Source organism: Benincasa hispida, chromosome 2, assembly GCF_009727055.1.
Source record: "Benincasa hispida cultivar B227 chromosome 2, ASM972705v1, whole genome shotgun sequence".
NCBI lineage: Eukaryota > Viridiplantae > Streptophyta > Magnoliopsida > Cucurbitales > Cucurbitaceae > Benincasa > Benincasa hispida.
In genome coordinates this window covers 46,647,269-46,719,357 of record NC_052350.1, presented here as the reverse complement: position 1 = coordinate 46,719,357, position 72,089 = coordinate 46,647,269, and the positions used below count along the sequence as shown (strand labels likewise).

Sequence of the window (72,089 nt, the reverse complement as noted above, 5' to 3'; positions counted from 1 at the left end):
CTTGACCCATTCATCCCGGTCAATATCCTCCATTGCCTTTTTATAGGACAACAGATCCTCAACGTCGCCATCTATCACCATAGCTAGGATTTTCGTGAAACCCAAATAGCGATTAGGCGGGTTTGTAACTCTCCCACTGCGTCGAGGTTCTCTCAACTCTTAAGGTGGAACCGACCTACTAGATGAACTATCATCAACAATTCTGTTTGATGAATAAAATTAGGCACCTTATGTTGGTAACCCTATTTGATATGACTCATTTTGTTTCTAGTACAAACGATGTGATATTGAATCGTTCATGTGGAGACATGCGAGTAGAGGCATCATATGTAAAGAGTTTGTATGAGACCAGGGCCATGAAATAATTCACTTTTAATTTATAATGTTGTTTACTATTTAAGAATGACTATTTCAAATCGATGACCTAGGTAACTCGACCTTAATCTTGAGCTAATTATGAACTCTTGGTTATTCGGGATTATTCTTAGATTTGTATAGGATAGGCTTGGCTCTACAGCGCCGACTCAATAAGCCTCCATTTCAGGCGGTAAGATCGGGTAGATAGCTGGGGACATAGGGTGCAAGATGGAATTGACTCTTACTCATCTCTAGGGATAGTAGAGAGATTGTTCTCATAAATACTATTACAGGTCTTGAACATGGGACCACATCCTCTCATTGGCTTGAAAGAGACTTGGTTTAGTGATTGGACCACAAACCTATTGTTCATTAAAGGATCAATAGGACTTAAGAAGCAAGATGTAATTTTGGGGGTAAAATAACATTAGACCTAACAGTTATTACGAAAAACTAGTGAATGGTCGACTTACTGATTATGGTTAAATCAAGTGGATAAAAATATATCTATAGTGAGGAGAATGTAACCATCAAGCTATAGTGGTGTGTCTCGATGGTTAACGAATATTGATTAATTCGGATTAAAGAGTTTGACCTATTAATCTCAAATCGTTGGAGCCCATGATATGTAGGTCCATAAAGTCCCTCTACTAGCTCGTAAAAGATTAAACCTTGGATTAGGATATTGAACAAATTTGAAACGTTCCAATTCGAAATTAGGGTTTGGAATTTGAAATATTCAAATTTCATTTAGGGTTTGGATAATTATATTCGATATAATTAACGTTTAATTTTGTTGAAAATTAAACGTAATTGGAAAGTTGAAAATATTTAAATAATGATCTAAATATTGATTACATGAATAGGATTCATGTTTGGATTAGGTATTTTATTAATTTAATATTGATATTGAAATATTATTTAATTAATTAAACATGTTAATTATTTAAAAAAAACATTTTTAATTTATAAAACTCAATTTTAAAATCGAATTTTAGTTTTTTTTAATCTAAATTAATTTTAAAGTAAAATTAATTAGATTTAAAAATCAAATAAAAATGATTTTAAATTGATGAAAGTGGGTTTACCCCAATTTCAATTAGATTGTGGATTAATCCATAATTTAACACCTACCCCACTTACTAGGTGCTAATTGAAGTGTCAATCAACTTAATTTAGATAGTGCTTGCATGTTTAACATGACAAAAGCATCAATAGTCTGAGATTGAAGTTTTGGGCAATTTGAAATTTAGAGAAATTTCTGCAAAAATCAGTTTTGCTTTCAAACCTCTCCAATTCCACCTCAATCCTTCTCAATTCAGAGTTCCACTACTTAAATCTAAGACTGAGAATAGTAGAGGAGATTCTTTTAGTGGTCTACTCAAGAAATTGGAGGTCAATCCATGGAACTTGAAAGGATTAAGTGGAATTCTTCAAAGGTATACTTGTTGAAACCCTTTTTATGTTTGAAGTTTTTTATTAGCATTCTTGTTACTCAAATTAAGTATAATTAGAATGCTTAATGATTCTGTTAGCTTTTGTTTTATGTATGTGTATTCCATCAATTTATCCAGTTGATAGAGTAAAGATGCATAAGGTGGAAGCTAACAGAATCATTAAGCACTCTAATTACACTTAATTTTAGTACAAAACATGCTAAAATAAGTTTTAAACAGAAAAGGATTTCAACAAGTATACCTTTGAAGAATTCCACTTAATCCTTGCAAGTTTCACAAAATTGACTTTTAATTTCTTGAGTAGATCACTAAGATAATTTTCTCTACGATTCTCAGCCTTGGATTTAAATGGTGGAACTCTGAATTGAAAAGGATTGAGGTGGAATTGGAGAGGTTTGAAGCTAAACTGATTTTTGCAGAAATTTCTCTAAATTTCATATTGCATCATCTTCTTCAATTTCAGAAATTGAAATTTTTATCAAGCTCAAATATGCAAACACTCACTCATTCAACAATTTGACACTTTAAATTGCACTTAGGAAGTGGGCTAAGTGTTGAAATGTGGAAAAATAAACTCAAAATCCACTTTAGGGCAAATCTACTAAATAGATCAAAATTTCAAATTTAAATTAATTAGTTACTTTTAATTTTAAAAATAAATTAAATATAACTTAAATTCAATTTCAAAAATTGAATTTCCTTTTTAAATTTGAAATTAATTTTAATTTAATTAATTAAATAATAATTTAATATCAAATATTAAATTAATAAAACACCTAATATACACATGAATCCTTATTTATGTAATCAATATTTAAATCATTATTTAAATATTTTGAACTCTCCAATTACTTTTAATTTTGACAAAATTAAACGTTTAATATATTGAATATAATTATCCACACCATAAATTGAAATTTGAAAATTTCAAATTCCAAACCCTAATTTCGAATTGGAATGTTTCAATTTCACTCAATATTATAATCCAAGGTTTAATCTTTTATGAGCTAGTAGAGAGAACTTATGGACCTACAGATTATAAGCTCCAATGATTTGAGATCAATCGATTAAATTCTTTAATCCGAATTAATCAATATTTGTTAACCACTGAGACACACCACTATAGCTTGATGGTTGCACTCTCCTTACTATAGATATATTTTTGTCCACTTGATTTAACCATAATCAGTAAGTCGATCCTTCATTACAATAACGGTTGGGCTTAATGTTGTTTTACCCCCAAAATTATATTTTGTTCTTTAAGTCCCACCGATCCTCTAATGAACAATAGGTTTGTGATCCAATCACTAAATCAAGTCCCTCTCGGGCCAATGAGAGGGTGAGGCCCCTTATTCAAGACCAAGAATCAGTACTTAAGAGAACAACCTCTCTTCTATCCCTGGAGATGAATAGGAGTGAATTCCGTCTTGCACCTTATGTCGCCAGCTATCTATTCGATCTTACCCTTGAAAGAGAGGCTCATTGAGCCAACGCTGTTGAGCCAACCCTCACCTATGAAAATCTAAGGATAATCTTGAATAAAAATGAGTTCATAGTTAGCTCAAGATTAAGGTTGAGTTACCTAGGTCATGGATTTGAAACAGTCAGTCTTAAACAATAAACAACGTTATAAAGTAATAATGACTTATTTCTTGGTCCTGGTCTTATACAAACTTTATGCATAGGACACCTCCACTCGCATGTCTCCACATGAACGATTTAGGATCACATCGTTTGTGTTAGATACAAAGTGGGTTGTATCCAATAGTGTTGCCAAAATAAGTTACCCAATCTTATTCATATACTATAGACCGTTTTGGCTATTTATTCGAACTCGATCCATCTTTATGTCTCCACATAAAGTCCAAGTATTCATGTAATAGCCATGGATTTAGTTTATTAGATTTGGTCATTACAAGTACAATTGGCAGACTCGACAAAATTTTTTATTGAATAAACATTAATAACATCTTTATTGATAATAGAATATGTTTAACATTACAAACTACGAGTTTTAGGACATACAACCCAACAATCTTCATATCACTCTTGCTGAAGAAAAACTGACCTACTTCAATGGTATCCTTTAACTCTACAGACGATTGTGGTTGCATGATCAAGTCCCCCGTTCTGGCATTACTACTGAATGGTATATTGCATGGATTTTGGCGAGGCACGCTCCCAACTAAATAGCCAAAATCATTTGACAGAATCAGAGTTGGTTGTTTTTCATCCACAACAGAAGAACCACTCCCTAAACAACCTGGGTTGGTTGTTTTTCATTTCCATCCTCTTCCTCTTCTATCATCACATTCTCATTTACACATATCTCAACCTCTTCTTTTGTCACATTCGGAGGCACGTTCGCTATATTAACATCGATGTTGTCGTTTTTCAGTGAGACAATCGATGGACAAACATCATGCTCATTGATATCTGCTCCACACATGGGTTAGTATTCTCTCTCTAGGTAATCAATGTTGCCTCGTGATGAATTTCTTCAATTTTCTCAATACTTGCAGTCTAGTACGACCGTACTCTAAGAGGAGAGATTTAACATTAGCATCGTCTATTAGGTATACTGGAGGAGATCATTATCCATCTTATATGTCACCTTCATTATAATCTTGAACTCTATCGAACTAACTTGCATGATCTCATATACTAAATTTACCAACTCATTATACGTCAATGTGCTCGAAGCTAGCAAACCCTTCAAATGGCCTCCAAGATAGCGTTCTTCTGTATCGTCCCATGTACTACCATAACGTAAGAATATATACTTCTCCATCTTTTAAGAAAAACAATACACAAAGTGAGCAGTTGAGAAAATTGGTTACTATTAAATACTCACTATACTCGATCCTCACTACTCGATACTTGATATTCTTAACTCGATGCTTACTGTTTCATAGCTTTCCCTCTTCCTATTTTTGCCCCACTAGGAGCTACTCATATGTCTCAGTGCACACTCACAAACTCACACTCACTCGTTCTCTTTGCTACATTCGTATGTCTCACACAACGTCAGATAAATAAGAAACGTGAGCAAAAAATGAGAAAAAGACTAGCACATACTTACTTGAGTTGTGAGACAATATAGTGAAATGATCTGAATGCCTTTATAACTTGATCTCTGTCGTGTTTCAGTTTTGAATGCCTTTATAGTGAAAGTGAGCTTGATTTTCTCTTTCGTGTTTCAGTTTTGTTTGTTCTTAGTTAATAATAATAAAAAAAAACTACTTCACATTTCAAGAAATTAATTTGAAAGAATAGTGAGAATTGTCAGAAAATTCCCCAATTTGTGTATGTTTGTACATGAGCATTAACTACAGAGCAGGTCCTTCGACGGACGCGGGCAATTCAAAATGATCAAGTATACATTAATCGAGTATCGAGTATGACGTGACTATGATCGAGTATACATATTTTGATTGCACACGTATCGAGTGGCCATGCATCTGGGTATCGAGTGATCGTGCATCAAGGGTCATGTGACAAGCCAACGAGGGATGAGTAACGAGCCATCGAGAATCGAGTTCCTTGGTAGTGGCAGGTGCATGGGATCCATCTCAGGGGCAAAGTAGTAAAATTACACGTGGATGACATCAGCAGAAAGCCATTTTCCATTACTTTTTCTATAGGTGGCCATTTTTTATTCGGCTTCCCAAATGAGGTCATCCGTACAAATAACCCAAATTTATCCCTAAACTTTGAGATTGGTTTCTTAAGGGCCTCTTTGGTTCACAATCCATATTTTGTTTTATGTTTTCAGATTTACTGAATTCAGTGAATACATGTTTAACAGATAACTCGATTCTGTTTCTGAAAGCTGTTTCGGATTCTGCGATCCAAATAATGTACATTTTGAAAACAACATTTTTATGTTTTTATTGTATTCAGAATTTGAATTTTAAAATTTAAAATGCATAATTATATTAAATAACGTTAAAAACATTTAGAAATATAGTATATGTCATGTTGTAAACTCAATTCAATTTTTAAAAAATCAAAATATTCATTATGTAATATATTATAAATCAGGTTAAATTCCAAATTTAGTCCCTATGGTTAGGATAAAATTAAAGGTTAGTCCATATGGTTTTAAAATTTAGATTTTAGTTCCTATGGTTTGATTGAGCTTCACATATAGTCTTTATGGTTTGTTAAATCCTTATAAATAATCTCTACCGTAGTGATGAAGCTTTTATCAAATCATAGGGGGTAAATTCAAATTAATCATAAGTCCTAAATTTTAACTTCTTCCAAACCATAGGGACAAAAATTTCAATTTATCATATAAATTATATGTTACTACAAAATAATAATTTTACAATTTTTTTTAACATAAAACATGTTCATAAATAAATTAATAATAGTTTGTTATCAACTAATATTTAGTGGATAAGTACAACTAGTTTGCAATTATTTAAATTATATTCAATTTTTGAATTCTACTACCAAACATATATCTGAAAACATGAAATACAAATAAATTTTCATTTAATCTCTTGTTTTTAGATCCTCTACCAAACTGGTCCACTTTTAATATTAAAAAATTGTGGTCCACTTAATTGACAATATAAATTATGTTTTTTAAAAAAAAAAAAAATTGTTTTAGAATGATGAGTTTCAAAGTGTGTGAATTCTGAAAATAATATTTTTATGTTTTCTATTTATATTTGAATTTTAAGGTTTAGAATGTATGATTATATTATTCAAAACGGTTAGTATTTTTTGTCTCTTAGGTTTGGAGTTTACGTCTATTTGGTCCTCGAATTTTCAAAAGTAATGCTTTAATTCTCGAGGTTTTATAAATATTTTTAAATGGTCCCTAGATTAAATTGACTATTAGTTTACTAACAAAAATACAATATGACTGGATTACGATGGCAATATTTATTGATTTCATTTCCATCATCAGGAGGATTTCTCACTTCTTTACCAAAGTCATGCATAATTTTTAGCATTTTAATGGGTATGTCTCAAATTACTACTTAAGAAAACTCATTGTGAGTGCGTTGGATAACGATGGTTGCAGTTGCAACAATTACTTCACTTGTTGATATGAAAACGCTAGTGAATTAGAATTGGAAACCCTTTTGAATGAGAACCCCTGATTCTCAATCACTAAAACTCCAAATCAATTCGATTTCAATCCTAAGGATTTGATTTGACACGAATTGCCTTAAGATCAGATGTCTTAAGACAAAGAACGAATTCCTTACCCAAGACTCGAACACTCTACTTGTAGAGTTGACAAAAACCACCCGTGAGGTCGAATCCTCGTGTATCCCCGCTTCAACCCGATTTGACCGGACATGGGGTTTAAACTGGGGATACAAAATAGATCCCCGACTAGGAACGGGAGGGTATCCTCGCCCCATCTCCCACCCCGCCCTATTGAAAATCCCCACGGGGACGGGGACGAAGGGTGCATCCCTGGACTCGCCCCGCCCTATTGCCAACTAGGGGTGAGCATGTTGATGGAAAAAAAAAGGCATGCGCAGCGGAAATGAGGATCAATTTTACTCTAATTGCATAAATTAAACATACAACCCTAAATCAATTATTTAGGGTTTTTTTTTTAATCTTACCTTTGAAGCTCTCGAAACTCGTCTATCTCCGCTCGAACACGAACCGGACAACCATTAGAGCTGACCTATTATCCTTTGGACTCAGAACCGGGTTGTGGGACCCGATGGATGAAGAACCCGAGAGAGAGAGATATGGAAATAGAAGAATGAATTTTGAGTTGGGTTTAGGTTTTTTCAGCCCAATTTTTTAAAAACTAATTTTTGTGAAATGTCCAAAAGTCTTTAATCCAAATTCAGAAAAGGGTCATGCAAAATTGCATGAAACAACTTCATAAAAATCTAATACCTAGAATCCACTATCTAAGTGGGCTTAATGTCTCCACTATAAGCCAACACCTAGCCCACTATTTTGTTAGTGGAATTATCCAATAAAAGTTTGGATTTTCCCACTAACTTTAGTCAAAGGGAAAAATAGTCATTTTGTCAAAGTCAAACTTTGACTAAAAAGTCAACATTTTGACTTTTTATGATTTTTTTCCATGTTGACTAAGTTTGACCTCCCAAGCATGAATCCGCATTCATTTTCTCGAAATTCAAATCACATTTAAATATAAGGTCGGTCAAAGTTTGACTTTTCAAAGTCAAAAGTCAACTCTTTGACTTTTACATCTTTTGACCATTTCCATTATTTTCGAGCTTCCGAATATGAACGTATTCATATTCTTGATTTAAATCACATTTAAATATTAAAGCTGTATCTCTAAACAAAAAAATCGACCACTATATCATATATACTTGTCGCGTTTCTCTTTCTTCACCTAATTCGAACATTTTGAATTATTCTATCATACTATTCTAAGTTTATCCCATATGAGCTAGTAGGGAAACCTAATGGACCTATAGATCATGAGCTCCAACGATCGAGATTAACTGGCTAAACTCTTTAGATGGAGCTAATCAACATTCGTTAACTCATGGTCATTCCACTATAGTCCCGTAGTTGCACTCCCTCCTATAGATATATTTGTGTCCATATGATATAACCATAATTAGTAAGTTAATCCTTCACAGGTTATTCGTAATCTCAGCTGGGTCATAAAAATCGTTTTACCCCTGAGACTACATCTTATTTCTTAAGTTCTATTGATTCTCTAATAAACAATTGGTTTAAGGTCCAACCTATAAACCGAACCCCTCTCGGGCCAATGAGACGGTGGGGCACCTTGTTCAAGACCTGGATTCAGTACTAAAGGGAACAACTTATCTACTATCCCTATAACGGGTAGGAGTAAATTTCGTTTTGCACCTTTTGTTCCCAACTATCAACCTGATCTTACCCTTGAAATGGGAGGCTTATTGGGCCAGCGATAATGAGTTGCCCTCACCTATGCAGATCTAAAGATAATTCCGAGTGAACAGGAGTTCATAGTTAGCTCAGGATTAAGATTAAGTTACCTAGGTCATCAATTAACGAAATAGTCAGTTTTATATATTAAACGGCATGTAGAACGTGAAAAGTGACTATTTCATGGTTCAGTCTTATGTAAACTCTTTACATAGGATGCTCCCATTTTCATGTCTCCACATGAACAGTTTAGGATCACATCGTTTGTACTAACTACAAAATAGGCCACATCCATAGTGTCCCCAGAATAAGTTGTCCAACCTTATTCATATACTATAGACCATTTTGACTATATATATTTGAACTTGATCCACATTTATGTCACTACATAAAGTTCAAACTTAAACTTAATAGCCTCGGAACCTTAGTTTATTGGATTCATGAATATAGAATTTAAATTTACTAAAGATTTTCAATAACAGCTTTATTGAACAAGAATATGATATTACAAACTACGAGTTTTAGGACATAAAATCCAACACATGTTAGACCGAAAAACTGACATGAACGACCTAAACCGGTCGAAATAGGGTCGGCCGGTCAGAAATCTGAACATAACAATGGGGGGTCGGTTTTTTGTATTTCGAACCGAATAAATAGTCGGTCGAGCGCACAAGGGGGTCGGGTCTATATTAAAAAAAATTATATAAAATATAAATTATTCTTCCACACGGCGCACAAGGAGTTAGGGTTGACTGAGAGTCCGTTTTTCTTCTGCACCCCAGGCTGCCAGGAAGTTCCTCCTGATTTTCTTTTGCATCTGCTCCGCCACTCCGGCTCCACTCCATAGTTCATCTTCACTCTTTCTTTCTTCGTATAGAGGACATCGTTCCTAGCCGCAGAGGACGTTTTTCTTCCTAGCTGCAGAGGACATTTTTCTTCCGAAGTTCATAGTTCTTCCAGTCGCAGATCTAGCCTAGCCAGACATCGTTCCACTTCCAGCCGGCAGCTGTAGTTCTTCTTCGTTCTTTCTTTGTAGTTTCAGGCTTCCAGCCATAGATCTAGAGCCTCAGAAGTTCCAATCATTCTTTCTTCGTAGTTCCAGATGCAGATCTAGAGCCTCCATTCTTTCTTCGTAGTTCCAACCACAGGTCCGTATATTCGTAGCTTGATATCTTCCATTCAGCCGTTTTAATGCATTGTAGAGTGTAGATTCTAGCCATTTCAATGGAAATTAGTTTGATTTATGGATATGGTGGGTAATGAATGACTGATTGTAATGTATTGTACACAGTGGCCAAAAAATGAAAATTAGTTTGAAAACAACGGATATGAAGTTTGAAAAAAATGGAAATTAGTTTGACTTTGATTTATGGTTTGACTTTGATTTATGGATGTGTGGGTAGTGATTGACTTAACAATCTTGCTGAGTTTATGTAAAGCTGAAATCCTTTGAGTTTTTGTGTTGTATGATACTGACGATGTCTGTCATGTTGTGGTTCAGCTACATGTATTCAACAGATATGGAGTTTAATGGAACTGCAACTGATGCTTCAAAAAATGAATGAGATGCAGAAGAAACGGATACCAATACAAATATCGTTGATGTTGATTCAGCAAATGAGACATCAGATGTGAAATCTGGAATTCCATTTTCCCTACTTAAGCAGGTGGTTAAGGAAATTAACTAAGAGAAAGTTAAATCCTATGTTGAAGTGAAGGAAATTTCTAAGTGTTGAATAGATTTTCCTTGAGTAGTTTTGAGTTAAGCTTTAATTGAGGAAAAATAGGCTAAGTGTTGGACTAGGCTATGCGTTGGCTATAAGATCTTAGAGAGATTACTTGGGCAAAGGGAGAAGAAAAAGTGTGAATTTGGAAACTTGACTTTTGGGGAAAAACTTGGAAAATTGGCTAAGTATAAACCTATATGATGGATGCGTTGGATGCGTTGGATGTTGGATGTGTTAGATGCGTTGGATGTGATGGATGCGTTGGAAGGGTGGTATGCGTCCATAGGGATGAAGGAAGAAAGTTGAAAGTGATGCATTGGAAGGTTGGCATGGCACGAGGGTCAGCGATGCAAAGGGCATGTGGATGCATGGGGTAAGCTAGGACGTGGGGCAAGGCAGGCGCTTGAGGGTGGTATGCGTCGATGCCCAGCGCTCATGCGTTAGAGCCAAGCGTCCATGCCAAGCGCCTATGCGACGATGCGGCCAAGCGAGGCCATACGTTGGTACCGTGTGACCTTGCAATGCGTTAGAGGTTGACGATGGCTTGCACGATGAATGCGTTGGACATGGGCTATGCGATGAGCTAGGTTGGACGCTTGGTGGTTGGCTCTTGCGATGACTGAGTAAGTTGGGTTGCGATGGTGCTGTGTTGAAAACCAAGGGAAACCAAGGGTTTCTATGCTTTGATTGTATACTATACGTTGATGGCCAACTATGCGCTGATGGCATACTATGCGTTGAACATCCAAGGGTTTGTGGACGCATATGAAGGATGAACTCATATGGAGGATGTCATTTGGATATGTGGCTTGTTAAGAGGAATTCTTAAACCTTAAGCAAATTAGGTGGATGCATAAGAAGACATGTAAAAGATGAGGGCTATGCGTTGGTGAAAGGAGAAGAAGAAACTTTGGCTTGAGCTGATGTGAGAATGCATTGATGGTGTGAGGAAAAGAGACTTAGACATGCAGCCAAGTAGGAGGTGTCGGCCGTGGAGCAATCTTGGACGCCTATAAATAGGGCCAAGGACTTCAGATGAGAACTAAAATTCTCTTCAAAGGACATAAAGAAGAGTTTAGGAGAAAACCATGCATTGGTCAAGAAGTTCCAAGAGGGGAAATGCTGTCGGGTAGAAAAGACAGGAAGTAGCATCAACTTGGAACGAGAAGTTCTCCCAAAATACTCATGTGTTTAATGTGATTTCAAAGCCATCTGAAATCTAAAAGAGTCTAGTTTTCAGGGTAGGGCTGCCGAAGAAGAAGCTCCAAGGAATCAGGCTGGAGAATGAGGAAAAAAAAGAGGGGTCGACCTGTTGGGTAAGCTAGGTTAGTCTTGATATTTTGATGTTTCTGGCCAAATCACGAAGAGTTATGAGCTAATATTTTGAGGTAAGCTTACTAACACATTTTAAAGCATATTTGTAGAAGGAAGTATCTCGAGATAAAGCCTAAAACTATAAGTAATCTGAGCTTTAAGTTGAATCTAGATCGTAGGGTTCAAAAGGGAGCCCGAGGTAACCAAGGAACTTCTAAAGAGAAAGGTTCCTAAACGATCAAGGTGAGTGGTTATTTTGTGTTTTATTGTTGATATAATTGCTATATATAGGTAAATATATATAAGGGATAATGTTAAATTAGCACGATTAGGGATATATGTTTATTTGATTATTATGTTTGCTAAGATATTGCTTGTATGTTTGTTTTGGAAACTGAAATTGTACCTGGTATATATAGTTAGCATGCTTGAAAGGTACTTGGCGGGAAAATATAGTTGGCTTCGGTCAGTGGAAAATGATAGTCGATGACGACCGACGGGAAATATAGTCAAGTTACCTAAGCATAGCTAGCAGGAAAACAGTCGATGTGCACATTGGCGGGATAATAGGGTACATGGAAAGTTTCCACAGGAATTTTTGTTGTCTTAGTATACGTGTGAAAGTACTGAGGAAAATGTAGGATCATGCCAGGGATAACCAGTGGTAAAATTTGGGATGTTCATATTATGTAATAACCAGCGGTCAAGCTGGGATTGATTGTTTTTAACCAGCAGTTGAGCTGGGATTAATCCAGCGGTCTGGCTGGAGAAATAATTGTGAACTTATGGTAATGTTCTTGTTGATTATGCATTGATTTCCAAAAGTTATTTTATGTAGTCAAAGTTATTTGTTTATCTAAAGGCACCACTCACTGGGCTTTATAGCTCATGTTTCAATGTTTGATGTTTTACCCCCCCCCCAGGTAGCGAAAGGTGAGGAGTTCCAGGGTGCTGCTAAGGTCAAGGTCTGCCACATGTCACAGTTACACTTCCAGAGGGTTTTACAATTGTTGTTATAAACTTTGTTGTTAAGTTTTGAAGTTGTATAAACGTTACATTGTTGTAATAAAACGGGCCTACTTAATCAGTGGATTGTTGAACTTGTTCATTGGTATCAGAATTATTTCCGCAAGAGTTTTTAGGCAGTAAGTGTCAACAAAATGGTTGATAACTGCTGCAGTCACGCTCTTTCTCAGGCTCAGAGGGTAGTCTGGGGTGGGGTGTGACATCAGATGTTCCAAATCCACCAAAAAGAAGGAAGGCGGTGAAAAAAATCCATGGTTTAGGATCATTTTGAGAGGCTAAAAGGTGATCCTAAAGACCCTCATGCTCAATGTAAGTACTATGGAGTTATCTATGCATATCATTCCAAACGTAATGGTAGACTATGAAGAATCATTTGGAAAATTGTAAAAAAAAATACCCTTATAAAAAAAAGAGAGATCCAACCCAAATGACATTATCTTTCAAAACTAAAGCCAAAGACAATGTTGAGGATAATACGTCACAACTTGTATGTGATTCATATAGTTTAGAGAGTTGTCGGGAAGCGTTGGTTGAAATGGTAATTGCTGACGAATTGCCATTCAAGTTTGTGGAGGGTAAAGGATTTAAGAAATTTGTCGATAGATTAATATGTGCAAGTCAACCTAGATTTGTTGTCCCGTCTCGGTTTACTATGGCTAGAGATGTGCTTAAGTTGTATGTTAATGAGAAAAAACGTTTGAAAGACATGTTTGTGAACAAGAAGTATAGAGTTTCTCTCACTATGGATTATTGGACATCGGGACAAAATATAAATTACATGGTACTAACTGCCCATTTCATAGATTTTGATTGGAGATTATATAAGAGAATACTTAGTTTTTGTCGAATTGAGAATCATAAAGGTGATACTATTGGTTAAACCATTGAAAAGAATTTGAAGGATTGGGGCATTGAAAGGGTAATGACTTTGACTGTTGATAATGCAAGTTTGAATGATACTGTCATTGCTTATCTTTTGAAAAGATTCAATAAGAGATTATTGTTTGGTGGAGAATTTTTGCATGTTCGTTGTTGCGCTCATATATTAAATCTCATAGTATGTGATGCTTTTAAGGAACATAATGATTGCATTGAAAGGATTCGATATGCTCTACGGTTTATAAGATCTTCTTCTGCACATTTTTTGAAATTTAAAAAGTGCATTGAAATTGAAAAAATTTCTTGTAAGAGTTATATGTGTCTTGATGTTCCCACTAGATGGAACTATACATATCGATGCTTGAGGCAACTGTGAAGTTTGGAAAGGTTGATAGATTAGACGACGAAAATGCTTCTTATAGACACGATTTGTCACCAAATAAGGAAGATTGGACAAATGTTAAGATGTTGATTAGGTTTTTAAAGGACTTTTATGATGTGACATTGAAAATTTCAGGGTCTTTGTACACCACTTCGAATATGGTTTTTCATCAGATTACAGTAGTTTAGAATTGTATACGTTTGAATGCTAGTGGTGCAAATGCAATGCTAGTTGGAATGACTAATAGCATGAAGGCCAAATTTGAGAAGTATTGGGGGAACAATGAAAAAAAATAATCTATTATTGTATGTTGCTATTGTGCTAAATCCTCGAAAAAAGATATGGTTTGTATCTTTTTGCTTTAAAATTTTTTTTGGGCCAGAGGTTTCCAAATCTATAGGAAATGTAGTGGAACAATGTTGTAGACGTCTCTTTCATGAGTACAGTATTACTCATACTCAGAGTGGGAGTACTACCATTAATACACCAATTGTCTTAGCCTCGGAGACCATGATTGATTGTGATCCAACTGAAAAGGTGGGTAAAGACTTTGTCTATGATACAATTGATCTTGATTTTGAAGGCGATAAGACTAGACCTTTCGAATAGGGGTCAAAGATTGATATTTATTTGTTGGAAGCGAATGTTAAGAATGAAGGTGATTTTGACATACTTCAATAGTAGAAGAGGAACAGTCATCAGTTTGAGGTTCTTAGTCGTATGGCTAGAGATATTTTGGCAATTCTAGTATCTACTGTAGCGTCCGAGTCGGCTTTTAGTACAGGAGGACGTGTTGTTGATTCATCACATTGTTCATTGGCTCCAAAAACAGTGGAGGCTTTCATTTGTACTCAAAATTGGCTAAATTATGGTCCAATAGATCTTGAAGTTCAGCATGACATGGAAGAAGCTTCATTATTTGAAGAAGGTATTTATTCATTATTTGTATTTTGTAGTTGTAACTTGTTAGATTAAAATCTTAATGAGGTTGTCTTTCTCTTCTTAATCTTAATTATAAAGGATTCAGAGCGGTTATGGACAATGAAAAAGATATTCAAGACCTTTCGGATTTTGCAAAGTTGTCCATTAACAATTAAGCATTTATCATTTGATTTTATTATAATTTAATTGTATTTGGCAATTGACTTTATGTTTGATTGTAATTGGGTTGTATTTGACAATTGACTTTATGTTTTATTGTAATTGGGTTGTATTTGACAATTGACTTTATGTTGTAATTTCTAGTTTGATTGTATTGTATGTGAGTGTGACTATATGTCATGTGACATTTCTATTTGTGACGTATACTCTCGACTCTCATATTAGTTTTGTTTTCAATTATATATGCAATAAAAGGTTCTTTAAGCAATTAAGCGAAGCGAGCAGTAACATAATCTCAAACAATGGACATGTTAATTGCTAAATATTAAGAGTTGTCAAATCAAATCATATCAATATCTTATTTTTAATACCTCTAGGCTAGCTCTATTCCATAAGTATTAAAAATAATAAAATGTGAAATAGTATCTTGAATTCTAACTTCTAATCACAAATTAAAAGAGAAAACTAAACATGATTGATAAGGAAGTTAATAAATAGTTGATTTTTTATTTGTATTAAAAAATTGCTATTTATAATGATAAGGATTTATAATTAAGTATAACTTCTACTTAATAGCAATTTTTCTTAGAATTTTAATAAAAAAAAAAATATAATTTCTTTTAAAGGAAGAAAAAAGAAAAATAATAATAATAATAATAACCCTAACCCAACAAAAACCGGCCGACCGGTCGTGTTTTCGTTCAGTCGCCAGTCGGGACCGGTTTGGACATATTCCAAACTGATTCTGGTCGGTTCAGGGTCGGTTTGGTCGAAAAACTGACCCCGACCGACCGATGATAACCCCTATTGCCAACCTTATCTACAAGATAGAACGATCAATTCCACTTTAATGTTCTCTTGGCATATAACTTAACTCATGAATTGCATAATTCGATAAGCTCTCTTAGCTAAACTCGAAAGAAGCACAGAGGCCTAAACTTAATTCATCGTAATCTATTCAAAACAACCTAAAGGCAAGACTTTAATAGTCTCCCAAAGAGAACCCTAGCGCCATGTCATGGTTCTCAACAAAATTAAAAAATACCCCTATTTAAAATTTCATAAAACGGATAAAATATTTGTAAAATACTAAAACTACGCCAAAATTATCAAACAAAACATAAATAATAATTTGATGTATTGAATGGTTCACATCATTCTCGTACTAGCTTTCAACATTATGAGAATGTTGGAATCTCCATTGTGTTTGGTGTTATAGGGTGACGCCATAAATTATTTATCAAAAGTGTCAAATCCATATGGAGAAGCATAGTTTTGATTCATAGATATCAAACCTGCAGCTAGAATCGTCAACGATTGTGAGCTAGACGTGTAGTGAAATGCACATAAAAACTGAAGGGTTTGGATAGAGATATTAGCTTCGATGGTGGTGGTGCTTTGGACTATATATAGTGGCAACAACTGGATTACTTTTATTTGAACTCATTATGGGATGTACACTCTTTTGTGCTCTTTTTTGGAATTCCATAGATTTGGACTCACCCGTGGTCTTTGGGTTTTATCTTGAACAATCCTAAACATATATATATAAAAATAAAAATAGAGGAACAAAAAAAGAGAGGAGAAGAAGAAAGATTGAAAGAAAATAAAAATGAAAAAAAAAATTATAATCCCGACGACTGTCATTCATTACGATGTAACTATGTAAGAAGAGGGATGAAGGTGATGAATTGAGAAAGTAGAGAGAAAAATAAATATTTTAGTTTGTATTGTAATATATATGTATATTTTAAAACATAGGTGTTATGTTATGCGAGTAATTAAAAAAATTGACAGATAAAAATGAAATTAAATGTAAACTCGAGAAATAAAAAATTAAGATTGCGTTTGGCAACTCTTTCATTTTTAGTTTTTGGTTTTTGAAGATAAAACCTATTTTCTTTCCATTTTTTACTATGATTTACACTTTTCTCAATTAGAATAGTTGAATTATTAGTCAAATTAAATTTTTTTTTTTGGTTAGTGTTCAAAGTCTAACTTGGCTTTTTAAACTATTAGTAAAAACTAGATAACTAAAGAAAAAAAATCTAGAAGTAATGTTTATAAGCGTAATTTTAAAATACAGAAAAAAAAAAAAAAAAACTAAATGTTTACTAAATAGAACTAAGAGTTTGAAAATCCAGGTACCAAAATGTAATTTACCTCGATGAGAAAGCATACTTTTATTTTAAGAAAAAAAAAGGAAAAAGGGGATTTTTAAAAATACAAAAACAAGGGAAACTATTTACAAAAAATAGCAAAATTTTAATCTTCTTTGATAGAGGCTGAGATAGGCTGAGAGACTTTTATCAGTGATAGAAGTTGATAGAAGTCTATACGCTGATAGAGGTGTATCGGTGTAATGACCCGAGTTCAGGAGGGGTACATGAATGAACCGATATCACATCCGAATGAGGGAGATCCTGAAGGACATGAAAGTATGATTAAGAAAGGCTTAAAAGAATTGAAAAAGTTGAGTGACCTCCTGGGAATTTTTCTAGGATGCATGTGAGTGAGGATAAAGCATCCTAAAAGGACCCGTGTTGGATTCGGATTCCGAATCCTGGTCCGAATATTGGGCTTGGGGCGTTACAATCGGTGTCTTTTTTGCTACTTTTGTAAATAGTTTGACTTTTTTTGTGTGTGAAAATTAGGGTGGACAAAAAAAGTTCACGTGAGAAAACAAAAGGAAAAATGGGGCGGGACTCGATTCTCCAATGGAGAATTCCGCTCCCGGTAGAGACGAGGGTAAATTTTCCATCGAAGATAGAGACGGGGAACCCCTTCCCGACCACCCGACTCGTTGCCAACCCTAGTGAAAATTTCCCAAAGAAAAATTCAATTAAATATAGAAACAGCGGTGCTGAGCAAGTTGGCGTGCTGAGAAGGAAGAAAGGCCAAAAAAAAAAAAAAAAAAAGAGCGAAATTTTATAAATTTTTCAAAACCCACCAAGAAATACGCAACCCTGAGCCGTTTTCTTCAAAGTTCACCTCTTTTTTCCCTTCAAATCTTTCAATTTTTCATCGTCCGTTTCCATCTATTTTCAGAAATTTCTCAATCCCAATCCCGAAATCCTCCCCCCACTTCCATGAATTTGACCATCACAGTCTTGTAACTGAATTCAGATGGCCGACACCAATTCCAATACCCCCACCGCCACCGCGCCGGAGAAGAGCCCCTCCGCTTCGCCGACGAGCTCCAGGTCGGTGACTCACACTGTCAATGGCTCGCATAAGTTCGTGATCCAGGGGTACTCTCTGGCGAAGGGAATGGGACCCGGCAAACACATTGCTAGCGATGATTTTATCGTCGGAGGGTATCAATGGGCCGTCTACTTCTATCCAGATGGGAAGAATGTTGAGGATAATTCGACCTATGTCTCCATATTTATCGCACTGGCTAGCGACGGTACCGATGTGAGGGCGTTGTTTGAACTCACACTTGTCGATCAGAGCGGTAAAGGGAAGCATAAGGTTCATAGCCATTTTGAGCGGTCACTTGAGAGTGGTCCGTATACTCTGAAGTATCGCGGCAGTATGTGGTATGTTTTTTTATGTATTGTGCTTTTTATCGACTAGGTGATCATTTATCGAATAGCTTGCTGTCTGTAGATGTAGAACGTTTGGATTATTGCATCTATGAACTGCGGTAGTCTTTTGGTCGCGCATCAAGATTTGGGTTCTTGATTGGTGTTTATTTATATCCATAATCGTGCAAGATCCTTTCCCCTTTTGTTTTCTATGTTATAAACATTTGGTGATTGTTGTAGTATTGAGAATTTTCATAAAAAAAGTAATGATAAATTAGATTTACTTAAGTTTAAACTTTAAGCTTCTAGGTTGATTAACTATTGAACATGGTATCGAGATAGGAGGTTTTGTGTTGGATCCTCCAATATTGATAACCACTTGTTGGGCTTGTACAAATTTCCAACAAGGGAAGGAGAATGCTCCAGTATTGTTAAAATGTTAAACTTATTGGAGTCCATCGAACTTCAGCTTTTGGGTTCAAAAGGAATTCAACAGGTGATGACCAACAGTACTATTTTTTAATCTGTTACTATCTAATTACCTTTACGATTTACTTTTTATTTTTTCGTCCTTATAAAAGAAAACTTAAATAATGTCTTACCATGATAAGTCTTAGTATAATTGTTGTGATAAGAAGTAGAATGAAGAATTTAGAATTACTCTGGGGTTTGTAACATGTAAATTTTGCACAACAAGTAAATGGTGCGGGTTATATGGTCTCCTTCCCTGTGCAATACAAAAAAGACCAATCATCAAGGCTCCGCTGTTTTATATATATATTTTTGAACCTATTTAAATTGAAGTGATAAAAAACTGAACTTTCATTAAGAAGAAAGAAAGGATATACATAGGCATACAAAAAACACAACCTACAAGAAAACAATGAAGTGATATATGGTACACAACTTGTTAGTAGATTAATTGATACTTCGAAATTAGATAATGTGTATATCAAATAAAGGTTTTGGGGTGTATATTGACGTGTTATGACCTACAAACAACACACATTATGCATGATGCATGTTTTTAGTTTGCTCAATTTAAGATATCAGGGCTAAACCTAATGGGGGACTGATGATGATACTATCAAGATTGTCATCAATATTTCTTTAAGCCATTTTGTTGTTTGACATCAACATTAGTTTGAAAGATATTTATCTCATATATTGGTAATTAAGTATTGTATTATCCATATTGAAAACTATCAATTTGATCTTTTATTGTATTAGAATTAGATATATGAGTATTATAATACGATATAAATATTTTATCTTCGACTGTTAATTTACTTCACTTAACCAAACATATACTATATCAATAATGTTAAACATCTCTGTCCAATGTTGTTTTTTATTTAATGCTCCTGTGGTCATGTCATCTAAATTCTTATTAAGATCTCGTGTTTGTAAGATGTTTCAACAAGCTCTTAAGCCTACTTGACCCTTTGATTTGCATTATTGACCATGTTGTTCTGGGGGAACATAACAATATGTATATTTCATTCATTGTTTATAGTTGGATTTAATGAAAATATTTAGAAGTACTTGTGTAGTGTGTTATGTGCAGTTTGTTCAAACTTGCATTGGTTTACTTCATATTATGGGTATTGGAAAGCCAACTCTCTACTTCTTGAATGATTTGGCAAGAAATGTTTGGGTTTCTTTGTGGCTGGTTATCATAGTAAGGGTAGTTGCTTTCTATCTCTATCACCCATCTGCCTGTAGTGGTGTATTATTGGGTAGCTCATTAAAATTTAGTGGAGTGTTAACCTCATGGATTGGCCAAGTGGTCAAAGGGGAAAGTTGTAGACGGGGATTGCCACCTGATTAAGGTATTTAATATGGTTCAAGACTTAAGTTTCTTGACACCAAATATCATAGGGACAAATAAATGTCATAGGAGATTGATGATAGTGCCTATTATTTGGTCCAAACACCCACATTTATGTATAATGAAACTAAAGATTGTGTTGGGCTTCTCAATTGAAAGGAATAATAGTCAATACCCCTCAAAATTCTTGCTAAATAGATTGGGAAAAAAAAATTAATTGAGACTTTATTTAAAAGGGTTTTGCTTAAAGAGAGGAATTCCCCACCTTGCTTAGGAGGCTATGGTGCTGGAAATGTCAGAAATAGGAACTTTTCTTGATAATCAAAGTGGCTTTGCTATTAACAAAAATAAGATGTTGTGTAGGTCAGAGGGCGACTCTCTTCCATCTATGTGATCTTGCTTCAAATGTTTGGATTAAACTATAATTACAAAAGGAGGGAGCTCATTTTACACAACTGAGCTATACAAGAAAATAGATGTAACAAAAAGATGGAGTGTCTTGTTCCTATGTGAAGATGCAGGAATTGCGCTCCAACGAAATAAACCATAAAATTGTCCAAATGAAATTCAACCAAAGGATTTTCTATTCTTTCTTGATGGGATGGGCGTTGAATAAATGAGATAGAATGTCCCTAGCTTCAAAAGGGAAAGCAGTATGCCGTCCAAATTGTAGGAAGGTGTTCTTGTTCCTTGAAGTAGAAATTAGCTCCACCTTAATCATCCAACCATCAACATGCGGACAATTTATTCGTTTTTGGTTCAGAAAATGAGGTGGAGATGGATAAGCTGTGTATAAGTTTTAACCAATATTTTGAGCTCGTGGAAAAAGGATCAGTCTTGTTATGTCAGCCATCTTGGTATCAAAATAACCATGTTATCCAAGCCATAACAGATGAAGGTTGGTTATGAGAAATGAGAATGGAGTTTGGCCTCTCAGAGTCAATCCTAAATCGTGCAAGTCCTGGAATCCGGTTGTTGGGAAAGTCCTGTGAAATCTTCTAAATGGAATGCTAACTCTATATACAGAGGGGTGAACTCTTTAGCATTCTCATCTACTTCATTTTCCTTCTTAAAAATTAGAAACCAAACTTCTGATCTAATGAAAAGAAAGGTGTTCAAAGGTAAGGAAAAGAAACAAGAAAAACAAACTGAAGAAAGCCAGTCACAAATAATCAAAATAATTTAGAAAGAGAACACCAATTGAGAAGCTTTGATATGTAGTTGGTCTTTTGTGAGAGAACCAACAAGAGCTCAGAGAAGTTTCTTCGAGAGGTAACAGTTTACAAAGTAAAGCTCAACTTTTGTGGATAAATATGGATGAATATAATTGAAGTGGTCTGCTGAAAATCTTGGTTGCAAAGGAATCAAAGTGTCTTTGAAGAACCGAGGATGTTCTCAATTTGTGGGGATGTCATTAATCATTTTTATTATATGTGTGTGTGTGTATTATGCCACCTAGGGTTATTGTATAGCTTATTTGACTTTGAGTTCGTTGATAGTTTAGCTCCCCTCTTTCTTCTTTTTTGGGACTTTTCATACTCCAATAAATAGTTTGTTCTGTCATTATAAGAACTTCATTGTGGTTTTTAAGGCTTGAACCATTCCCGAATATTTATTATTCTTCTCTTCTGTCACCGGTCTTCATATATCTCTCGAAGCTTGACTTTTCTTTGATTTGTTAATGTAGGGGATACAAGCGCTTTCTTAGACGAACTACCCTTGAAAACTCTGACTACCTCAAGGATGATTGCTTGCAAATAAATTGTACTGTTGGAGTTGTGGTTTCGTCAATAGAGCGTCCACATTCACAGACTATTTCTATTCCCGAGTCTAATATTGGAGCTCATTTTGGTGCACTGCTGGAAAATTTAGAAGGTTCAGATGTCACTTTTAATGTTGATGGAGAAAAATTTCAAGCTCACAGGTTGATATTGGCTGCTAGATCATCTATGTTTCGGTCTGAATTTTTGAATAAGTTAGAGGACAGTAAGGAGGAGATTTTAGTTAAAGATCTAGAACCTAACGTTTTTAAGGTATAGATATGATTATTAGTCAGACTCTTATTTGTTTTTCTCTTATGTGTTCTGATTTCTTTGCTTCTGCGTTATTTTCTTTTTTTTTTTCCTCCAATTGATCACTGCATCATGTTTCGGGGTTTTATTCTGAAGTTGTTTTAGTTTTCATCAGGCTTTGCTGCACTTTATTTACACTGATTCCATCGCAGAGGATGTGGTTGTATCAAGTTCAAGTTCATCTTCTGAATCTTTTGTGGGTGACAACTTTATGGCAAAATTGTTAGCAGCAGCGGACAAGTATGGTTTGGAGAGATTGAGACTGATGTGTGAATCTCATCTTTGTAAAAATCTTTCCGTACGGTCCGTTGCACAAGTACTAAGTTTTGCAGAGGAGCACCATGCCACTGAACTGAAAGCAGTTTGCCTGAGATTTGCTGCGAAGAACCTTGGAGGTACTTTCTTATTCGATTTAAGGCAATGTGATCCTGATAAAATGTTAAATGCAGAAATACCATATCTTTCTCAATCACTCACTGTTATATATAAGTTTAAAGCCCCTTGAGATTACAAAAGAGCCACCTCCGTTAGAGTTAATTACAAAGGATATGTAATTGCAAAATAATTTAAGGTTAAATTACAAGTTTAGTCCCTGAACTTGAAGTTTGTGTCTATTTGGTCTCTAAGGGGTATTTGGAGCCAGGAATGAAGTTGTGAAGTCCTAGAACCTACAACGTTAGGAGTTAATAAAGCATAAAATTGATGTATTTTAGTTGTAGAGCTCACAAACTTCTTGGATCAAACAAGGAGTGGGGTTCCCCACTCCTTGGGCCAAACACCCCTAGACTTTCAACAGTATCTAATAGGTTCCTAATTTTTCAATTTTTGTGTCTAATAAGTCTTGGACAAATTTGACATTTGTGAAAATTAATCAGATATTAAATATAAATTTGAATTTTATGTCTAATCTAATGAACTTAAATTTTCAAAAGCTTTGGGACTAAATCTGTAATTTTGAAAGTTCAGGGATCAAACTCAAACTTCAAAGTTTGGGAATTAAATTTATGATATTAACCTAGCAATTCTTACCATATCCTCTTATTTATTTATTTTAGTTCAAACAAGGTCAGGAGCAAGGATTTTACATTGAGACCTTTAGGAGAAATTAATAGCTTGCCTGTTTGAGTTGACACATCCTCCCTGTTTTTGCTTTATGATTAAAAAGAAAAATTCTAGGATTCCTTTCCAGTCATATCTCCCATATCGTTGTTCCATATTGATTCTCCCAGGCGATTTTCAATGTTCTCTCACTTTTCTAGGCTGTAGTCAATTATCGGGGATTTCTATTTGGTGAGTTGTGATTCACCCATCTCATCCAGATCCTCATGTTCCAACTCAGGAGGCTTTTGGGATGACTTTTGAAGAAGTGCTTTGACTCAAAGCAGATTTTCTTCCAAAAAATGTATTAACCGTTTGCTTCTTTAAAAGTGCTTTTTATGTAATTAGAATTTAAAAATTACTAATTAGCTGAATACACACACATATTTTAATATCTGTGAGTATTTGGGTCAGCTTACATACATTTCGACTAATCTCATGGGACATTTGCCTAACCGCACAATATTTGGGTACCGTTTAAACTCGTAGGAAATTAAACCCTTGGTAAATGGCTACCATGGATTGAATCCATACCCTCTAAATCCTTAATTAAACCTATGACCCTTCCTAAAAGTAGAAAATTCTTAGCAACACTTCAATTCATAGTTTCTTGGTGTACTAAAAACAGGATTTTTTTTTTTTAATTTTTTTTTATTATTATTATTTTTTTTTGTGATTTCGTCCATATACAAATGAACTCAAAAGTCATGATTCACCCATATCATCCAAATTCTTTTGTGATTGGTAGTCTTCCGAGTTATGAGGGAGAGGGTTATCTCTTCCCCCTTGCCTTTAGGTTGTTTTTTCCGGGTCTTTTAAGCGTAATATACGTCCTGTTAAAAAAAAATGTACTAAGTTAGCTAAAAGTACTTCTTACCCTTTCGAAAGTCCATCCCAAACTCTATATGAGCATTCATCTGCCGTTGAGCCTCGAGATGCCTCTTCCATCATAGATTCTGCTGTTTCTTTACTCAACAGACTTCAATGCTGTTTTTTCATTCTTTCATTTGGTTTTATAAATTGGACCATTCTTTTCAGCTGTGATGCAATCAAAAGGTTTTGAGCATTTGAAGGAAAACAACCCTTCTCTTCAATCCGAGCTCCTGAAGATACTTGCACAAAACTGCGGGGACGTTTGTGGCAACGGATCAAAATCCAGGAGTGTGTGGGCTCAACTTTCCGATGGTGGTGATTCAAATGGAAGGAGAGTCAGACAAAGAACCTGATAACTCAAACCATTATTGTTCCTTGTGTAAATGCAAATGTGTTTTTCAAGTAATATGTAAAAAAGGAAAAAAAAAAAACCCCCGAAAAGAATAGCTTTGTTTCAATATGTTTGTCGAGAAACGTATTCAATAGCAGCCAAATTAGATTCTCATTTTGTAGTTTGATATGTTTGCACCGTGGGATTTTCATGCCATTTTAGATGTACTCATTTGCTGAGGAAGCTTTCATTGAAAACCTGAGGGCCAAAAGCAAAAGAAGGCAGTAAAAGGTCTTTGTTTTGATGATCATTTTGTTAGTTTTTAGATTTTAACTTTACTGTGACATCTTTGTTTTATTTTCCGTTTCGAATATACTTTTGAATATAAGCTTATTTTGAAAATTAAAAACTTCAAAAAAGTATGTAAGAAAACCGATTCTTGAACCCGAGATTTCTAAAAGGGTAGGAACAAAATAAGAGTTGAGTCGATGATTACTAACAATTGAGTAAAAATATTTGGATAGGAAATATTTTGATGGGAGAATACTGTAATTTTTTTAGCACACACAACTCGTAGACAATCAAGTAAAATTCAATCCACTAATTTTTTGAAAATATAAGTATTTTTAAAACAAATGACAATGTTTAAAGGTACTTTTATATATATATAAACTAGAATATATCATTTCTTTTACTGTTGTTTTAATTTAGTTTCTTGTATAGAAAAAAATGACTAAGCAATTTATTTGTATTACTGTTTTTTTTTTCTAATTGCAATAAATGAAAATTAGTAATATCTGTCCATGGGTGACCAATTATCCTCTTTTATTTATTTATTTATTTTATTAGAGTTTAGATATAGAAGATTCTTAACTTTATATTAGACTAAGTCAAGTCAGAAAATTAAAGTCAAATAAACGAGTGAGAGAGGCTCTTTTGTTGGCCAAGTATTCTACAAAAAGCAATTTCAAACTATCTTTACAAATCAGGCTAAACTACAAAAGTTATCCATGACTTTTACCCTTTTGTTTAAAAAAATATCTTAATCAAAAAGTTGTATAATTACCTAATAACTTTCCTATATATTCCAAAACTACCCTTAAAATATAACTTCGTTAAAATTTTGGACAAAATTTGAGTTTTTAGCGATGTAAAGATGACCTAATATGGTATGGTAATTCCAAAGTTTGCTTCAAGTCATTGTCTCACCATTTCTTATTTCAATTTTCGTCTAAAATTCTAGCAAATTCCTTTCAGACGTTTATGAATGGTTAGGGGTAATAATGTAACTTTTGAAAGAAAAAAATATAGATATTTCTTTTTAAACAAAAGACAAATTTTATAATATTTTGAAATTATTATAAAAAACTTTGTCATTTGTTTTATTAAAATGCTCATATTGTTTTTTCCAAAGTTGCAATATTACCATTAATATTTCGTAAAAGTTTCAATAGTACTCTTGAAGTAAAAACCTATTAAAATGTTGAATTAAAATTAGGATTTGGAACGATGTGATAGTGACCTAAAATAATGTGGCGATCAATATTTTTGTTCCAAGTTCATTATCACACCATTTATATTCCAATTTATGGTAAACAACTATTTGATCTCTTTCTACTTTATTGAAAGTTTTGAAACCTCATAAAAAAAATTGAGACAAATATAATTATTTTTTAAACAAATGACAAAATTATGTATTTATTAAATCAATAAAATTCACATGATTTATAAATCTTTTTACCCATGTCAAATCGTGAATGGTTAATTTTTTTTGGATCTTAAATAAAAAATTAGATAGATAACCAAATTTTAAACCAATTTAATTTAGAAGAATTATAATCTATTAGAATCAAATATTCGAGAAAAGATAACCAAATTTTAAATCAATTAAATTTACATGAATTATAAACTATTTAATATGGATTTTAAATGATTTAAATGTAAAATTACATCTGTAATCGTCTCTTAAAAGAAGCAAAAGTGAAAATTAAATATTTTCCTATTTTAGGGGGAAAATTAAATATTTTCCTATTTTAGGGGTTTTATATAGTATAGATATAGATAGATAAATAGCTACAAATTATTAAAAAGAAAAGAAAACGGAAACGAGTGAGAGAAAGAAACAAAACTTGCTCCCCAAGGATATGGAGGAATCTTCATTCTTCAAACTAACAAACCCTTTTTATATTTTCGAATTCTAAGTAGCGATAGCAAAATCAAAATCCATACAAATTCACAGATCAAACTCCCAATTCTTCTCGCAGTTACCTCTCGAATTCCCGTCGCTTTCTTCGTAGCAACTTGATTTGATTTCTCTGTTCTTCAACGGATCGATGGATTGGTGTTCTCACTGTCTCGACATTTGTAAAATCCAAAATGATGGCGATTTCAGGTACCTTCAACAGTTACTTCTCCTTCTTTTAATTTTCTTTTCCTCTTTTGTCAATGAAACTCTCTGTTGAATCTGCATGTTTGTTTAGGTTTTAATAGATGAAAAAGAAGAATTTCGTTCAAGAACAGTAACATTTTTTATGAATTTGAGAGGTGTACATTTAACTGTTTTGAATTTCATAGTCGTTTTTTTTGTTGAATTTCTGAATTGTCAGAATCTCATTGTTGAAGCAACTTGTTTTTATGTGATTTTAGGTTTCATTTGCTTTTGATTTCTTTCTATGGTTTTAAACTTTAAGAATTCAATCTTCTTCGTTTGGGTCTAGTTTCCATTTTGATGTTGCAACTTTTTTTTTTCTTTTTTTTTAATAATAACTTACTTTCTATTTGGTCCTTATATGTTCCCATTTGAGTTTTGAATTTTGTTTTGTTGATAATGTTTTTACATCTTTAGCATTTCACTTTTGATCCAAATGCTCACATTTAGTTCTTGCTTAATTAATTTAAAAGAATTAAATTAGTTTTTATTAATTTTCTACCCATTTTCATACATAATTATTTTAAATTAACTCAAATACTAAAGTGATATTATAAAAAACTCGAAGGTAAAAATATAAATTATTGAAACTTAAAGACCTAATGAAAACTAATCTTGAAATATAAGATTTACAAACTTAATGACCCAGTAGGAATTAAAATAAAAATTAAGAGTAGTTGCATAATGTTTTGAAACTTTGGCCCCACTTATAGAAATGGCAAAATGGGGGTGGACAACTTTAAAAAATATATATAGTATGTAGAGATATTGAAATTCACTTTAAGTCTCGTTGTCTTACGTAGAAGTTAAAAATTCCCAAAATCTTCCTAAATGTGTACAAACAAGGAACTCTAAAGTGAAAACAATATTCTACCTAGATAGTTTTTAAAGTTGTTCACCCTAGTTTTGCTATTTCTATGAATGAGATCCTTATTGGACAATATTATCGTGAAGATATTTAGAGAGTCGTTGTCCCTAACATCGACTTCTTTGATCACAAGGTATAAATGTTTTGATCACTTAGATCCCGTTTGGTAACCATTAAGTTTTTTGTTTTTGTTTTTGAAAATTAAGCCTATTTCACTTACATTTTTTTACCATGATTTGCATCTTTCTCCAATGTTTAAATTGTTAGCCAAAATTAAAATACAAAAACAACTTTTTGAAAGCTACTTTCCTAGTTATCAAAACTTGGTTTGGTTTTTGAAACCAGTAAATAACAAAAGAAGGAATTTGAAGGGAAAGTAGTGTCCATAGGTTTAATTTTCAAATACAAAAACAAAAAAACAAAATGATTATCAAACGGGACATAAGTTATGAGCTATGCTACTATAAATAATAGTAGAAGTTGTTGAGCATATCCTTTCGAGTAGTTGTCAATCGGGTCTTAAGGATATTTTATTTTTCTTTTTTTAAGTTAATTTTCTTATAAAAGTATACAAACAAAAAGGTTCATATTTGATGTTTTTCAAATGAACAATTTGCAAATCTTGATTGCAGATGTTGCTCAACATGTGGAAAAGTGCTTTCACAAAGTTCTACCGCTAAATCAGTGAGCTTAAAGCTCATTAAAAGAAGCTTTAAAAGAAGCTTCATTTTAAGTCAGAAGAAAAGGAAGGGACTTCTTAAACTAACACAACTCCACAATTGGACTTAGATTTTCATTTATTCCCAATTCAAGCACAATTCTAAATAACATTATTTATTTGTTTAAATCTTTTAATGGAAGTATATAATGTAAATATCATCCTTTAGAAATTCATTCTTATAAGGAAAATGGAAAAATTAGAAAATAAAAACTAGTGTTTGAATGTGTACTCTTTCAAATGGCCAAATTGGGCTTTTTGAACAAGGTAAATATTAATTAAACTCTTTTTTCATATTTTTCCTAAACTCTTTAAGGATGTTCGAGGCAAAAAGTTGAATTGTTAAGTCTAAGAAAGGGTCGTTATATTCGTGTAAGAAATTTTAATGACATGGTTACTAAGGTTAAGTTCGATCATATACATGATCTGATCTTTCAAAGAGAAAGTAAAAAATAAATAAATAAATAATGATGAAGTGAGAGATGTGCTAGGATACAAACAAAGTATCATAAAAGATTCATGATATATAATGAGGACAATTATTTTTATTGATATGATTCTTTTGGTGTATCTAAAAGCAAAGTTTTGAGACGTTTATACTAAAAGTGCATAATATCATACTATATATTATGAAAATAAGTGAGACTTGTTGTCTACTAAATTGTCATTTAAAAAATAATAATAATTTAGAGACCATAGCAGAAATACTCTCAAATTTAGTGGCTAAAAGTGCTTCATCCTATAAAAGAAGAAAAATTCATAAGGACAAATATCAACTACCTTGAATTTTGGGCATTATATTAATTTAAACCCTAAATTAAAAGTTATATCAATTTAAACTTTGAATTTTTAGGTTGTATCAATTTAAATCCCAAACTAATAATTGTACTAATTAAAACCTTTTAACTTTTATAAATATATGAATTTAAACTCTGAATTTTTATAAGTATACCCAAATAAAACATAATTAAGAGTTGAAATCGATACATTTATTAAAGTTTAGGATTTAAATTGATATATTTATGAAAGTTCAAAGTTTAAATTGATATAACTATTAATTTATGGTACAAATTGACATATTTATGAAAGTTCAGAATTTAAATTAATTCAATTATTAGTTTAAAATTTAAATTGATATAAATATTAAAGTTCAAAGATATAAATTGATATTGGACCGAATTGAGAATATATCACTATATTCACCTTCAATCACTCAACACATGTTGACATTATTTTATTTGCCAAATTAATAAGACATTTTTATTGAAAACAAAATGTCACTACTTAATATTGACAAATCCCCCAATTGTCACTCTAATAAACCTAAAATGTATGTTTTTTTAAAAAAAAGTAATAGTACCTAAAATGTATGCTTATATATTCATTTAGTAGTCAAATCAAGAATCTAATTATTGGGATGATTAAGATTTTTTTAAGGGAAAAAATGGGTTTCTGTCATGAAAAGAACTATTAAATGTCAATAGAAAATGATTGTAATGGTGACATTAAATGATGAAATAGATATTACATTATTGATAAATGGATTAGGTAACAAGGCAAATCCTTATCATATTGTCTATCCTCCACTTTTCTTTTCCCTTTATTTCATTTATTCTACTTTGACTTTCTACATACACTTTTAAGTTCACAAAAAATGAATTTGAGAAGGAAAAAAAAAACTTGTGGTTTAAGTTTAAATACTAGTTAGGTTTTTATATTTTTAGGTCCCGGATTTTTCTAAAAATTTCAAACAGACATTTAATATTTATGTTTGTTTCATTGAATTTCACTTTTTAAAACTCAAGATATTCGAACTTTAAAATCTATTTGACATGAGATTTTTAATACCCTGCAAAATGGTGAGATTTTGAGATTTTTATGTTAAAAATATAACTTAATTAATTAATAAATTAATATCGAGTATTTGTGACTATTAATTTTAATTAATTGTTAAATATAAATATATTATTTATACTTAATAAATTTCAATTAATATCTTTACCATTAATATTTTATGCTATCTTGACTACTTAAAATTTATTATTATCAATTATCAATATTTTAATTAATTAATTAATTAATTAAACTATGTTTAATCAAAAGTATTTATTTATTTTGTATTTTATTAATTAAATAATTAACTAACATACTAATAAATTAATTAATGTTAAATTTAATTAATCTCTAAAATTTAATCAAGTGATTATTTACTTTTAATTTCTATATACAAATGATTGAAATGAACACAAATAATTTAACTTTCAGATATTAATTATCTTGCATATCCAAACACGGACATTGATCATCTCAAACATTTAAAATCCAGTCATTCAAATCCCAAATATTTGATGTTTATACCCATCAAACAATATGCAGACAACCCCTTAGTTTGGTTCATTTTGGTTTTTATAATTTTAAAATAATCCTTTTGGTTTGTATATTTTCATCTTGGTTCATTTTTGTCTTTGTTACTTTCAAAATGTTAATTTTAATCACTACTGTACTTTTAACTTTGGTTCATTTTGGTCTCTAAACTTTAAAAAATTAGTCATTTTCAACCCTTTAAATAAAGTGAAAATGAAATGACCAAAATGGTCACAATTTGAAAGTACAATAACTAAAATGAACATTTTGAAAGTACATGGAACAAAAAGAACCAAGTTGAAAGTATAGGAACTAGAATGAATATTTTAGAAGTATGGAGACTAAAATTAACCAAATTAAAAGTATAAGGAGAAAAGTAGTATTTAAATGTTGTTATGTTAGTTGAATATTATTGACACCACTCGTTTTTTTTTTAATTAAATTATACATTGTTCATTCTTGTGTATTAAGCTACAACTATTTAACCTTTCATTATTGAAAAGTTCTTAAATTTAATTTTTAACGTGGCTTATCTTTAATCCTATGCTAGAATTATATAAAGTTTTGATTAAAATTGCATGATCTGTCCACTTATTGGGCAATGATTTATGGGTGTGTTGTTAGTTTTACGAGCTTCAATCATATCACATATTTTGATGATAACAAACATTTATTTACCGACAACTTTAATGTTTTAGGAGACGTTTGAGCAAGGAGTTGGTTATTATAATCCTAGTTTAATATAGTTGAGTTATAATAGTTTGTGTTTGATAGGTAGATTATTTTAGTTTAGGTTATAATAGTATGAGTTTGAGATGTAAACTATTTTAATTTGAGAAACAAATAGTAAGCAAATAATAAAAAAAATGATGAATGTAAAATAGTAAAAACTGGAACAAATAGTAAATGCTGTAAAAAATGGGGGTTTTGAAATAGTGTTAACTGTAACTAATTGGGAATACAAAATAGTATTTACTGTAGCAAGATGTGGTTATTATAATCTTAGAATAATCTTTTCCCCAAATACACCCTTAAAGTGTATGTAACATAGAACTCAGGAAAATGATTCTAACGCATTTTAAATCACTCAAAACGTACATGAAATGAATGAGTTGGGAATGTCACATTTTGATTAGACAAATGGATGACACGATTATATAAATGGTGATAACTATCTCTATTGGTATTATATTTTTTTAGGTAAAACAAAAAATAAAGTAATGAGAATTTATGTCCGAAGGAGACAATATGGAGATATTAAATATATAATTCAAAATATATGAATATAATTAAAACTTTATAAACTTTAATTGCTTAGTATAGTGCTTGAGTGCTTTGACAATTGTTTTAAAAACCAAATTTGTATATTTATATTGGTAAAATATTATGAATCTTTTAAAATAAAAAGAAAAATAAAGGAATTAAGGGTAGAATTGAAAATTCCAGTGGCGAAGTAAGAAAGAGAAAAATAAATAAAATATAAGCTTGGTGAAACTTTTAGAATCATGTTGCTTTTTTTTTTTTGTATTTAAAAATTTTCCAATCAATCTTTTGTACTTTTCCAATTAATGGATTAAACTTTTAATTTTATATCTAATCCAACTATTTCAATTCAAACATTTTTTTAGCAAATACAAATCTCGTCCTATTTAATGCTAAATGGACAAAAGTAACAAAAAAAATTAGAAATTTAGTAAAAGGAAATGTATCACATTCCATGTTTCCACTATTTTTAAACACATATTTATTAGATTAAAATATCATTTTAGTTCCTATATTTTTGTTCTTGTGTTTTTAATAAATCATAAATTACCCCAATACTAATTTATTGCTAACATTTTAAAAAAAATGTTATCTATAGCATTTTTACTATGAAATTTGAAAACATATTCATATATTTTATTTTCTTACATGAAAATTATTAGAATTATTTAATCAAATTTAGTAAAAATTAATTTGAAGGAACTAAATTTAAAAATAAGTATGAAGACTAAAATTGGACAATAGAGTATAGAGACTAAAATTGAACAAACTTCAAATTATAGAGAACAAAATGATATTTTAGACTATTTATATCAAGATATAAAACACATGTATATGGAATTTTCGAAAATTTGACTTTCTAATCACAAAATCCCAATACAATTCATACAATTTTATTAGGAAAATTTTCAAAAATAGAAAAAATATTTACACAAATAGCAAAATTTAATTATTATTGCGATAGAAATCTATCAACTAGAGATGTGTAGGAACCGACCAAAATCGGAGAACCAGACCAAACCGACTAGTTTGGTTTGGTTTGTTTTAAAAAGAAGCAACTCTCGATTCACTAAGTAGTCGAACCGAACAAGTCGATTTGGTCAATAGTTCTCTGTCCTAACAAATTGGAAAACCAGATCGAATCGAACCGACCCTATATATTAATATTTATTAAATATTATATTAAGTAAGAGTATTATTAAATATTAAGTAATATTGATCAGTCCATAAGCTCAGCCCATAGCATAAGTCCATCAGCACAATCTTTTTGTCTAATTAGAAAAAAAAAACCATCAGTTGTAAACCGAAACGAACCGAACCGACCTGAACTGATTCAAGTTGGTTCAGTTCAGGAACCGAGACCGATGGAGATCGATTTCCACGGTTTTGTTTACTTGAGAACCGTGGACTTTGGTTCGATTCATGATTCGGCCCAAAACTATACCGAACTGAACCGTGCACACCCTTACTATCAACGTCTATCAGTGATAGAAATTGATAGAAATCTACAATTCGTAAACATTGATAGAAGTCTATCAGTGTCTACCAGTGATAGAAGCTTATAGAATTCTATCATTGATAGAGGTTGATAAAAGTCTATCGGTATCTATTAGTGATGGAAACCAATAGAAGTTTATCATTGATACTATTAGTGATAGAAACTGATACAAATATATCATTGATAAAAGTTAATAGAAGTCTATAAGTATTTATCAGTTTTTTTTATATATTTTTGTAAATAGTTTGATATTTTCCTATCTATGGAAATTTTCCTTTTTATTAAAAAGAAGATGAAAAAAAAAATTTATACATACAACTCTATAGATTTTTTATCGATTAAAACTTTTAATAATAGTTGTACTAATCAAATTTCTAAACTTTTATAAATGAATTAATTTAAATTGTTTATTAGTAACATGGTTGGAAAAAGTTTTAATGTAAATTTTACAAAAGAAAAATAGATAATGAATAAAACACTAATGTCAACGAAACATGGCTGCCATCTATTTGGTTCTAGTATTTCCCCTTTTTAATATTAGATTAATTCAAGCATTTAAAGAAATCGTAAAAATTATGGGCCATAGTCTTTTTTAAAAAAAAAAAAAATTGAATCTTTAAATTAATTTATGAAAGTTAGTCTTAATTGACATGATTATAAATTTTGAAATTTTATGTGATGCAATCTAAAATTTTATTTAAGTAAATTGATTTATTTCTTTTTTCTAAAAAAAAAATAAGCTTAGCTTAGTGATATAATATACACTCATTTTCTTAATATTTCAATTTAAACATATTTTAGTGAAGAAAGACACAAGTTATTGTCTCAAAATCATGATTCAATTTTCTTGTTTACAATTGTTGAACTAAATGCCAAAAAAAAAAAAAAACATTTAAATTTATACATGTGTTGCAACTTTAACCTTATTTTAAAAAGCATTCCAATTTTAACCATCTAACAAGTATTCACTTCCAGTATCATTTAAATAATAATAATAATAATAATCATTTTTTTAAAAAAAAAGTATGCTCTTATGCGGTTGATGAATTATAAATCATGTAAAATAGGTAAATCGATAGTTTTTCTTAAGAGAAAAACAATATTTGAGATTTTTTTTTTGTTATAATTTATAGATTTTGGAAATGTTTTTTCAAATTAATAACCTTTTTTTATTGATACGATGCATGATCTTAGTTGTCCACCTGTAGTCAAAACGTTATTGTTTTATGAGCTATGCTATTATCATCGATGGGTCTTCTGTGCATGAGTTCGAGGAATTCTGTTCTAACTTCAATGGCTTTCATTTAAATTGTCATTGCCCCTCTTTGACTATAAAAAATGTGGTTCAGGATTATGAAGTTGCCTCAAGTTGAACCTCTGGTTGTTCAGTAGCGTATTGGGTATCAAGCTCACTAAAAATCTTGGTAATTACTTGGGCATAGGATGTTCCAGAAAATCAAAGGGTAGAAAGTACTTCAAAGTTGGAAAGAGAAGTTTTTTTCTGTCGATGGTCGGAGATCCTCATTAAGTCATTGCGCAAGCGTTACGCACTTATACCATGAGATTAACAGGCTTTGATCCCACTTCTGGTGGGTGGAGAGAATGATAGAAAACAGAAACTCCATGGGAGGAGTTGGAAAAGTAGATAAATTGAATAATGTGGCGCACACCCTATTCTAGTCCAAGAGGGTTTTGGTCATAGTTTGACTATGATTTATTGTTCAGTGATCAGTGATACTTAAAGAGTTAGATATAACTAAACGAGCAATTTATGAAGGGTCATTGCGATGGACACAGAAATATATTTGTAGTGCGAAGAGTGCAACTCTCGGTCTGTAGTAGAGTGTCTGACAATTAATAAATGTTGAATAATATAAATAAAGGAGTTTAATTAATTATTCAAGTTCCATCAGAGCTTCAAACTACATATCCATGAGGTTCCTTCTGTAGCTCAACAGGAATTAAATGAGATCAATTTTGGATTACTTTGAATTGTTCAAATTAATTGAGAGAATTAATTATATGTGATATAATTAATTTAATTTAATTATATATGATGCAATTACAACTCACAATCACTACTGCATAGCAAATGTCAGGTCTAGTACATAACATTGCATACATAAGGCTTCCAACAGCCGAAACATAGGGAATCCGTCTCATGTATTTGATACATTATATATAAAGTCTTTTTTAGAGGAAATAAATATTTGAATATGATTCAAATATTAATTATATGAATTAGATTCATATAATTAAATGTAATATACATTAGATTTATATTAAATGTCATTTGTGAGAGAATTAGACCTATAGGTTATATTGTACTTGATACAATATAGAAACTATAAGTTATATGTATATGTACGATAAGTTATTATATATATATATATATATTAATTAATTAAAATGAAATTAATTTTAATTTTATTTTATTTTATTTAAATTAATGGGAGGGAAATAATTTTCCTCCTCTATTCTCCCTCAATCCACGTACTAAGTGGGAGTTTTGGTTGAGATTGATTTTTCCTCTCCTTTGTTTTTTTTACAAAGAAGAGAATAAATAGAAAATAGTGAAAGAAAAGTTATGAGAAATTTGTTTTTCTAATCTCTATTCTCCTCTCTCAATTCTTCTTTCCCTCTCCAAAAATTATAGAGTCTACAAAACTTCTGTGATTCTCATCCTAGAGAATACAGAGGACTCATTTGTGGTGGTGGTCATTTGAAAATCCTTTTGATCGTGATCGTTCCGGATCGAAGATGATTCATTTTAAGAAGGGTTCTTCAAAGGTGAGGATATCCCTTTGTTCTTTTATTTAATTCTAATTAGCATGCTGTAAAAATTTATTTACATGCATAATGTTTTGTTAATTTCTGTAAAGTTGTGCATTCTATAAAAAAAATTGGGATTTGGGATTTGGGACCAATCCCCATTTTCGCTTAAGGACCTTTACCGACTCATTCATACTTCCCATGCTCTATGGACTTGTAAGTTTATTAAGAGAATTTGGCTTCTCTACCTCCTTAACACGAGTCATTTATTTTCTATTTGCAGGGATGATAGGCCGTTGTCTGATTTCTAGAGGTGGATGGTAGAAAATATTGGAGAGGCAAATTGTTGTAAGGTCATTACTATTATATGGTGTCTGTGGCGTTATCAAAATATAATCAAGATTAGTAGGGCTATAGTATTGTCAGAGCAAATCCAAATGAACTTAGACATGTTCCTTGATGACTTGTCTAATGTGTGGTTTAGTAATTTGCAAGCTATTCAGGTGGAGAGCCCGGTAGTTTCGTAATGTCCCCCTCGATCGAACGAATAGAAGAAGAATGTTGATGCTTCTCGAGACTCTGTGAAGCATTGTGGAGGGGTGAGGTGGGTGGTCTGTGATTCCCTTGGATCTCCCATCTATGTCGTACTTCTCCAGTTTTCTCAAAAGTGTCCTATCAAGTTGTTGGAAGCCCAAGCCACTATTGAGGGTCTCAATAATTTCATTTCTTTTGATATCCACCCCCCTCCCCATTGTTGTTGAATCTGATGCCAAGGAAGTAGTGAATTCGATAAACAACTTCTCGTGGAATTTACCGAGGTGAATAATGCACTCAATGAGATCGGTGCATTGACGAGATATTCAGAAAATGCCTCTTTCTCTAGTCTTTGTGATAGGAATCGAACTGCTCATTTAGCAGCTCTTCATGTCAAGTTTCTCTAGTTTGTTTGATACAAGCTGGGTTGCTAACTTCCCCAGGTGGATATACAATGTTATTTTTTTGTGACTTCTTGTATTTGTTGTCCCCCTTGATTTTCGGTTTTATGAAGTTTGTTTCTTTATTTAAAAATTTAGTTAAAAAAAACTTTTTTTTTATTGAAATTAATAGTAGATAAACACATAAATTATAATCTTAAAAAAAAACACTCCTAACCTTTTTTTTCCACTCTATTATGTATATAATGTAAACTTTATATACAGATTAAAAAAAAACAAAAAAACAATGATCTACAAAATGGAATCTAAAAAGGTCAACCAAACCTATTGACTTAATCGGCGGCGGAAATGTTGGTCGGCGATGAGAGAAAAAGAAGATAAGAACATACGGCGCCACGGCGGCGTCTCTATCGAATAGAGTGGCAATTTCCGTAAATAAATGGAGCTCGAAGGCTATTTTTGCTGAATTAGAGAGAGAAAGTCGTCTCTCTCATCTCCGCCTGCAGCTGAGTTTTCTGGTGGGGACATATCTATTTCTACAAACTCTCTCTGTCTTCTTCTTCTTCTTCTTCCCAAAATCAACAAACCCACACAAATTCCAAATTTAGGGATTGGGATTTGCAATATCAAAATTTCCCATCCAATTATTATTTTCCAAGTAATATTTCAGCTTGAATGTTGATTACGATACGATCCTCCGTCAGGTGGATTTCCGCGTCTCTTTTGGTTTAGGTTGATGGGAAATGCCAATGGTAGGGAGGAGAGTTTTCCCGGCGGTGGTGGAGGACCACCAGCAGCCGGAGGAAGAGCCAACGTCGATGTACAAAGTCCGGCAATTGACAGTTCGGTGACTAGTGAAACTAGTAACGTTGTTTCTTCAGATTCGATGGGAAATACTCCTCCTCATAGCCCTGGGAAGTTCCGATCCCCGATCTTGTTCGCTCCTCAGGTCAATATTTCGTTGTTTTTCCTCTAATTTTTCTCTCTTGTGAACTGGGTTTGTGTCTCTTTCTGTTTTCTTTTTGCTTTTCTTGCTGTTGTTTTTGGTTGTTCGTGGGATTTGAATCGTTCAATGATGTTGTTTTCATTACAATTCGTTTTATTATTGGGTTCTATTGTTTGGTGGAAGTTGTATTTCCCGGGAAATTTCTTTGCAAAGATCGCTGTATGGCAATGGTTGTAAATGGGAAGGTTCCAGCCAAGATCCACTTCATTGCCTACTTGAACTAAGATTGACTCAGTAATGTCAAGCCTTAATTATTATTGTTAGTTTTTTTTTTCCCCCACTTTGGATCATCTGCTTAATGCTCTGCTCTTTGGAGATTAATGGCTGAAATGTCTGTTGTTGGATTTGCCTTAACTGATCGACTACAGTTTGTATATGAACAGTTGGGATTTTTCTTAATCTTGTTCTTCAAACTTTTAACTATTTATTAGACCTGGTTGGTTGTTAGAATCAAGCATGTCATGGAGCTGAGTGTTTCTTCTTTATCGGTTAAAGGATTGACAATGTATTCATTGATGTAGTAAGTGATGATTTGTGATTAAACTTGTAGTTCCAGATTTGATCTTACTCGGCAAGTATTTTGGCTAGACTGTAAGTTCAACTTTTGCGGTGTTTGAGATAAAACAAATGTGAATTTGTATAATGTTTAGCCTTGGTTATGGCTTTTCAAATGATGGTGGGTATATGTCACAAGACTTGCAGGTTCCTGTGGCTCCCTTGCAAGGAGGTAATGGTCCAACCCATTACAATGAAGCCTGGCAGAATGAATTCGGTGGAGCTATAGATAATCCTCCAGAGCAAGGAATCCCAACGATCATTACGTGGAGCTACGGTGGCAACAGTGTTGCTGTTGAGGGGTCTTGGGACAACTGGACATCCAGGTTATTTCTTATCACTTCCATGCTGTCGTGATTCTTTCAAGCCTCATGCTTCATACCATAACTTCTACTGCATTTTGCATAAATAATGAAATATTATGCTACATTGATTTTGCAGAAAGACCTTGCAGAGGACTGGCAAAGATTTTTCGCTACTTCTGGTCCTTCCATCTGGAGTATATCATTACAAGTTCATTGTCGATGGTCAAAGGAGATATATTCCAGATCTTCCTTTCATAGCTGATGAGATGGGCAATGTCTTTAATCTTCTCAACGTTTCTGTAAGTGTGATTCTTCCCTCCATCTGCAATTTTCTTTTTTGAAAAGGAAACCAAGACTTCTCATTAAGGAAATGAAAATGGATTAATGCTCAAAGATACAAGAAATTCAAGACAATAAGATAAATCAAACCTTAGAAACTTAAAAGCTCCAAAAATATAGCCAAAACAACATAACAGAGAAAAACATACAACCAGGAAGTAAAAACAAAACAGCAAACTTAGTTAGTGTCAATAAAAGCAATCCAGCTATGGTAGATGTCATGAATTGAAAACCCCTCAAAGTATTTGGATAGAGAACACCAAGAAGAAACCTTTAATCGAGCTGTTTGAAAGAGAGCATAAGAACTTCGAGAAGAAATGTGGAAAAGCCGCTTAAATCTTTCCATCCAAATGTTAGAAATGAAAGATTTGACTGGCAGAAAATTGTAGCAAACTGACACATAAACTCTTGCAATCTCTTGGCACTAGCTCCATCTCTGTGTGAGGCATCTTGCTGTTGCTTCCTGAAACTGGCTAAATATGTTTTTGCTAGACTTTATCCTCCATTTGCATTACCATCCAATTGGCATGAACTTGATCTTGACTCATTATTTGTATTGAAAAATGATGCATTTATGTTTACGTAGGTGCAAAAATACTTCTCAATTCCATGTAGGCCCATCACTAGGAGGATAAATATCTGAAGAGAGTCCATAATTTAGTTCACGGCTTCTCGTTTTTATAACTACAAATAATCCATGATAAATTGTTCACAGAAGAACCGATGAATGATCGTTTAAGCTCATTAATTTTCACATTATTGTTATCGCTCATATGTTTGATGTAGAGATATTATAGTGTTAAACCTGGAAAAGGACCAAAGAAAAGGATGAAGATAGCTCTCATTCCCCAAGTCGGTAAAGTTATGTAGAAACTCAGATAGCCCAAACAGCCTTAATGGCTCACGTTATGGCTGTATAAGTTCTACCTAAAAGAGAAAAGAAGAGAGAGCAAAGGCTTGTGCTTACAAACCAGTTTGCCGGTCTGAATGATGCCAAAATCTCCTGGAACAAACCTCTTTTTTCCTTTTTGAACACTTCGGAACACCAACGTAATTAACACGATTTTGTTAGTAAGAAACGTGATCAACGCAAGTTCTTTGTTTATTTTAATATCAGAAACGTGATTAACACAAGTACTTGAGAGTTTTGTCTTAATCCTCTATGTAGCAACTGTAGATGCACAGAATATGATTCAGAAGGTATTTTCTTTATCATGCCAAGATTCGTGAATGTGTTAGCACTTCAAAGAACTACTATTGCACCTATTTGATTTTTTTGGGGCTCTTAATTTTATCATTTTTGGAGGAGAAGAATGATATTTGACATGTCGTTAGAAAATTATAGGGAATAATGGAAAGGTGCCTACACAATAGATTATCCTGGCTCACTTGTCCTTTCTTTTGAACTTGTGCAATGAGATACATTCATTTTGTTTTCAAAGAAGACGAATGTCATACGTTTCATCTTCTTGCTTGTCATGAGTGTGTTAGGATACTACCTTCATGCTGTATATATTGATAGAGAGATAAGAAGGTTTAAGTACATATTACATCATTCCCATCAATTCGAGAAGATGGGGATTCTCCTATTAAGTGTGAACACACACATTAACAAAATAACTGATAACCCGAAATACAACATAAATTGCTATTTAAACACAGACCCCAACTAACTGGCGGGTGAATTTCCTTCACTTCGCCCCTTCTAACATAAATATTGACTATTGCCTGGTCTCACAAAGTGTCTACATTTTGCCAATTGATTGTTCTATTGAAGAATATTCGAAAGATACAGGGAGAGGAGCAAAACAAAACTATATGGACTAAAATAGTTGCTCATGTGCTCAACCTAATGACATTTAAGCTATTGAAGGATATATATATACATATATATAACATGAGCACACATACACATGGCACACGTGCGCATGATAGGATAGGAGGTTGTAGTCTTCTTATGTTTCTGGTGTGTATTTATTGTCTGAGTTCATACTACTCTCCACATAACTTTAACATTCTGAAACAAAAAGAAAACCATATACTTTTCACATTATATTTTGTTGTATGTATTTTGTTAAAATCTTGAATGTACATTGACAAGTTTCTTGTCAACATTGTTCAGAGAAAGATGTATTACTTCATTTAGTTAGTTCAATGCTAAAGACAAACTGATTTTATGCATTTCATCTTCACTCTTCATTTTGGAGTTGTTTCCATTCTGTAGGATAGTGTGCCTGATATTCTACAGAGTGTGGCCGAGTTCGAGCCTCCACAATCCCCAGAGACGACTTACAGCCAAACATTCCCCAGCGATGAAGACTTTGCCAAGGAGCCAGCAGCCGTACCATCGCAGCTGCACCTCACGGTTCTAGGTATGGAGAACACGGATGAAGCTTCGTCCTCAAAGCCTCAACATGTTGTGCTTAACCACCTTTTCATAGAGAAAGGATGGGCTTCTCAGTCTGTGGTTGCCTTGGGACTTACTCATAGGTTCCATTCAAAGTATGTCACCGTCGTCCTCTACAAACCGCTCAACAGGTAGTTATCGTTGATTTTTCACGATGAACTTTGTAAAGGATCATGAGCTACTCCGCCCTCCATCTTCTGTGGAGGAATCTTGTTTTATAGAACTGCCTTGGCTAAAGTTTGCTAGCAACAAAAAGAACCCTTAATTCTGATCAATATTTCTTCAATCTGTGAAGAAATCTTTGTTTTATAGAACTGCTTGGCCAAAAAAGTTTTATTTCCTTCTCTCTAATTGTATCAATAGTAGATTTGGGTAGATATCAGGGGGGAAGTCTTGGACTAGCATATTTGTTTGACTCAGTTTTAGCATTATCGTGTGCAACGTTTGACAGATTAATTTGGTGCCTGAGTTTAGATGGATTATTAAATAATCTCAAAATAATTTTGGCTCAATTATCCTAGATATCTCCAAACTTCGGATTAAGTTTCAATTATTTTCAAATTATGCCCATGGACTTTGAAATAAATTGATGAACCATTGATGTATAACAATCTAGATTGCATAAATAACATCATTTATACTCAATTCTTCTGGATGGTTTTATAAAAATCATTATTACCCTTCAATAAATTTGGTACAAGTTTTTAATTTGATTTTGCAAATGAATAATTGTGGCTGCATTTTACCAATTCGTAATGAAAATTAACGTAACTGTAATGGGATTTTATTATAGATCAATCATAAGGGTCACGATCGCAAACATATTTGGATTATTTTTTATCACGTTTATTTAGAATTATGAATTTATTACATTTACTGTTATTATTAGATATTAGATAAGTTGTCATATTTATTGTTATTATTACTATTATTGTTATTGCTAACTCTGGCAGTGCCGGTAACATAACAGTAACCATAAATATGACACACTCATAATTTTAATAATGTAATAGACCTAATGATAACAGTAATGGTAACGACAGCGGCTAGTGGATTCCATGTAAATTTCAAATGAGATTGAACACTCTCAATTCTTCAATTAGTTTACGTTATTTGATACATAATTCAAAGTTGATTCCACATTTCATTATAATTATGGAAAATAAGTAAACAACAACAAATGTAATCAAATAGGACCTATTTTTCAAATTACCATTAATTTATGATAAACTTCTCATTCTTGAGATTAAGGGTCTATTTATCATATTGACATTTCAATTGCTTAGAAACACTTTCAAATACTTAAAAAGTCTATTCAAATTTGCTCTAAATTTTTTTTAATGTTATTTATTTTGAAAAGCAAGTTTACAATGAGTGTTCAAAAATTGCTCAAACTTGTTCACTACTAAAAATGAATTTTGCAAATTGCTTATACCTTGAAGTTAGAAGGGAAAAAATTCACTACTAAAAAATAGATTAAATTGTGCAAATCAAAGTCTAATTTTTACTTTGAACACTGAATTTATTCCAAAATAACTTGTCGGTCGGCTTTCGAAAAAAAAGAGAGGAAAAAAAAAGCTTTCAAAGTTAAAATGAAAGACAACGTAAGTGGAAGGCTTACTTTGGGTATTTTATAGAAAAATTGTTTTAGATGGAAAAAATATTGAAAATATTTATAAATAATAGTAAAATATTACCATTCATCTGTGATAAACTATTATTTATGTCTATTTAATCTATTATTGATAGATGTTGACATTTTACTATATTTATAATATTTTAGTTCATTTTCCTATTCTCTATTTTATATAATTTAACCTTTAAAAATTATACGTAATTAAAAAAAACCTATAAAATAAAATAATAAAGACTGTATTATAATTATACATCTATTAGACATGGTTTGATTGAGATTGGAGAAGGCAAATGCTGAGACAATTTTTTTTCTGTCATCATCCATTTAGTAATTTTAAAATCGTCAAAATCACTTTCATTATTTTTAAAATCACTCTAAACATACTTTTAACTATTTTAATTATAATTTTCATGTCTTTCCTAGTAATTTTAAAAATGTCAATTTTAGATTCACTTCCAAACAAATCCTAATTACATGAAAAATTATTCTAAACGAACCAATTTAAGTGGTTTAAGACATGAAAGAAAATTAGGAATTGATTTTTTTCCATTTCCACTTATGTAATATAAATATTCACTATTGAGTTTTGTGAAAACACAATTTCGATTTCAAACTTTCTTTTTTGGATAAAGACACAATTTCATTGGTTGAATTCTCATGTTAATAAATTCAACTCATGATGACTACCTATTCTGCTATGTCTCGAAAGCAACAGCAACACGTACAACTCATAATGGCTACCTATTATGCAATGTCTCGTGATGGAAGCAGCAACAATAATAATATAGACATAATAAATAATAAAATACTTTAGAATCAAGGGAAGTCACACTATCAAAGAAATTTCCAGCCAATAAATATTCAAGTATTAACAACATTCATGATTCATGTTCAGGAGCAAAAAGCAATGGATTCATTGAAAATGTACTTGGAATTGATATTGCCAAACACAAAAAGAAAATAGCAAATATGGATAATAGAAGACTCCACTATCTAATCTACTGAAGAAGAAAAGAAGAGGAAACACCAAACAATACCGGAATACAGTACCATAAATTATGCAAACAGGAGAGTAAGATAACAGAAAGAACCAACTAAAGCTAGTAACACGAAAAAGAAGGGTTTTCCTGGAGATACAAGTGCTCCAGTAGGATATTATAGTTGTCATGGAACATATTTTCGCTAATCTCTCCTTCGGTTCTTAGCCTCGGTTCAGTTCTCTTTCACGTTTTGATTGGTCTGTCACTTGGCCATCATGATTTTTACGAATTCCTCGTAGTTAATCTGGCCATCGCCATCCACATCAGCCTCACGAATCATCTCATCGACTTCTTCGTCAGTCAATTTCTCACCAAGATTTGTCATCACGTGGCGGAGTTCAGCTGCAGAAATGAAACCATTTTGGTCCTTGTCAAACACACGGAAGGCTTCCTTCAGTTCCTCCTCTGAATCAGTGTCCTTCATCTTCCGAGCCATCAGATTCAGGAACTCAGGGAAGTCGATGGTTCCATTTCCGTCAGCATCCACCTCATTGATCATGTCCTGCAACTCAGCTTCAGTTGGATTTTGGCCAAGTGACCTCATCACAGTCCCAAGCTCCTTGGTGGTGATACAACCTGAATTCCAATGTAAAATTATCATCAATCATGGGAACAGATCAAAATGTCTTAAAAGAGAAGCCAAGAAAAGGGAAAGAATAAAATCCTTAAAACATAGAGGAAAAGGGGATAGTGATAAGAAATTGGTTTTCAAAGAGATTGGCAAGGATGAAACATACTACAGTCAAAGTTCAAACAAAGGGAAAAACCATCTATCTGCTAGAAAATATGATTCTTATAGATCAGCAAAATCATTGTAACGAACTTGTAAAATTTAGAACTCAAGCGTACAAGAAAACATCATTCCTCTTTGCCAGAAATTCCTAACGCTATAAAAAGCAAATGGTTGAAATTCATTCTTAAAGTAAACCATGGGCATTTCTAGCCTACCATGTGCAGGTATAAATCTGCACACAAACCTTGACTATCCATAGAACTTTCAACAGTTTCACCAACACAAGTCGCAAGATCACGACCGTGAATAAGTCAACTCGCCATAGTTAACAAGGAATCAGAATCCAAACATTCACTTTTTTTTCTCATTCCAGAAATCCAATTAGCATAAAAACACATCTTAATTACCACGAAAAGAAACTCGTGCATGCACACCTAATAAGAAATCATAAACATCATCGGCCATGAACCTTGCAGAATCATTTCACAAAAATATCCTTACAACAATTTGTTACAAGATCGCCGTCCAAACAGAACTCCATAACCAAAAAGAAAACAAAACAAATAAAGACAACAAATCAAAAGAAAGCACAGATCAAAGCAGATCCAATCCACGACACTAAATCCTCATACAAAACTCACAAAAACATCCAAATCAGCACCTGAAAAGAACAAAAAACTCCATCATAAAACCAAAACAACGCACCTAAAAACAACCTCAAATTGAACCAAAACCCTAGATCAAGCACAAAACACCAGAAAAACAAGAAAACAGACAGCCAGATCTGAAAAAACAGACATGAAATGAAAAATAAACGAAAAAAAGAGGAGAGAGAGAAAAGAGATCTGAGAAACGAGACCATCGCCATCCTTGTCAAAGAGGCTGAAGGCTTCCTTGAACTCGGAGATCTGATCGTCGGTGAGCTGCTCGGCCATAGTCGTCGACGGAGGAGGAAGAAAAACTCAACAGAGAATGGATTTCCACAGAGGATTTTGGAAAAGTCGATGCGAAGAAGAAGAAAAATTCTTTCTCCAAAATGGCGAAAGAGGGATAGAAAAAACCGCAAGTATTGTGAAAATTGGAATGCTCGCACGTGTCAGATTCGCACGTCGCCGAGGAACTCAACGCGCCAAATTGCCTCCTCGCACGTGCCGGGTTTTTGGTATCTGCCTGGATAAGAATGTCATAAATTTAAGTACAAATATCTCTTCAGGTTTTCATCAACTAATATCTTTACCATTATATTTTATGTTATCTTAATTATTTAATATAAATTATTATTATTAATCGTCATTATTCTAACTAATTAATTAATTAATTTAATTATGTTTAATTAAAAAGTATTATTTATTTATTATTTTATTAATTGAATAATTAGTTAACATAACAATAAATTATTTAATGTTAAATTTAACTGATCTCATACATTTAATCAAATAATTATTTACTTTTAGTTTCTGTATGCAAATGATCCAATGAACACAAATATTTAACTTATAGAAATTAATTATCATGCACATCCACATTAATTATCTCATATCTCTCAGATATTTAAAACCCAAATATTTAAATCTCATATATTTAATATCTATATCCATTAAACAATATCTCAATCTAAACGGTCTCTTAAGTAATAAAATATTGCTTATATAATATAAATAATAAATATTTTAATTTGATTAATAAATATAAGATATTTATTTATTTAAATAATTTATATTTTTTAATGTTTTAGAATGTCAATTTAAGATGTCAACGTTGACATTTTAAATTGGAGTAATACGATATATATACATATAATTATATGTTTAAAAAAATCCAAATAAATTATTGGTATAATTACAAATTTAGATATTTAATTTTGAGTTTTGTGTTTATTTGTTCAAATTGTGAGTTTTGTGTTTAATAGGCATAACGAATTCAAAAGTTGTAAAAATTATTTGATCAATTAGATGTGAATTTTAATGTTTAATGAATTCTTAAACTTTCAATTTTGTATCTAGTAAATTTATAAATTTTTTAAAATATCAAAATTAATGATCAAATTTATAATCTTGAAAGTTCATGAAACAAGTAGACACAATCATGAACTAAGAATTATATCAATTTAAACCCTAAATTTTATAAGTCAATCAATTTAGACTCTTCATTAGACTTCATTTTAAAATTTTAATGCACATAACTTATACATGTGTATGAGATTTCTTTAGATACAGTCGTAATCAAATACATAGTATCAAATTTTCATTTAAGTTGAGTGGTTTTTCACTTGCTAGCCTTCAACTCTATTTATCTAAAAATAACTCGTGTGATATTTTTTTCTTGTTGCTTTATTTGAATTTTTTTAACAAAAATAATTTTAGTAAGATATTTTGAGCTGATTTTAAATAAAATCAAGTGAAAATAACTATAAATCATTAACAAACAATCTAAACCATTTATAAAAGTTCATATTTTAATTTGTTACAATTATTTGTTTGGAGTTCCAATTAATACAATCAAAATTTAGATGTATAATTTGATATTTGCCCTGAAACTTATAACCACCTTGAAAATAAACACTAATTAAATGCTTTAGATTGCTTTTTAAATATTTTTTTTTAAAAAAGACATTTTTTGTCGACCTTTTGAAAAAAATTCTATAACCAAAATTCGAAGAAAAAAATCATATAAGCAATTTAACTTTTCTCTAAAACAATGGAGCGCAATGTCTTTCTTCCACTTTGAGAGGTAGGACTTAATCAATCATCACTAAGGGGACGTTTGGCCCCCAAGTTAGATTGGGTTGGGTGGGTAAAAACACTCATTCACCGTTTGGTTCACCAATAATTAAAGAGGTTTATTACCTCGTTATTCGCATTAACTTACATTTCTCACCTCGTTATTCGTATCAACTCTCCCAATTACTCTCTTCTTATAATAATTACCAACTCAACTCAACTCTGCGCGTCAAACGCCCTCTAAGTGAATTATTTATGGTCACCAATAGCACTTCATTTGCATGTCAGGGCCACAATGGATAATAGGGGTAAGTATAAAGGCACTGAAAATCAACCCGACTAATCGAAACCGACCGACCAGTCGATCGGGACTAGGACTTAGTCGGTCGATTTTCATTTTCATATTAAAAAAATGGAAAATTGATCGTCCCACTGATGTATATAAATATTAGTTTTAACTTTTTCCCTAAAAAACGAGTATAAAAGTAAGTCTACTACCATCAACCCAAGCCTATTTGCCTAAATTTCAAGCCCGATACATGATTTATTTAATTTTTTCATAAAAATATATAAATATTATTTTTAACTTTTTCCCTAAAAAAACGAGTATAAAAGTAAGTCTACTACCATCAACCCAAGCCTATTTGCCTAAATTTCAAGCCCGATACATGATTTATTTAATTTTTTCACAAAAAGATGATTGATTTAAATTTTTTAAAAAGTTGCAAATTATGTTAACCTGGCAATAACACTTCATCAATTCATATTTGGGAAAAAATTCCCTGACAAGACCGACCAACCGACTGTCGGTCGAATTTTACGCACTTCTTTTTGGTCGATTTTCGATGTTGGTCGTCTCCTAAAATCAACACTGGCTAACCAATGCACACCTCTACTTGATAGAGGTAGTACGCACATGGAAAGGAATTATGGTACATGTTTATGTATATATATGTGCACGCGCACATGTGTATATATATATATATACACTCGGGTATTAAGATTAAAAAAAACCATTATTAAAATTTTGTTTTTTATTTTTTAAAATTGAATATCAAAATCTATAACTTATTTAATGTATGAAATCATCAATTAACATTCTATGGATAATCTCAATTTTATTGACATTTATGAGGGGTTTTGGTAGGTGGGTATAAAGGGTGGAAATTGATAAGTTTTTTTTTTCATTTATTTTCAAGTAAGATTTATAATTATAGGCGCAAGAATATTTAGTTCCTTGACATTTTATATACCTATGAATAAAGTTGGATTCTATGTAATTAAAAAAAAAAAAAATGGTTGGATTCTATATGTTCTTTTCATATAACGGGGTATTTATAGGCAGAGAATAAATAGACTGTTTTATTTATTTATTTATTTATTTATTTTTACTTTTATATTATTATCTTATGTAAATACACCTATATCCTTTTGGAAAGGACTAGTTTGGAGAACTAACATAGAAATAGGCTTTTTATTAAAAGTTACAATTTCATTGGTAAACTTAACAACTAGATTATAGATAATATACTCAACTTTATGATTGGATTAAAAAAATATTATAAGTATTTATTACTAAATTTGAATGACATCGATTAATACTTTATTTAAAAAATATTCATAAACTTTCAAAGTCCCATAATACTTTTATTTATTTTTTTTTAAAAAAAAGAGTTAAAAAATGTTTTAGTATTTGGATCAAAACCGTTTTACCTTGTTACAAAAATAGCTCTAAACTTTCAAATGTTTCATTACTATCCTTAACATTTTAATTAAAAAAAAAAAAAAAAAAACTAAAATTTAAGATCTCGATTTTATGAAAGATCAATTAACAAACAAAAGTATACTAATTTCTTTAACTTCATATTAAACAACTTTAAATCTCAAATACAAATTTCATAAGTACAAACTAAACAATTTAAATAAATTATTCTTAAAAACAGATTATTTTGTTAATTTAGTTCTTAAACTTTTAAACTAATAACGAATACCTAAAAAAATAAACAAAATTAATTTGTTTATGGTCAAACTTTGCCAATTTTAAGAATTTGATTGCTTTTAGTAATTAGTATAACTTCAAGAGTGATTTTAGTTTATCAAAAGTTTTTTTTCCTTTTAATTGACACTTGAACAATGGTTTATTAAGAATGATTTAAAAGTGAATAATTGAAAAAAAAATTCTAAATATGTATTAAAAAAAACATATTATAATTCATATAGTTATTTCAAATACGACTTCAAATCTTCGTATAAAACTATAACGAATAAATAAAACACAATTTTAGAAATCTATGAATCTATTACAAAACTAATTACGTACATATTATAAATATACATGATCTCAAAAGCTAATTTTAAAAGCCATCTTATAATTCAAACTTTATAATATAATATTTTATTATAAAGTTTGAAATTTACTCACAACAAAGTTTAAAATGGTCCCATAGGCCATCAACTTTTTTTTCCCTCTACAAATGAAGAAACAAAGGCATGTGTGTTTTGTCTATGATGCATTGTCATGATTCCTTATAAGTTGGAATTGGCATTGTGGAAATGGGAAACATTTAGACAAAGTTATTACATGTCCACTCAAACAATCTTTTGGGTGTAATATATGCTTGTCAAAGGTACATTTTTAAGGACGATATGTATATTATTATTTCAGGGATGTACATTTGATATGACTTTTTAAAATACTAAAATATCGTTTATTTATGACTCGTTTCACAATCATTTGATTTTTTAAAATTAAATTTATTTTCTCTATGTTTTTTATGCATAGTCTACATATTTTTTAAGTAAAAGAGTTTAATTCTTAGCCAAAATCTAAAAACAAAAAAAAGTTTTCATTTTTTTTTTTTTTTAAAAAAAAACTTGCTTTGATTTTCGAAAACATTGGTAGAAAGTAGATAATAAAGTAAGAAATTTAGAGATAGAATAAATGTTTATAGGCATAATTTTCAAAATTAAAAAATAAAAAACCAAGTGGTTTTCATAACGATATAAAAATATTACTTAGATTCATCTTGACGTAGGATCAAATGTAGTTTTGAAAAAAATTCAAAATGATATATATGGGCTAGAGTTTGAGTTTAGGGGTAAGAATTCAAACATCTGACAATTTAAATTGTCTAGATAGTTAAGCTATGATCCGGTTGAACAAAAATTGAATCAAAAGTCCATAAGAGAATGACATAAAACAACTAGAGTTACCCACAAACACATAAAATAGATGGATAAATTTATTCACTTCAATATCAATTTAGATGTTGGATTGAAATAATTTATATGACGTTTAAAAATCAAAACACATGCTTGTAAAGAAGAAAATTATAGTTATTCTTTAAAAAGAGAGTTGAAAAAAATAATTAAAGACGAGAGAAGAAAAATAAAACATCTGAGCGGTTTAAGAATTGAATTAAAATATATAAAGAAAATAAAACTTACCATTATAATTAAAATTAAAATTAACTTAAAAAGACGATAGATTTTATTTCAAAACCAACATCAACGGACGGTTATACATCATAAATAGAACATTTTTTTTTTAATATATGAAAGGAGAGATTTGAACTTCTAATCTCGACATTGATATTATATATTTCCATGTCACTTGAACTATACTTATTTTGGCCAACAAAATAAATTAATAGATAAAAATAGTGTTGGTAAATTTAGACCCCATTTGATAACTTTTTTTTAAAAAAATTAAATTTATTTCATCTATATTTTTTATTTGTTGATTATAATGGTTAAATTCTCAGCCAAATTCTAAAAACAGAAATAACTTTTTAAAAACTATTTTTTTTAGTTCTCCTGACTTAATTTTTTAAACAATTGATGGAAAGTAGATAAGAAATTAAGAATTTTGGGAGTGGAAGTAGTGTTCATAGACTTAGTTTTAAAAAACAAAAACAAAAATAAAATAGTTACGAAACAGGGTCTTAATTTTCAAATTTAGAAAAATATCAATCTATATTCCTAACTTTAGGAATTATATCAATTTAAACCGTTAACTAATAACCGTATTTAAATCCCAAACTTTTGTAACTGTATCAATTTGTACCTCTATTATGTTTAGTTTGAAAAAACCTCGAGTGAAACCAACTAAACCGTTAAACTTTCATAAATGAATCAATTTAGGCTTTTTGATAAAAAAAATTCTTTGAAAACCATCCATGCATTTACTCTAATAATTCATCGGGCAAAACCGACACTTAAAGAAGCCTATTGATGTTTGAGAATTTGGCCACATTTACCGAAATGAAAAGGTAATAAATTAATGGTAATGTGAAAAGTTGGTCCCATTTGATTATTGTTTACTTGTGATTGTAACACATGGGCCCACTCCCAAATTAGTAATAAAAAATCACCAACTAATTGATGAGGGGAGCGTGCACAATCCAATTATGTCTAAAAATTTCATCGTATTGTTACCATTACTGTTCCAGAGAAAAAATTATGAGTTTTAACACATTTATGGTTACCATTATCGTTTGAGGTAATGCAACAAGAACAATAAATGTCGCAAAATTAATAATTTTAAGTAAATGCGATAAAAAAAAAATCAAATTACATATGCGACTCTGACTCATCACAATTGATCAATCAATGGAATTTTATTATGGTTACACAAATTTGTATTACGGTATGGTTATTATTAAACGGATCGAAAAATGGTTATTATTAAACGGATCGAAATAATCGGAAAAAATAAAATTTACACAATTACAACTTCGGTGAATCAGTCAATCGGAACTGCCTCTGGGACCCTGCGGAGCAAAATTTGTTGCTCAGGGTCCTCTCGTTTTCTCTCTCTCTCCGCCCTTGATCCAAATCTTCACCCACTGTTCTTGATTCTCCCTCTTCTTGAGCTCTCCACTGCTCCTACTTCAGCTCCGGTACGTCTGTTTTTTACTTCAATTTCCCTTCAATTTCAAATTACGGATCGATATTTGATTTGATTCCATATTGATAGAGTTATTCCTGATTTAATAACTGGCGTAATTCTGTTTAAGTTCGATGATTTTCGACTGTTTTCTTGAAATTCCTACGGAAAATCTCAATCGGACAAGGGTTTGAAAGCCTGGTTTGAGTGATGATTCTGTTTAATGAGGGAAATTTCCTCTCAGCTACAGGAGATTGTCTCCTTTGCTTGTGAGAGATGAGGAATGTGGGTACATCAAGAAGTTTGTCAGAAGAATTGGGGACAGTGAATGTACTATTAATTCCTGGCTATCAAGTTGAAATTATGGAGTTTTTAGTGCAGTTTATGTTTATATAAGCCACATGAATATGTTTGGGATATGTCATTTTTTATTAGTTAAATACATTTTTAGTCCATATGTTTCCATTTCTGTTCTTAATTTTCTTTTATTTATCACGACTTACCAAATACTCTTACCAAGAGTTGATACTCAGATATCCAATTTAGTAAGATCTATTTTTTCAACCCTAATTGTACTTTAAAATTTGACCCGAATTTGTATTTTTCAACTAATATGATCTACAGTATGGGACTTGTTTTATCATCTAGTAAATTGGGGGATTGTTTGGTAACCTTTAATCAAACAAACATCTTTCAAATTGATATATAGGTGAAAATATAGGGAACACAGTGTAAATTAGCTCTGCTTTTCTCTCGAATCAGTATCCAATCAATGAGTACATCTCTAGATTCCTTTCCAGACTAATTGGATGTCGCTTGCTTGGCTGGGCTAAGCCTATGCAACATCAATACTCTTTAATATTCTGTCCTTCTTTGGGTTATTTTTTATTTGTGATGTTACCTTCATCTTTACTTTCTTGACATTTACTTTACTTTATTTTTTAATCTTTAATGAAATCATCACCAAATATGTGTCTTTGAATTACCTTCATATTTTCTTTTCTACATTTAAGGATATTTACTGAATTGAACTACGGTTTCATTTGAGAACCATTTGGTTTTTGGTTTTTGAAAATTAAGCTTATAAGTACTGTTTACACTCATAAGTCTTCATGTTTTGTTATCTGCTTTCAACTCATGTTTTAGAAAATCAAGCCTAGTTTTGAAAACTAGAAAAACTAGCTTTTGTTTTTAGAATCTGACTAGGAACTCAAGTGTTTCTTTAAAATAGGTAAAATTCATGATTGAGAGATTGAGAGGAAACAAGCATAAATTTGAAAAATAGAAAACGGAATCTTTGTCAAACGAGACTAAGTTATTTGGATATTTTCAAATTGTATTTAGTGAATGGTCAGATTATTCTGTGCTTTCGAAAAGCAATATCTGGGATGAATCGTTGTTATACATTAGTTTTTTTCACATAAGTTAGTCCCTTGTGGATAAATGTTTGATTTTGTCTTCAAAATTGATTTTATTAACCAATGAGCATTTCATTGCAGAATTCTCTACGTTTAGGAATAAACTTGGGCTTTTCTTTTCAACTGTTGTAATTGGGAGGAAGATGTCTTCTGTTGGTGAAGACACCCATTGGTGCTATCAATGCAACCATTCATTCTGGCTTGATGGAGAAGACGTAGTTTGCCCTTATTGTAATGGTGGTTTCGTTGAAGAATTTAACGACGAACATGATGAAACAGTTCAAGATGATTTTAATCCAGGCACAGAAGATCTTTCAACGGTGCCTCCAATTTTTGAAGCCATGTTTGCATTAATGGGGCGAAGAAGCCCTTATCCAAGATTTGGTCTTCTCGAAGCTGTTGATACTTTGACCAGAGAGAGAATGTCTGGAAGAAATCCTAACTTCGATGTTAGGAGGAGATCTGGTTCTGTCCCAGGGCAGAATTTAGATTTTTTCAATTCTTTTTGGTCATTCCATGAACACATGCCGGGTCCAACCTTCGCCAGTGTCACTCCAGAAGGTAGATCTAGTCAGCGTACGGGACTGGAAGAATTAGCTGCACAGCTTTCCTTGGATGAACACAGGGAACCAGTGCCAACTCCTACTTCTCACTCTTCTATACAAGCAATGCCTACAATCAAGATTAACCAAATGCACCTCGGCACCGACTCTCATTGTCCAGTCTGTAAGGAAAAATTTGAGCTGGAATGTGAAGCCAAAGTGTTGCCGTGTAATCATATCTATCACACTGATTGCATTCTTCCTTGGCTGGTCCAACATAATACTTGCCCGGTTTGTCGACTTGAGCTGCCTCAGCAGGAAAGTGGACACGGTTGGAGAGGGAACAGTGGCAGCAACAGTGAAGGCCTAAATGAAATTACTCAACGAAATCTGAGGAGGCATCAATTCCCAGATTTTTTTGCCCCTCGTCGAATAGTCACTCGTTTCAGCAGTGGGATTCATATAAATGGCTTATCTACAGATCGAGAGCATGATAACGATATGAGTTACCCTGAATGACCTTCTGATTGCTAGGTCTATAACTCTTCTGCTGAGCATGATATGTGAAAGCTCTGTTCTACAACAAATGAGGTAATAAGAAATAAGAATCAGCTCTAGAGTTGTAATATCTAGAGCTGTTTTTTTACTTTTTTTTTTTTTTTTTTTTTTTTTTTTNTTTTTCTCTTTTTTCCTTTTTTGTGTAAAGTGATATGAAAAGGAATCACATATCTGCTACTATGACTTGCACTGGGAAATAAGGGGGGTCTTAGAGCTGAAATCAAATGTAATTATAGTTATATGTTTCATGGATCAATTGAAGCAATTTACTTTTTCTGATTTGTGAGCTTCAATGGTGAGAAGATGATGATATTATATGGGTAAAGATTTGAGGAGGAGCAAGAAATTTTATTGTGTTTATATCGTTTTGCATTTTGGCATTTGTGATAATACATATATTCACTTATCGCATCTAAGATTCTCACAGATGGGCTGAAATGACAATGGCTTGTTTCTGACTTCTTTTTGCCTTTTGAAGTATCATTATTTAACCTTTTTTCTCTGTGTTGGTCTATTTCATCTTTCTGTAAAGGCACAAATATTCTTTAGGTGGGATAAAGGATGTTCATTCGTTCCTACTTTAAATAGATGTATACAAATATAAAATGTTAAACAAATATATTATTATTTGTCGGTCCGATTTTGCTCTCAACTTGAACAGAATTGGACCTCTCATTTTTTTTAACACATCTAAAATTATTGTAGCTTTTGTTGTCGTATTTTCAATGTGGAAAAATAAAAGATAAAAGGGAAATGGAAAGTTATATAACTTATATATAATAAAAACTTGTTTAAATTGAATTTATTAATTTTCTCCGTAGAAAAGTGATTGGAATTCATGCATGATGTGATTGAATCAATCATTGTTGAATAATGAATTTTTGCTTTACGATAAAATTCATTGGTAACAAATCCACAAAATCACCCTTCAACTTTGTTTTATTTGATTTATTTTTTTTAAAAAAAACTCCTTTGAGAAATAATATATTGTTTCTATGTATTTTTACATAGCAACAATTAAAAATTTTCACAACATATAGACTCTAACAATTAGATAATGTTCGCGACAAAAATCTTTGTCACAGTGATAGGTTATGTCGAGCCTGAGAAATGTTGGGTTCACTATTCAAAGTCCTCATCGAGGCTATTGCAGCTGGTTTATGTTCATTGGATGAGGGGTAGATTTGTTACTCCTCTCGACATTTTTGATGGACAAAATTGATATGTGAATAAAACACAAACATTTGTTGATGTTTTGTGTAACCAACGACATTCAAATGTGTAGGCTAATTGACGAGTTTCTCTTTACCAATTATAAGTGTAACTTCCTCCATGTTTAGAGAATCATAACTTCAAGAATTTGAATTTGAAATACACCCACATTGGACCGATGTTGGCGCTCATGTTCTCGCCCATGTTGGCTTAATATTTCATATTCATATTGTTTTAAAAAGTGACATGTTTAAAAATATATTATTTAGGATATATGAATTTTAATTTGAATGTGAAAATATCACCTCTTAAATGGTTTAAAAACACAAAGAGATTATAATTATTATTATTATATTTAGTACAACTAATGGAGTATAAAAATATGAACCTTCAACATCAAAAAATGGATATTGCATGTCAATTATTCTTGAACTTAGCTCAGTTTTTTGGTACACAGAGACATTATTGACATTATATAACCTTAAATTGAAAACATTATTGATAAAGGATCTAATCGTTCTTTTAAACATATATTGTAACAACCCGACCCCCTAGGACTTAAGTTAGGCCGTTACTAAATACATGCATGCATAGAACTCAAAACGACACTCGGTTATGACGAAATAAATGCTAATTAAATAAGGTAAGTTCAAAAGACTTTCATTAAATTCAAATACTAAATCAATAGTAGGGTACCCATAAATCATAAAGGATAATAAATAAATATGAAAAACGATTCTTAAAAGTAAGTTTTAAACATCAAAACTAAAAATTAAGAGAAACATGAAAAGAACATTAAATCTCATGAGCGGAAGCGTAAAAACTAGTCCCATTGGTGTATTTCTACCCTTACCTGAAACAACAACATGAGAAGGAATGAGTATAAAATACTCAGTAAGTAACCCCACTACTGGGGTCAGGCTGGGCATCTATGTCCTCTAGATACCCACCTGTCCTCTAGATGCCCACCTCTGGTGAAACATATAAACTGCTCTAGTCCTCATGAGACATATATGCACATGAAACAAGAAGGAGCCTAAGTCCTATCCTACTGTAGTTAAGTATGTCCACTACCTCTGATGAATCCCGAAGAAGACACAAACTGGTGAATCCCGAAGGAAACATAAAATCTAATGGGCATCTAACTAGTCAGTAAGGACATTTGCACAACCTCAACATCATAATCATCACTGTACAAATCTATGACATACTTATAAGCCTCAACATCATGGCTCTACAACATACACATATACCTCAACATCATGGTTCTATAACATACATGTATACCTCAACATCATCAGATCAAATACAATCATGGAAGCACATACCATCTCATACTAGCATTCAAGTGTCTATGTGCGTAAATAAATAATTCAGATCTCGTAACAGAACATACTTTAATCATGATATACTATCAATATTTCATGCTGTCATTCTGCCATAACCTTCATTTAACATGCTAGCATAGATCTAATATCTGGCCAGTTGGCAGTTCCGGTAGTAAGATTACTTACCTTGATATTAGGTCGAACAAAAAAGCAATTGAATCTTTGTGAAATTCTTGAATCCTTAATCAAGACTAAACATAAACCAAGTTTTAAAATTAATAGTTAAGGCCAAATTTCAAACACTCAAATATTACAAAATATTTCCAGATAACCTTACCTAAGGTGTGGTCCAATTCGAATTCACCTTCCAAACCTCCAATTTTAATCCCAAATAATTAGCAAATCAAACTCTTCTTCATCTTGAATGAAATACTTGAATCAACCCCTTAATCATAATTTGAAATTAAGCTTACATGATTAAAGCTTGAATCAAATACATACTTCACTACCAATGTCTCAAATAAATTATCCATATGTAGCTTCGTCAAAAAATCACTTTCAAACGACTTTACCAAAATTAATCCATAAGAGAGTAATCAAAGCATAAAACTTACCAAAGCTCGCTAAAACAAACTCCAACTTCACTAAACAATACCTCAATACCTTCACAAACTTGAATCAAAAGTTGAAACACAATGGGTATCAACCAATTGATGCCAAAAGTAAATGAGTATTCAAGAATCAACCGAAAACAAACCCAAACGGCAGAAATCTTACCCAAATTGATAGATCCAGTGACGGCAAAAGCGAACGATGCTTGAGTAGTGGTGGACAGAAGTCATGAAGAAGAAACTGATGCGGCAACGTCAGACGGGCTCACGAACGTGAGGAAGAAAATGGGGTGGGCTTTGACTTTTTATAATAATAATAATAAAACAAAAAAAAGAAAATAAATATAATTACATTTAATTCCTTTCCGTTTTATACTATTAAATTTCTTTCCGTTTTAAAAAAAAATTAATTCTTGCCATTAATTTCCAATTTGAATAATTTCACACTAACAATTAAATTCCCGCACTTACACTTGAAGTCCAAAATTCCAAAAATGCCCTTCAACTAATAACAATTACTGAAATTCTAAATAATAAAGTTACTGAAATTACATTATTACTAAAAAAATGTGTGGGGTGTTACATATATTTCTCATCAGATCATGATGTATTCGGATTTGTGGTCTAGATTACGCTCATGCACAAAAGGATCTACCATTTTTTCTAGGATTGGCAAAAATCCCCGCAGGGTCGGGTCTCATACGATTGGGGTGGGGAATCTCCGGTTTAACTGGGGATGGGGTCAAATCGGGGATCCAAAACGAGTCTCCGAACCAAGGATGGGGCGGGGATGGGGAGGGTACCCCCGTCCCAAATAATTTTTAAATTTTTTAATATATATATTTATATATAATAGTAGCTTTAAAGCTACTGCTTTTTTGTTTTTGTTTTTTTTTTTTTTTTTTAAAAAAAATTCAATTCATAATATAATTAGCTTTTCACTAGAAATGTTATAATGTTTGTTTAGTATTAATTTAAATAAATAAAACAATAATAATACCAACTTGTTACCTAAAAATTATATCATTTCAATATAAATACAAAAATTTATTGATTTTAATTAAAATATAATTAAAATAAAAAATAATAGATGGAAATTTTTTTCCCTCGGGACCCGATCACTGCACAAGGATTCCCTGACTCCTCAAAACGAGAAATGGAACGGGGACAAGGATTAAAAATCCCACGGGATGAGGATGGGGAGTGCATATCAGGCCCACCCCGCCCCGTTGTCAACCTTAATTTTGTCGTGTAACTACTTCAACTTGAATAGTTCAATCGAGACAAAGACGTGAGTGTCTATTCAAACCTATCTCGATTGATAGATCGCGATGTTTCATATCTATAGTTTAGACCACACCCGTACATGAAAGAATACACTATTTCAATCTGAATAGTTATAGTGAAGGACAACATTGGAACTATTAGAAGATGTAATGACATAGTGCAGATGCAAGATCTTTCCTCATCGCTCTTTATATTACTTAAACAAGATGTAAGGACAACATTGAATCAGTTGATTTGTTTAGGTGTGATGACTAATCAATACAACCGGCTTACATCATTTTTTGAATTTTACCAAATAACGAACCAATTTTTTGTGATATTCACATGTTTGAGTTTTCTCACTCACCCAATATAGAGACTAAATCATTACAAAGTAAAACCCATGAAATATATTGTAAGAACATTCCAGGACTAAAAATGTTATTTGAATGAAGATAAACAACAATTTCAAATACAACATTGAAGAGATATTATTCTTGAAAGTAAAAGGGATTTTTATTTTATTTTAGTTAAAACTTAGGATTCATCGTTTATAAATATAATATTAAAATTATAATAAATATTATAATGTTGTGAAAATGAGGAGCACGACGGAAATATAGATATGGAGAAAATATTATATAATAATATATTTATATAATTATAAAATTTTATAATATGAAAATTAATGGAATTTGAAGTGGATTTCTCACCAATGTGCATTACATTAAGATCCACCAAATGTCACTATTTATAGGCAAAGTGACAAATAGGATGTGAACTTACATGGACACCAAGCATAAATTATTATAAGGCACATGGACAATAAGAAAAATGACACATGGTTTTTAGGACACTAAGCATTGGACAACTATTTTGATAATATTTATAATACTCCCCCTTAAGTACTCATATATATATGAAATATGCCTTATTAAAATTTTACTAGAAAAAACCCAGTGGGAAAAAACCGTAGTGAAGGAAAAAGAGTACATATTTCATATAATACATACTCCTAAAATAATACAATATATTTACTCCCCCTCACGAAAACATCACTTAAGATCTCTGCGTTGTTGCATTCCAATGTTTTGCACCAATTTTTCAAAAGTTTCAGTTGGTAATGTCTTTGTAAATAAGTCTGTCAGGTTATCCTTCGAACAAATTTGTTGTACAGTGATGTCGACATTTTCTTCAAGATCATGAATCTAGAAAAGCTTTGGTGAAATATGCTTTATTCTATCTCTTTTAATATATCCTCATTTGATTTGGGCTATGCAAGTTGTGTTGTCTTTGTATAATATTGTTGGAAGATTTTATTAGAAGACAAGCCACACGTTTCACGAATGTGCTGAATCATTGACCTTAACCATACACATTCTCGACTAGCCTCGTGAATTGTAAGAATTTCAGCATGATTTGAGGAAGTGGCTGTTATAGTCTGTTTCATCTACTACCGTGATATAGCTATTCCTCCATATGTGAACAAATAACCTGTTTGAGATCTAGCTTTGTGTGGATCAGATAATTATCCTGAATCTGTACAACCAACTAATTTATTTGAATAAAACAAACTCATATCGATTATTCCTCGGAGATAACGGAGTATATGGTTAATTTTGTTCCAATGTCTTTTTGTTGAAAAAAAATATATATTTTGCTAATAAATTTATTGAAAATGCAATATCTGGTCTTGTATTATTAGCAAGATACATAAGTGCACCAATTGCACTAAGATATAGTACATCAAGACCAAGAAGTTCTTCATTATCTTCTCGAGGTCGAAATATATCTTTCTTTGCATCCAATGAACGGACTTCCATTGGAATATTTAATGGATGTGTTTTGCCTATATAAATTATTTTCAAAATGTTTCTTGTATAAGTTGCTTGTGTTGGATTTTATGTCCTAAAAATTGTGGTTTGTAAATAATAAACTCATTCTGTAAATCGATAAAGTTGTTATTGAATATATAAATTGCTTATTTCGTTTTAGAAATAAATTCAATAAACTAAAAGATCTATGACTATTATATGAGTACTTGAACTTTATGTGGAGACATAAAAGTGGATCAGGTTCGAGTAAATAGTCAAGATGATCTATAATATATGAATAAGGTTGGGTGTCTTATTCTGGTAACACTATCGGATGCGACCCACTCTGTAGTTGTTACAAGGAGCTGTAAAAAAACTACAAACGAAGTGATCATGATTCGTTCATGTGGTGACATGGGGAGAGGGGGTATCATGTGCAATGAGTTTGCATAAGATCGGACCAAGAAATAAGTCACTCTTACTTTATAACGCTGTTTACTGTTTAAGCTGAGTATTTCATAGCGATGACCTAGGTAATTTAACCTTAATCCTGAGATATCTATGAACTTCTGTTTATTCGGGATTATCATTAGATTTGCATAGGTGAGGGTTGGCTCAATAACGTCGGCTCAATGAGCCTTCCATTTTAGAGATAAGACTATGCAGATAGCTAGGGACATAGGGTGCAAGACGGGATTCACTCCTACCTGCTTATAGGGATAGTAGAGAGGTTGTTCCCTTAAGTGCTGATTCCGGGTCTTGAACAAGAGGTCCCACCCTCTCATTGACCCGAGAGGGACTCAGTTTGATGATCGGATCACAAACCAATTGTTCATTAGAGGATTAGTGTAGTGGGACTTAAGGAACAAAAGGTAATATTGGGGTAAAACAACCTTTTGACCCAATCGTTATTACGAATAACCTGTGAAGGGTTAACTTACTAATTATGGTTATATTGAGTGGACACAATATATCTACAGTAAGGGGAGTGTAACTACTGAGTTTTAGTGAAGTGACCCAGTAGTTAATGAGTAAAGAGTTTAGCTAATTAATCTCGGATCGTTGAAGCCCACGATCTGTAGGGCTATTAGATCCCCTATTAGCTCACAAACGGAACTAGCCTTGGAATAGCGTGATAAGTTGATTTGAAAAGTTTAAATTTGAATTCAGAGAATTAGTAGGTATATGTGATATAATTACACGTTTAGTTTTGGAATTAAATGTAATTGAAGAATCGATTAATATATAAATATGATTTAAATATTAATTTCATGAATAGGGAATCTTGGTGATGGTTGGGTGAAAAATTAATTTAATATTTGATATTAAATTAATAGAACTAATTAAATTGTTTAATTAATTATTAATTATTAATTAGATTAAAAAAATCAATTATTGAATTAATTTTTGTAAATTAATAAAATTTCAATTTTAATTAAAGAATTAAAATTGAAAATTGATTTTAATTTTGAAATTGAAATTTACAATTCAAAATGGAAAAAAATTGGAAATTTGGAAAAACCCATAAAGTGGGATTTTCCAGTAAACCTCAAAGCACCTTAATCATCATAATCTACTAATTCCACCAAGTAGGTGGTGTCTTCATGGGATGAAGACTTCAAAGCATGAGTTGATGGTTTAAAATACAAAAGGGATTCAGCTAAAAAGGACATGCAATTGCTGAATTACTCAGCTTTTGAAAGTTGAAGAAGTTGTTCTTCAACAAGCTTAAAAACCAGAAAATCTCTCCTCAAATTTTCCGAAGTTCAAGCTTATTTTGAGTCCCACAACTCAATCTAAGGTTTTTAAAGAATAGTAGGGAAGCTCTAGTGGTGGTCCACGGCCTGAATTGGAGAAGATTGTTGTTGTATTTCGTTGAAGAAGATGATCTTCAAAGGTATATATTGAAACCCTCTTAATAACCTATGAATATGCTTAGTTTGATGTCAAAATTGAGGAATTAGAATGCTTAATGATCCTGTTTTCTTCCGCTGCATGTTTCTGTAAACCAACAGACTGATGAATAAATATTCTATCTGCTAAATGCTCAATTTGCAAACCAAGGGAAAATTTTGTTTTTCCGAGATCTTTTTTCTCAAATTCTTTCTTAAGATATTCTATTGCTTTTGAAAGCTTTTTAGGAGTTTCAATTATATTCAAGTCATCAACATACACAATAATAATAGCTGATTCTGATTGTGATTTCTTTATAAAAACACACAGACATATTGTATATCCACTCAAGCGATTGTACCACATCCGTCCTGATTGTTTCAATGTATATAGTGATTTCTGTAATTTTATTGAATACCGTTCCCGAAAATTTGATGTATATGTTTCAGATACCTTGAATCCTTCTGGAATTCTCATATAAATATCATTATCAAGAGATTCATATAAATATGTTGTGACTACATCCATAAAATGCATATCTAAACTTTTATACGCAATCAAGCCACTTAATATATCTTAGTGTAATTGCATCCACCACTGGAGAATATATCTCCTCATAGGTCTTTATGAAAAACCTCGTGCACCTAGTCTTGCTTTGTATATTGTGACCTCATTATTTTCATTTCTTTTTCTCACAAATACCCATTTGTATCCCACAGATTTGACACATTCTGGTGTTTGGACTACTGGTCCAAAAACCTACCATTTTGAAAGTGGATTTAATTCTGCCTCGATTGCTTCTTTCTACTGAAGCCAATCTTTTCAATATCGACATTATTCAAAAGATTTTGGTTAAGAATCCTCATTTTCAGATATAATATCAAGAGCAATATTATACGCAAAAATGTTGTCAATAACTACATTAGTTCGATTCCATCTTTTTCTTGTCATGACATAGTTTATTGAAATCTCATTATTATCTTTAGATGTTCACTTTCCTCACTAGTTATGTCAAGGATTTTTTTCATGGCTATTTATATCATCAACCAAGTATTTTTTACTATTAATTATTTTTTGTTTTTTAGGATTTTTATCTTTGGAACCTACTGGTCTACCACGCTTCTATCGTGTTCCGCGACAACTTGTTGTGTTGGGATATCAATTTTATTGCAGCCGGTATATGTGGTTTAGTTACTTTCTTTGCATCTATAAATGCATCTGGTAATTAATTTTGCTATATTTTGCAAATGAATTATTTTTTGAACTTCAAGTTCACATTGATCTGTATGGGGATCTAAATGAGACAATAACGATGCATTCCGTATATAATTTAGTTTTCTAATTTCTTAATTCCTCCCTTTAATGTCGAAAAATTTGTCTCATAAAAATGACAATCAACAAATCGTGCAGTAAGTACATCAGTCCTCAGGGGTTCAAGATATTTAATAATTAATGGGAATCATAAACATATATTCTTAATCTCCTTTGAGGACCCATCTTAATGCGTTATGGTGGAGAAATTGGAACATATACTGTTGATAACTTGTAGAAATACAATTTATTTATACCATCTTACTTAGAATATGCGGCAATAGGAAGGAAAAGTTGCGTCAAACATATTAAAATTGGCTTAGAAATGTTGGGGTTTGTGCCTTAAAGTCTCGTGTCCAGTAGTTTGTAAATAACTTTGTACGAACACTTGTGATGTATAATATAAATGATATTTACTTCACTACTTGACTTTGCATATTTGGATTTTACCTCAAACCAATAAACATAAAATCCCTGGTTATTTGTATGTGACTCAAGCATCGATTGTTGTTCATTTATTGTCTTTCATTCATATCTCTATAACAAACACTTTATCTTTATCAGTTAATATCATTATCATGTTCATCTTCATCTCTCTGTTCACCATAACACATTCATATTCCATTTCTCTCACCATGAGTAACTAAACCTCTAGGGTGCGGGGGAAGGATTGAGCGAGTAAGTCAATCCATGTTGAAGAAGTCAACTAAGTTTAATTAACGCATGCTCAATGACATCTTCACCTGCGTGAGCATAAGTGAAGATGCTAATCCACTTCTCGAAAGAAGGTTGATAGAATGCGTTAACTAAAGCAATAAGGAGATGGAAATAACCTCACGTTCGCAAATGTTCATCCCTGATCATCATAGAGATATGGTGACGGAGGCGATCACCGAGAGATGTAAGCCAAAGGAAGACGAAACTTTAGTTGCGTCCTCAACAGGATTGACAAACTTGCGATGTTCTTTCCCCAAACCCGTTCTCACTCTGATTCGATCCACAAGACTTGTCATCGCATTCACTCACACATACTTTGCACAACTTCAAATTTATTTACCTGTTTATTCATTTATCATCGCATTTTACTCTTTATCCGTTTATTCATTTATCATCACATTTTACTTTTCAGCACCTCACAATCTTAATTTGATTACGGTCGCATACCTCACATCATTATCGCATTAGCATCACAAATCCCCGTGTTCGACCTCGGATCACTCTGAGAAACTTGTGGTGGAATTATACTTGGTTTCATCGCAAGAAAACTTGTGACACGCATAAGCTACATGAACGCATTCTACAGTGAATTTTGTAGCATCGCATATATTATCTGGCAGCGTGATTAAGACATCGCATATTGTATCATCAATCTTGCGGTGGCATTACATCCTCCGCACAACAACAAATTTTTGGCGTCATTGTCGTTAGCGACTTTAGTGCTGATATTTTTGTGATATTGTGCAAGTGAGATTTCTGGAGTATAGTGTGCTTAAGCGAAGAGCAGCTGACGGTGCATGAGTACTAGAACGGATCTAGAATTCAACGCCAACCCAGAAATTGAGAGAACCTTTCGCAGGAGAGCACACCAAAATTGTAATAGGCGTCTCAGAGATATGAAGAACAACAACAATGAAAGGCCCGAAGTAAATCAAGGAATGAATCAGCTGCCGCAAGACCCAGTCTTCCTGGCTGCTGATCGCAATATTCCTATTAAGAACTATGCGACGCCCAATTTATATGATTTTTCACCGGGTATCGCAAGACCACAGTGGAAGATAACACCAGGTTCAAGATTAAACCTGTTATGCTCCAGATGATACAAAACGTGGGTTAATTTGGAGGTTTGCAAGGAGAAGACCCGTATGCACACTTCACTAGTTTTGTCGAGATGTGCAATACATTCTCCATTCCTAGCGTGACACCCGAAGGCATCAGACTCTATCTATTTCCTTACACACTTAGAGATGAAGCCAAGAAGTGGGCCCATTCTTTAGAGCCAAACGAGATTAACTCCTAGGATCAGTTGGTAGAAAGATTCATGAAGAAGTTCTTCCCTCCCACCATTAACGCAAGTGACATTGCATGCAAAATAGCATATCCACATATAGATGAAGGAAGCTTATCTAAGTAATGGTTTTGCAATTAATTACAAACGTTTCATGAATGATTCTGCTAAACTATTTTGTGTATGAATATGAGCTACAAGATGTTTAACACTTATCACAATTGACATACAATAATTATCCAAAGCTTAAGATGTAAATTCACCAGCATTATCAAGACAAATGGTCTTAATTGTATAAATCAGGAAATTGTGCTCTTAACTTAGTTATTTGAGCAAGTAATCTTGCAATGCAAGATTTCGACGTGATAATAAGCACACGTGTGACCATCTACTGGATGCATCTATTAATACCATAAAATATTTAAATAGTCCACTTGTTGGGTTATTAGTCTACATATATCACCATGAATTCGTTCTAAAAATGCAGGTGATTTAGTCCCCACTTTAGATGCTGATGGTCTAATTATCAATTTTCCTTGAAAGCAAGCATTACATGATAATTCATTATATTGAAGAATCTTCTGGCTCTTCAATGGATGTACATTTGAATTCTCAATAATTCTCCTCGCATTATAGATCTTGGATGACCCAATTGGTCATGCCAAATTGTAAATATGTCTGGATTCATGAACTTCAGGTTCATTGTTTCATATGTTTCAATTAATTGTACATGAGTATAATATAATCTAAAAGATAAAGCAAGCAACTCTTCCAATATACTTTTTTCATTTGAGATAGTGGATATAATATATAGATATTTCACATTATTCTTACTATCGGTCTCAATATGATAACCATCACAACGTATATCTTCAAAACATAGAAGATTTCTCTTCGATTGACTAGAAAACAATGCATTGTTAATTGTAAATTTTATTCTTCTAAGCAAAATTATATTTGTTTTTCCAAAACCTTTGATCAAGTTTGCAGAACCTGATATTGTATTTACTTTTGCTTTCAGTATTTTCAATTTGGAAAAGTATTTTTTATTTCTAATTATTGTGTGTGTATTTGCACTATATGCGACATAGATCTTCTTTGCTCATTTTTTAAACACCTAACATATGAAAATGATCCATGTTTCTTCATTAAAAGAAAATAGTTACAATAAGAAAAACAACACTTAAAATATACAAAAAGTTTACTAAAAAAACACGAAGATGGATAAAAGAAAACAACAATATTAAGTCTAGATATTCTCAAAGTCAAAAGAAACACTTGATATTCCACCAACTGTGTTAATCTTCTTTCTCTTCAGGAGATTCAAAGAAGTTTGTCTCATCCAAATTTATCATGTGGGATAGGTCAAATATGTCATTATCCTGGTATGCAAAATTTGCTTCCACATTTTTCTCTTTTTCCTTTAGGGAGGCTTGATAGAGGTCAACTAAGTGTTTTGACGTACGACAGGTACGTGACCAATGCCCAGTCATTCCACACCGGAAGTATTTATTTTCAACACTATTTGAACTTTTATCTTGTGGTGCTTTTCCTTTGTGATCATCATTTTGTGTGGTTCTTTTGAAATTTAAATTATTAAAACGACCACGAAAATAATAATTATTTCTTCGTCTTCCACGGTCATGACCTCGACCTCGACCACAACCACTACCACAATTATTAACATTCACAACATTCACTCCAGGGAATGGTGTTGTTCCAGTTGGTCGAGATTCGTGGTTCTTCATCCATAATTCATTATTTTATTCGGCCATGAGAAGACATGAAATTAGTTTAGAATATTGTTTAAAACATTTCTCTCGATATTGCTGCTGCATGAGCATATTCGAGACATGAAATGTAGAAAATGTATTCTCTAACATATTAGCATTAGTAGTTTTCTCTCCGCATAACAACAATTTCGAACTGGTTTTAAATAATGCGGAGTTGTAATCACTTACTGATTTGAAATCTTGTAGCCACAAGTGCATCCACTCATAACAAGCTTTAAAAAAAATAACTACTTTTTTTTTTTTTAATCATACCTCTCTTTCAAATTTTTTCACAAAACACAGGATCTTTTATTATAAGATACTCCATTTTCAATCCTTCGTGGACATGATGACGAAAGAAAATCATACCTTTTGCTTTGTCCTGATTGGATGATGTATTTCCTTATTTAATAGTCTCCTCAAGATTCATAACATTCAGGTGGATTTCAGCATCAAGTACCCATGACAAATAATTATTGTTGTTAATATTAAGAGCGGAGAATTCTAATTTTGTCAGATTTGTCATGGCAACACTATCATAAAATATTATACTTATGTTAGACATTTAATAGATATTGAATTTGCAAAATAACATTAAATTTATTAATTATACCGAAGAGAGAAAAAACTGACATGCCTTTAAGACCTACCTTTAACGAAGAAAACGACAAAAGCTCGTGATGATAATGTGTTGTGAAAATAAGGAACACGATGGGAACACGGATATGGAGAAAATATAATATAATAATAATAAATAAAATAAAATAACTAAAATTATAAAATTGGATAATCTGAAAATTAATGGAATTTTGAAGTGGATTTCTCATCAATGTGCATTATATTGAGATCCACCAAATGCCACTATTTACAAACAAAGTGGCAAGTAAGATGTGGACTTCCATGGACACCAAGCATGAATTATCATAAGGCACATGGACAATATGAAAAAGGACATATGGTTTTTAGGACCCTAAGCATTGGGCATCTATTTTTATGATATTTATGTTGGGATTGATGCCCTAAATCTCCTAGGGTCCCGTAGTTTGTAAACACCTGTACGAACAAATAGTTTTGTTATATATAATATGAGATATTTTATTCACTTCAGTTTATGAAATATGAGATATTTTAGTTGCATTAACCACAAATCAATAAACTAAGATCCCTGGTTATCATTGTAACTTAAGCATGTATGTGGAGACATATAAGTGGATTGTGCTTTAAGTGATAACCTAAATGGTTTGTAGTATATGGATAAAGGAGGGAAACCTTATCCTGATTACACCACAAGTCTGGCCCTTTTGTAGATGTTACAAATGTTGTAAAGTGCTACAAATGGTCTGTTCCTGATCATTCGTGTATTAGACATGCGAGCGGAGATACTCTATACAAAGGAGTTTGCATAAGATCGGACCATGAAATGTTTAATCTCGTTATATAACGTCGTTCATGATAGAGACTTTCATTTCACTGGGATGACCATAGGTAACATGACCTTAATCTTGAGTGAGTTGTGAATGCCTATGAGGGCAGTCGTTTGTTTTGCATGGGTGCGAGTGGTCAGATCGTCGATTCAAACCTACCACTTTGAGGATTCATCTAATTGGGGGAGCTGGGAACTCAGCTACACAAGACAGAATTCACTCCTTCCTCGAAGCAGGGGTAAGTAGATAAATTGCTCTCTTAAAGGCTGATTCCAGGCTTGAACAATGTGGTGTCACACCTTTTCTTAGCCTGAGAAGGGTTTAGTCATAGTGAGACTATGATATGTTGTTCATTAGAGAAATCAGTGGTACTTAAGAAGTTAGATGTAACTACAGGGGCAAAATGGAAAATTGGCCCAACTGTATTTACGAGCGATTTGTGAAGGATCATCGTACTGTTGATTGGTTATATCCGATAGACACAAATATATTTGTAGTGCGAAGAGTGCAGCTGTAGGTCTTTAGTGGAGTGCCCGACAGTTAACGGAGGGTGGATATCGTGATTAAAGAGTTTAGTCAGTTATTCACGTACCGTTGGAGCTTCAAGCTACAGGTCCATAAGGTCCCCTGGTAGCTCGATGGATTCATGTTGAGAATTAGTTTTTCGGTTAATTTGAAATGTTCAAATTAACAAGAGGGAATTTGATTATATATGATATAATTCAATTAATTCAATTATATGTGATATAATTGATCTATGTATTTGATACATTATTTGATTGGAGGAATTAATATAAATATGATTTATATTAAATGCCATAAAGGAGAAAAAGAACTATGGTTTATATGTTGCATATGATGTGATATTAAAACTATAGGTTATAAATATAATGTGATAAATTAGTTATTATATTTATTTATAATAAATTAATTATAAGATAATTGATTTCGATTTTTATCCATATAACCACCTTAGTTGGTGGTTTTAGTAAGTTTATGGCAACCGTATGGATAAAAGATGAAAATCATTTTCATTTTTTAAATAACACGCACAAAAGGGCTTAAGTTATACGATAACTAGTTAAGAGAGTAAATGATCAATTCAGTTTTTCTATACAATAGATACTCGTTGCTAAACGATCGAGTACCCAAGTCTATACGATAGACTTCTCCTTTCTCCCACTTACTCGATCATCTAGTTCCTCCTTCCCTCTTTCCAAATCCATACAGAGCCCACACTTCCTGGATTCTCACACCGAGAATACCAAGGTATCCAAGTGGTGGCGTTGAGTTTCCGTTCGAGGGTCGAGGATCGAGTATTTGCTAGTTCGTGCTGTTTGCTGAGTTTGCTCGTTGCGTTCGTGTTGATCAACGCGTTCGAGTTTGATCGAGGGAATACGTAAAGAAAATATTTCTCCAAAGGTATTGTCTTACTCAATCTTTTTGTATCTATCTTTGAAGCATGTTGTATGTTAGTCCATGATGCATAACTATTGTTGTTTGATTGCAAATATTCTTGTTCTTTCACAATGGGATTTGGAACGATTTGTTTCCGCTCACTGGTTCTCTAGATTTAGAGTTCCTTCAATTTATAATA

The 72,089-nt window shown here is 32.2% G+C and overlaps 4 protein-coding genes and 1 long non-coding RNA gene across 6 annotated transcripts; 4 read left to right on the top strand and 1 right to left on the bottom strand.

Annotated features, from left to right (window-relative positions):
* Nucleotides 1–18,022: 18,022 nt before the first annotated feature.
* On the top strand, nt 18,023–25,153 carry LOC120071710 (BTB/POZ and MATH domain-containing protein 4-like). 2 transcript variants are annotated; one of them, XM_039024091.1, is made up of 4 exons: nt 18,023–18,670; nt 22,177–22,413; nt 22,667–22,956; nt 24,698–25,153. In XM_039024091.1, the coding sequence occupies exons 1-4, from the start codon at nt 18,255–18,257 to the stop codon at nt 24,883–24,885; spliced, it is 1,131 nt and encodes a 376-aa protein (XP_038880019.1). In that variant the 5' UTR covers nt 18,023–18,254; the 3' UTR covers nt 24,886–25,153. The 2 variants fall into 2 exon arrangements, with proteins under 2 accessions (XP_038880019.1, XP_038880018.1); XM_039024090.1 differs by having other exon boundaries at nt 18,026–18,670; nt 22,177–22,522; nt 22,677–22,956.
* Nucleotides 25,154–26,951: 1,798 nt separating this feature from the next.
* Nucleotides 26,952–29,176, top strand: LOC120071779. Its single transcript, XR_005480342.1, has 2 exons — nt 26,952–27,255; nt 28,792–29,176. It is a non-coding gene; the product is annotated as an uncharacterized LOC120071779 (long non-coding RNA).
* A 9,021-nt stretch (nt 29,177–38,197) lies between these two features.
* Nucleotides 38,198–42,777, top strand: LOC120071935 (SNF1-related protein kinase regulatory subunit beta-1). Its single transcript, XM_039024373.1, has 4 exons — nt 38,198–38,658; nt 39,418–39,596; nt 39,712–39,874; nt 42,139–42,777. Exons 1-4 carry the CDS (start codon nt 38,446–38,448, stop codon nt 42,454–42,456), a joined length of 873 nt encoding a protein of 290 aa, XP_038880301.1. The 5' UTR covers nt 38,198–38,445; the 3' UTR covers nt 42,457–42,777.
* A 2,028-nt stretch (nt 42,778–44,805) lies between these two features.
* On the bottom strand, nt 44,806–46,787 carry LOC120071936 (calmodulin-7-like). Its single transcript, XM_039024374.1, has 2 exons — nt 46,590–46,787; nt 44,806–45,573 (listed from the first exon to the last, which is right to left on the bottom strand). Exons 1-2 carry the CDS (start codon nt 46,663–46,665, stop codon nt 45,200–45,202), a joined length of 450 nt encoding a protein of 149 aa, XP_038880302.1. The 5' UTR covers nt 46,666–46,787; the 3' UTR covers nt 44,806–45,199.
* A 6,392-nt stretch (nt 46,788–53,179) lies between these two features.
* On the top strand, nt 53,180–56,198 carry LOC120072331 (E3 ubiquitin-protein ligase RZF1-like). Its single transcript, XM_039024801.1, has 2 exons — nt 53,180–53,351; nt 54,838–56,198. Exon 2 carries the CDS (start codon nt 54,900–54,902, stop codon nt 55,815–55,817), a length of 918 nt encoding a protein of 305 aa, XP_038880729.1. The 5' UTR covers nt 53,180–53,351; nt 54,838–54,899; the 3' UTR covers nt 55,818–56,198.
* The last annotated feature ends 15,891 nt before the right edge of the window (nt 56,199–72,089 follow it).

Bases quoted from the DNA above. Each gene is read 5' to 3' on its own strand.
- LOC120071935 (XM_039024373.1), top strand. From the start codon at position 38,446: ATGGGAAATGCCAATGGTAGGGAGGAGAGTTTTCCCGGCGGTGGTGGA. The intron at 38,659-39,417 runs GTCAATATTTCG...CAAGACTTGCAG, and splicing joins CGATCTTGTTCGCTCCTCAG to GTTCCTGTGGCTCCCTTGCA. The intron at 39,597-39,711 runs GTTATTTCTTAT...TTGATTTTGCAG, and splicing joins TGGGACAACTGGACATCCAG to AAAGACCTTGCAGAGGACTG.
- LOC120071710 (XM_039024090.1), top strand. From the start codon at position 18,255: ATGGCCGACACCAATTCCAATACCCCCACCGCCACCGCGCCGGAGAAG. The intron at 18,671-22,176 runs GTATGTTTTTTT...TTGTTAATGTAG, and splicing joins AAGTATCGCGGCAGTATGTG to GGGATACAAGCGCTTTCTTA. The intron at 22,957-24,697 runs GTACTTTCTTAT...CATTCTTTTCAG, and splicing joins TGCTGCGAAGAACCTTGGAG to CTGTGATGCAATCAAAAGGT.
- LOC120071936 (XM_039024374.1), bottom strand. From the start codon at position 46,665: ATGGCCGAGCAGCTCACCGACGATCAGATCTCCGAGTTCAAGGAAGCC. The intron at 45,574-46,589 runs GTCTCGTTTCTC...ATTGGAATTCAG, and splicing joins CTTTGACAAGGATGGCGATG to GTTGTATCACCACCAAGGAG.
- LOC120072331 (XM_039024801.1), top strand. From the start codon at position 54,900: ATGTCTTCTGTTGGTGAAGACACCCATTGGTGCTATCAATGCAACCAT.